General features: G+C 42.6%; 13 protein-coding genes across 13 annotated transcripts; 3 read left to right on the top strand and 10 right to left on the bottom strand.

Moving 5' to 3' along the window:
* Window positions 1-36,921: 36,921 nt before the first annotated feature.
* Window positions 36,922-38,347, bottom strand: K441DRAFT_696505 (coatomer zeta subunit). The gene is made up of 5 exons (XM_067652892.1): window positions 38,098-38,347; window positions 37,747-38,020; window positions 37,648-37,689; window positions 37,553-37,598; window positions 36,922-37,504 (listed from the first exon to the last, which is right to left on the bottom strand). The coding sequence occupies exons 1-5, from the start codon at window positions 38,144-38,146 to the stop codon at window positions 37,307-37,309; spliced, it is 609 nt and encodes a 202-aa protein (XP_067503797.1). The 5' UTR covers window positions 38,147-38,347; the 3' UTR covers window positions 36,922-37,306.
* A 54-nt stretch (window positions 38,348-38,401) lies between these two features.
* On the top strand, window positions 38,402-40,806 carry K441DRAFT_611324 (uncharacterized protein). Its single transcript, XM_067645567.1, has 2 exons — window positions 38,402-38,665; window positions 38,718-40,806. The coding sequence occupies exons 1-2, from the start codon at window positions 38,429-38,431 to the stop codon at window positions 40,698-40,700; spliced, it is 2,220 nt and encodes a 739-aa protein (XP_067503796.1). The 5' UTR covers window positions 38,402-38,428; the 3' UTR covers window positions 40,701-40,806.
* Window positions 40,807-41,949: 1,143 nt separating this feature from the next.
* On the bottom strand, window positions 41,950-42,201 carry K441DRAFT_561656 (uncharacterized protein; the record flags this gene model as incomplete). Its single annotated transcript, XM_067643541.1, has 1 exon — window positions 41,950-42,201. One exon carries the CDS (start codon window positions 42,199-42,201, stop codon window positions 41,950-41,952), a length of 252 nt encoding a protein of 83 aa, XP_067503795.1.
* A 3,095-nt stretch (window positions 42,202-45,296) lies between these two features.
* Window positions 45,297-46,994, bottom strand: K441DRAFT_561163 (Phosphoribosylaminoimidazole carboxylase; the record flags this gene model as incomplete). The annotated part of the gene is made up of 1 exon (XM_067643526.1): window positions 45,297-46,994. One exon carries the CDS (start codon window positions 46,992-46,994, stop codon window positions 45,297-45,299), a length of 1,698 nt encoding a protein of 565 aa, XP_067503794.1.
* Window positions 46,995-47,282: 288 nt separating this feature from the next.
* K441DRAFT_705646 (60S ribosomal protein eL18) lies at window positions 47,283-48,393 on the bottom strand (the record flags this gene model as incomplete). Its single annotated transcript, XM_067653612.1, has 4 exons — window positions 47,283-47,668; window positions 47,737-48,119; window positions 48,180-48,284; window positions 48,390-48,393. 4 exons carry the CDS (start codon window positions 48,391-48,393, stop codon window positions 47,591-47,593), a joined length of 570 nt encoding a protein of 189 aa, XP_067503793.1. The 3' UTR covers window positions 47,283-47,590.
* Window positions 48,394-49,070: 677 nt separating this feature from the next.
* On the bottom strand, window positions 49,071-50,582 carry K441DRAFT_561570 (TPT-domain-containing protein; the record flags this gene model as incomplete). Its single annotated transcript, XM_067643538.1, has 5 exons — window positions 49,071-49,439; window positions 49,496-49,903; window positions 49,959-50,176; window positions 50,289-50,356; window positions 50,446-50,582. The coding sequence occupies 5 exons, from the start codon at window positions 50,580-50,582 to the stop codon at window positions 49,071-49,073; spliced, it is 1,200 nt and encodes a 399-aa protein (XP_067503792.1).
* An 806-nt stretch (window positions 50,583-51,388) lies between these two features.
* K441DRAFT_116311 (UDP-galactopyranose mutase) lies at window positions 51,389-53,562 on the top strand. The gene is made up of 5 exons (XM_067639988.1): window positions 51,389-51,561; window positions 51,618-51,687; window positions 51,740-51,820; window positions 51,893-52,243; window positions 52,300-53,562. The coding sequence occupies exons 1-5, from the start codon at window positions 51,479-51,481 to the stop codon at window positions 53,317-53,319; spliced, it is 1,605 nt and encodes a 534-aa protein (XP_067503791.1). The 5' UTR covers window positions 51,389-51,478; the 3' UTR covers window positions 53,320-53,562.
* A 242-nt stretch (window positions 53,563-53,804) lies between these two features.
* K441DRAFT_677512 (U3 small nucleolar RNA associated protein) lies at window positions 53,805-55,304 on the bottom strand (the record flags this gene model as incomplete). Its single annotated transcript, XM_067651077.1, has 4 exons — window positions 53,805-54,912; window positions 54,972-55,095; window positions 55,131-55,251; window positions 55,302-55,304. 4 exons carry the CDS (start codon window positions 55,302-55,304, stop codon window positions 53,805-53,807), a joined length of 1,356 nt encoding a protein of 451 aa, XP_067503790.1.
* Window positions 55,305-55,502: 198 nt separating this feature from the next.
* On the top strand, window positions 55,503-56,202 carry K441DRAFT_677511 (60S ribosomal eL27 domain-containing protein; the record flags this gene model as incomplete). Its single annotated transcript, XM_067651076.1, has 3 exons — window positions 55,503-55,509; window positions 55,665-55,720; window positions 55,798-56,202. The coding sequence occupies 3 exons, from the start codon at window positions 55,503-55,505 to the stop codon at window positions 56,200-56,202; spliced, it is 468 nt and encodes a 155-aa protein (XP_067503789.1).
* Window positions 56,203-57,001: 799 nt separating this feature from the next.
* On the bottom strand, window positions 57,002-57,631 carry K441DRAFT_561496 (putative pathogenesis associated protein Cap20; the record flags this gene model as incomplete). Its single annotated transcript, XM_067643535.1, has 2 exons — window positions 57,002-57,493; window positions 57,581-57,631. 2 exons carry the CDS (start codon window positions 57,629-57,631, stop codon window positions 57,002-57,004), a joined length of 543 nt encoding a protein of 180 aa, XP_067503788.1.
* A 1,793-nt stretch (window positions 57,632-59,424) lies between these two features.
* On the bottom strand, window positions 59,425-61,595 carry K441DRAFT_561645 (carbohydrate-binding module family 35 protein; the record flags this gene model as incomplete). The annotated part of the gene is made up of 5 exons (XM_067643540.1): window positions 59,425-59,887; window positions 60,203-60,631; window positions 60,693-60,988; window positions 61,037-61,113; window positions 61,211-61,595. 5 exons carry the CDS (start codon window positions 61,593-61,595, stop codon window positions 59,425-59,427), a joined length of 1,650 nt encoding a protein of 549 aa, XP_067503787.1.
* Window positions 61,596-64,394: 2,799 nt separating this feature from the next.
* On the bottom strand, window positions 64,395-64,979 carry K441DRAFT_561087 (uncharacterized protein; the record flags this gene model as incomplete). Its single annotated transcript, XM_067643521.1, has 1 exon — window positions 64,395-64,979. One exon carries the CDS (start codon window positions 64,977-64,979, stop codon window positions 64,395-64,397), a length of 585 nt encoding a protein of 194 aa, XP_067503786.1.
* A 1,472-nt stretch (window positions 64,980-66,451) lies between these two features.
* On the bottom strand, window positions 66,452-68,174 carry K441DRAFT_660099 (uncharacterized protein). The gene is made up of 5 exons (XM_067648646.1): window positions 68,051-68,174; window positions 67,372-67,743; window positions 67,294-67,312; window positions 67,124-67,241; window positions 66,452-66,989 (listed from the first exon to the last, which is right to left on the bottom strand). Exons 1-5 carry the CDS (start codon window positions 68,148-68,150, stop codon window positions 66,585-66,587), a joined length of 1,014 nt encoding a protein of 337 aa, XP_067503785.1. The 5' UTR covers window positions 68,151-68,174; the 3' UTR covers window positions 66,452-66,584.
* Window positions 68,175-69,137: the final 963 nt, after the last annotated feature.

Here is a 69,137-nt window from a genome sequence, read left to right as displayed (position 1 = left end):
GAATTAGGTCTTAAAAGTTGGAAAATCGATTGTTTTTGATGGTAAGATGGGTATGCGTAAGTTTTGGAGTGTGGCGCTACCTTTTGGTAAGGTTGTAGGTGCGGTAAAGGTTGAGGATTTAATTGCATTTGATTTTCACTTAATGGGTAGTTTAAACCCTAGCCTGCGAATATTTTCCTAATGCAATTATTCTACTTACCTTTTTAAGCCTCTATAGGTATATAGGACGAATTTAACTATATTTAAATACTATATTAGGTAAATTAGGGCTAAAATTTAATTAGGTAATATTATAGAGAGGTGCTACCAAAAATTCGCAATAAAATACCATAAAGTTTATACTAATTTCCCGACCGGCACAGCTAGCTGATAGCGTAACGTAGCTGACCAGGAAGCGAGCCACCCCACGAAGCGAGCCATATATGGAAATGCCTACCATTTCTAATTTCATAGCAAATTACACCAAAATCAAAAAGCCTTAGCATATTACACGATGCCAAATTAATCCTTGCCCTCTCGTGAAGCCAAAACTACTATATAAAATATTATATAATATCTTTCTTCTAGTATTAAGCCGTCGATTTATAAGGCCTTTAGCGTATATAGAGCACCCAATCTATTGTTAGATATCGTTTTACTAGCTATTTCCTACAATATAAAGCTTACCTAGGTTTATTATATTCTTTATAAAAATAGTAAATTATTAAATAGCTGTCTATTATTTACACGCTTGCGAAGAAGAGGATTAATTAATCTAATTGGTGGGTACGGGCTTAAAGGCATCAATTAAGAATGGGTATATTCGCAAGGCCATTTATAGGGGATTGCCCTGCCTTGACTAAACGTGATGCCTATAGACCCGTGCGCAAGTATATCGCTACAGTATCTATTTATAAAGCCCAAAATATACAACTAAAGAAAAAGGTATAGGTAGGAGGGAAAGCAAGCAAGCAAGGCTCAATTTTGTAAATGCTAATGATGTTAGTGTTGCTAAGATGCAGGGGTGCTGCTATAGTGCTTGCTTAGCCATATAGATATATCTATCTATTATTTACATGCTTACGAAGAAGAGGATTAATTAATCTAATTGGTGGGTACGGGCTTAAAGGCATTAATTGAGAATGGGTATATTCATAAGGCCATTTGTAGGGGATTGCCCTGCCTTAACTAAACGTGATGCCTATAGACCTAGAAGCGCAGCGCCTGTACCACACAAGGTAGAGTAGGGGGAAGAAAAAATAAAAAATAAAAAAGGGGGGGAAAGAAGAGATTTAAGTTAATGTATTAGAGTGCCAAAATAGGCATTTCTACACGCCGTTGTGCCTAAATACCTTCGCCTATTATATTTAGGGCGAGTGACAATAAGAACGGTATTAGCGTTCTATATTGGAAGTTTATACTTAGCCGGAATAGGTCTTTTAGGGATAATAAATAGTAAAGCTAAAACGCTTGTGAGGACCACCGGCCTAATTACTATATTTAGCCGTCTATAAAACTGTTGTCTTAAGCGTATTAAGTAGTACCTTTCTAAAACAAGTGTCTGTTATAGAGCTTAGAGTAGAGGCCAAGAGCGGTAACTCTGTACTTTAGCTTATTCCTAACCACGTAACTTATAAAGGCCGATCTCTTAAAGCGAAAGAGAGGGGCGTTTCTAGGTTAGGGGTTATTTTTAAATAGGTGTTTTATAGCTCGAACTGCGCATTTAGGTTACCCTAAAGCGGCAATTATAATTAAGACTCCTTAGTAATTAACGTCCGTTTTACTACGCTTTAGACGTAATATTATATAGTCCTCTACTAGCGTTATATTGTTTCTAGTATATTTTATAGTAAAGAAGGCGTAGCTATCTTTTTAAGCCTTAGTGTAGGTAATCTCGCCTAGATAAAGGAATCCCGCAAAGGCCGTGGTGACGGCGGCGTTAAAGTTAAGATCCTTAACGGATTGGGTATTTAGAGTAACTAATTAGGTAAGAATATCTTTAGTAATTGGTAATCTTTTAGCTATAATAGAGGGATTTATAGATGTTACACCGTCTAGGATCCTCTTAATAATAGAATTATTAAAGACGGAGGTGTTATAATTAGCGTTAATATAGTAGGATTAAATTGCGGAGATATAGGCTCTAACTATAGTAGGCTTAATACGGCTTATTCCTGGACTAGCATTACTAAAGATCCGTTAGGTAATTCATTCTCCTAGGTGGTAAAGGGGCGCTAAGTACTTTACCGCTTTATAAAGGTCGCAGTAGCCCTCCTAACTCTTAATTACGGGATGGTATAAATCTCTCGTTCTATTGGAGAGGCCGTGCTATAATAGTTGGCCGAAGTATTCTAAGGGGGCTTTTACCTTAATCTAGAAATTAGGTAGGGGGTTTTTAAAAGGGACTAGGTCTCCTATTTCGGCATTAAATTAAATATAATAAAGAAGTGTATAGTAATAGTAAATTAGAAGTATCCTAATACGGGTATAGTAATAACACCCTATCGCGATTAAAACGAGATAGAGTATTAGCTAGCCTATTTTCTGTAGAGGAAACCTACTCTATATAGAGTATAATATCGTAGGCTGTAGCTAGTTAGAGGATCTTATGGAGCGGGTAATTACCTAGTCCTTTTACCACCGTATTCTAGAATCCTAAGAGTACTACTATATTATCCATATAGATATAGACTAAGCTATACTCCTATTATATTGCCTAGAGCTAGAACGAGGTTATAATTGCTCGGACCTCCCGCTTATTAATTAGGGCAAGGCGGTGTTCTGTATTAGGGTAGCAGCTTAAAGAATTATCTTAGGGTAGAGATACCAAATAGGGCGGCTATGTTGTCCCTTAAGAATTCTTAAGGAAGAAGAAGGCCCTATAACTAAGAATCCCGGATACGTCTAAGAAGAGATAGAATTATTTTTGATCCGTATTGTTAAAGAAGAGGATACTATTTAAAAGGGTAAGAGCATCCCTCCACCATAATAAGTTTTGGCGAAGTTTAGCTATTAGCCGTTAGTAAGGATAACTACCTACCTTTATAAAAGTAGAGATAAACTTCTAGATAGAGTAGTTATATAAATGCCTAAGCCTAATTACCTGGGCGCTCTAAGCGAGTTTACTAGCTAGTTTTTAACTTTAAACCAGCATTAGGGATTTACCACTTAACGCTTTATTAATCTCCTTAATTATAGTGGCCTGTTTTAAAGGAGAAAGACGCAGCTTAGACTTTAGAGTATCTATAATATAACCTAGGACTTTAGCTATAGTGCCTTTAATATTCTTTAATTTATTTTATAGGATGCCTAATTTGTTACTTAATTAGTTATATACACTAAATAATTAAGAGAGGATAGAAGCGTTAGAGAGTATAAAGATAAAGTTATCTAGATAGTGCTCTAAGGCGGCGTTTAGGATATATTGGATAAGTATCTAGTAGAATCCCTCCGTAAAAAGATTAAATAAAAAGGGTGCAGTTTAAAGGCCGAATAAGAGGCAATGTTTAAAATATACTATACCCTTCTAGGAGAACCCTATAAGGCGTTAAGCTTTAATAAAAAGTAGGATGTTTTAAAAGGCGTCCTTAATATCCCTCTTAATAATTATATAACTACGGCCTATATATATAACGTGTTAGAGAACCTAATTAACTATTAAATATTATAGTGTGGCGAATGCTATAGGGATTAAGTTATTAATAGATTGGCTAGATAATAAGGATAAGTTATAAATACAGCGCTATCCTCTATTCGCTTTAGGTACTAAACCTAGTAATAAGGACATAATGGGAGACGTTACTATTATAATCCTACCTATGTCTAGATCGGCGCTAATCTTCTCTAAAATTAGGACTGTATTTGCGGCTATTAAGGCTTAGTTTTTTTAGGAGAGGAGCTTAATTTCTAGGTCTGCCCTAATCTAGTATTTAAACTTTAAGATACCAATAATATTGCGTTAGAGGTTACTAGGGTATAGGGATAGATAACGCCCCCACGCTTAAATAATTAAGGGGGAGGGAGAGTCCTGTAGAGGAGAGGAGGGCAGAAAGACTAAAAATGATGGTATAGTATTTAGCCTACCCATACTATAAGGGTAGAGCACGGTTTCGGCGGAGTATAGGTATAGCTTAATAAAATCCTCTTCCTCCTCTTCCTTTTCCTTATTAACACTTTCCTCTAGTAATTGCTACTTATAATTCCTCGTAGCATATAGGCTACTATACTTGCTATAGGTATATAGGAACTTACAATTCTTACCTAGGTTATACTTCCCTCTATTAAAGCTATAACAGGTCCTTAAGATATTAGTGCTTGCTTACGCGCGTTTTAAGATAAATGCGGATTTATAAGTACTAGGATTATAATAAATATCTAGGAAATTACTAGAGATCTTCTAGTTAGCTAGCTTTAACTAGTTCTTTTAAATAACTATAGAGTAGTGCTCTAAGGCCATAGTCATTAAGGAAGCAATTTAGTAGGTAGTAGATAGCTAGATAACTTAATTATAGAAGGCAAGTATTTAGGGAATAAGATCTACCAAAAGATTCTTATATATAATAATTAAAATCATTATATAGTTAAGGAAGCCCTCTACCTACACTTCAACGGACGGGTAGTCCTTTATTATCCCTTCTTTCGGTCTTATAGAAAGGACGCTATTAATAATAAGGATATCATTCTAAGGCTTAGACTAGAGCTAGTGTATCTAGAGGCAAGAGAGGTTATTAGGTAAGAAAGTACCCTAAAATACCTTAAATATCTCTTTATTCGGGACGCTAGGAAGGAGGGTATTTAGGATATTAGCTATAGATGGGAGCAACTCACCTAGTTTATTAATTGGGGTTAAGGATAATACTACCGTAGCTAATCTCGCTGTTACTATAGTGAGGCTTAATATATAGAGTTTAGTCGCCTAATCTTCCTATTCTTTTTAGACGCGTAATATTTTGGTACAGTCCTCCTATTCCTAAAGAAGTCTTATTTTCTAGTTAGTTGCTTAGTCCTTAACCTTCTTTACCTAAGCTCTTCTAATCCTTAGGTCCTCCTTATGTAGTTACTAGAGCCGTTCTTCGGCTTTTTTAGCGGCTAAAGTCTCGCGTTAAGCCGTGGAGAGAGGCGCCATTATAGAGAATGGAGACTGTAACGCTGGCGTATCGCCTAAAGGTATAGGGGAAGGTAAGGGAGACTAGTAGGTAACCTCTAAGGAGTTTAGCTCGTCAAGTGTATCGTCATTAGTTAAGTTTTTAAGGTTTTTATAGATAATTCGCGAAGGTTTAGACGAGCGTATAGGTTATTAAGTTATTAACAGCAACAATTAATTATTAGAAATTAAGTAAATAAGGCATTAGCTCTTAAATAAGACTAATATAGAAAGCAAGCAAGNAAGGCTCAATTTTGTAAATGTTAATAATGTTAGTGTTGCTAAGATGCAGGGGTGCTGCTGCAGTGCTCGCTTAGCCACATAGACATGTCCATATAAATATAAATCCTAGGACCTTCCGTTAAAGGCTTATATACTTTTAGAAATAGCTTATTCCCTTTTAAGCGAAGGCCGTATTATAGGTAAGCATTAGAGGTAAAGATTTATTCAATACTACGGTCTTAGCACTATACTAAGTTATTAGCTTAACTACTAGAGAGCTTAAAATGGCGATCTAGTAGTTATATATAATTAGTTTAGGTTCTTCCATACTATACTTAAGCAATATTAAGTTAAGTATTTAAATATTATCTATAACTTTAACGAAAAGGGGGTATTACTAGGCCTTATAGCGGTGGCCTAAATAATTATATCGGGTAAGATATATAGGGAAGGGTTAAAAAATTAAACAGTTATATAGTTACATTGGCAAAATATTGTCCCTTGTAAATGACCTCAGCTGCTAGAAGTTGGCGTCGTTGGCGGGCTATTAAGGGCATTGACTAACTTGATAAACCAGCCTATGTCGAGTTCATTTAATACGCAGCCTGCGCGCAGCCTGCGCATAGCCTACGTAACCTACGCAACCTACGCAACCTGCGCAACCTATATAACTTATAATTTTAGATAATAAAGGCTACTTTAAAGCCGTTTATAAAGCTAGCAAGATAAATTGTATACACTTCTTTATATAATCTATTATGTCTACATCTGCTACCTATCTACATCGTCTACCTATCTACATTACCTACCTATCTACATCACCTACCTGTCTGTATTACCTACCTATCTACATCGCCTACCTGTCTGCATTATCTACCTATCTGCATCGTCTACCTATCTACATTACCTACCTATCTGCATTACCTACCTGTCTACATCGCCTACCTATCTACATCGTCTACCTGTCTGTATCGTCTACCTGTCTATATCATTTACCTATCTGCATCACCTACCTGTCTGCATCACCTACCTATCTGCATCACCTACCTATCTATATCACCTACCTGTCTGCATCGTTTACCTGTCTACATCGCCTACCTATCTACATCGTCTACCGGTCTGCATCGTCTACCTATCTACATCACCTACCTGTCTGCATCACCTACCTGTCTACATCGCCTACCTGTCTACATCGCCTACCTGTCTGCATCGTCTACCTGTCTGCATTGTCTACCTGTCTGCATCGCCTACCTATCTACATCTGCCTATAGTGTCTAATTCAATTTGGGGGAGAGGTCGGCCCGATTAAAGGCTCTGATTGATTCGAATCGTTCTCTATGGCCGTTCACTAGCTGTACATTCGAACAGTGGTCCATCTAGGGTGCCTCCCTAGGAGGCCTTGATTCGATTTGATTCGGTAATAGGCTCTGGATTAATTCAATTGATTGATTGAATCGTTCGTGGTGTTTACTGGCTGGTTGTTTGAACGGTTGTCGTCTGGTTCTGGTAACGGTCGTCTGCTAGTTCTGGCGACGGTCGTCTGTTGTTCTGGCGACGGTCATTTGGTTCTGGCGACGTTCGTTCTAGTTCTAGCGACGGTCGTGGTTTTGGCGACGGGTCGTCTAGTTCTGGCGACGGTTGTCTAGTTCTGGCGACGGTCGTGGTTCTGGCGACGGTCATCTAGTTCTGGCGACGGTCCGTCTAGTTCTGGCGACGGTCGTCTAGTTCTGGCAACGGTCCTACCTACCTACCTGCCTGCCTACCTGCGGTTAGTGTCTGGTTTAATTTGGGGGAGGAGTCGGCCTGATCGAAGGCTCTTATTGATTCGAATCGTTCTCTATAGCCGTTCGCTGGCTGTACATTCAAACGGTAGTCGTCTGGGGTGCCTCCCTAAGGAAGTCTTGATTCGATTCGGTGACGGGCCCAATATTAAAGCTCTGGTTCAATTCGATCGATCAATTAATTAAATCGTTCGTGGGTGTTTGCTGGCTGGTCGTTCGAACGGTCGTCGTCTGGTTCTGGCGACGGTCATCTGGTTCTGGCGACGGTCGTCTGGTTCTAGCGACGGTTGTCTGGTTCTGGCGACGGTCCTCTGCTGGCTGCCCGTTCTAGTGGCCTCCTAAGGTAGGGAGGATGTAAGGAAGGGTAAAAAATAAGGTGGCTGGCTAAGGGGGTAACTTGGCAGAGGCACGTGCGGGGACCCGATGTAGAAGCTTCGTGTTAGAGGCCCTCCGTACGCAGAGCTTCGCGCAGAGCCTCGTGCAGAGCCCTTCTCTGTAACGTAGAGCCTTTCGTGTAGAAGCTTCGTGCAGAGCTTCGTGCAAGGAGCTTTCGTGGCAGAGCCTCTGTAGGCAAAGCTTCGTGTAGAGCCTCGTGTAGAGCCTTTATGCGAAGCTTCGTGCAGAGGCTTTGTGCAGAGCCTCTATGCACAGAGCTTCGTGCAGAGCCTCTGTACGCAGAGCTTCGTGTAGAGCTTCGTGTAGAGCCTCTATGCGCAGAGCTTCGTGCAGAGCCTCTGTACGCAGAGCTTCGTGTAGAGCCTCGTGGCAGAGCCTCCAAGTAATAAACTATAAGATTGTATAAGATTGTATAAGATTGTATAAGATTATATATAATAGTTAATATATAGCATATAACTTTACCTTAATCGCACGTTAAGAAATATACAGTTAGCTTTTAAAGTTGTTAAGTAGGTTAACTGCGTATTATTTAACTTTTAAGTAGGTTAACTGCGTNTNAAAGGATATNCAGTTAGCTTTTAAAGTTGTTAAATAGGTTAACTGCATATCGAGTTAGTTAAATTGTATATCAAGTAGGTCAACTGCGTGTTAAGTTAGTTAAATTGCATGTCAAGTAGGTCAACTGCGTGTTGAGTTAGTTAAATTGCATGTCAAGTAGGTCAACTGCGTGTCGAGTTGGTTAAATTGCATGTCAAGTAACGTGGGTCACCGGGTTATGACGGTCCACCTAGTTATGACGGAACACCAAAATACTGCCGAATGCCGATTTGCAGGCAAATCGCTAGTAAAAACCATCGCAAAGCATTATTTTATTATTAAACCCGAATGAAGCCTTAAATATATATAGGAGAGAGTCTATATCGACTTTTTACAGCGTATTAGGCGGCTGATTGCTTATATAACCGCGAGTTGGCGGATTAAAGTCCTCATCTGAGGCCTCTTCGTCGCTTGAGGCGATATTTTCCGGCAGAATACCGAAATAGGAAACCGCTTTTCCTAATTAGATAGGCGGTCAGATTTCCGTCATAACTAGGTGGACCGTCATAACCCGGTGACCCACGTTAGGTCAACTGCGTGTCAAGTTGGTCAATTGCGTGTCGAGTTGGTCAAATTGCATGTCAATTACGCGAAACGCGAAAACCAAAGTCTACTTGAATCTCATCCTGCGAATATTTTCCCGATGTAAGTACTCGTAAGTTAGTATCTATAATTAAAACGATTTACGTCAATAGCTTTCTACCGCCTACCTTCCTAATCTAGAACGCGTAATACTACTAGAAAAGATAGTATTATATTAGTAAACAAAATAAGAGCCTTTGCGGATATATATACGCTATCTTCCCTAATAGGTAAATAGATAACTCTTTAGGCCTATATTATATCGAACATTATAATAGATATACAAGACATTTTATAAAAGATTCCGACTGTAAAATATAGTAATATTGCCTAATTTTAGTAGATAATTATTGGAGCTACCTTACCTAGCAATTTGTTAAGTATACGCTCGCGCGTAGGACTATCTTAATAGCTTTACCACCTTATTTAACTTATAAGCTTTAACCACTAGATATAGGTTATTTTAGGCCACTTTCTTACTACTATAGGGAGTAAGTAGATACCTTCTATTAATATAGCCACTTAGGCGTTAATAAAGAATTTTCTTAAAGCTCTAACTAAAGGTGTATATATAGGTATTTACCCCTAATACGATCTATAGCGCCTGGAAAGCCATAGGCCCTCCATTTTATAATTATACAACCATCTTAAAGACTCTTACCCGTATAAAGGTAAGCCTAATCCTAATTATACTTATTAGGGTTTAGAACGGCTCTATTTAATATAGCGATATTAAGCTCTAATGGAGTCGTTAGTGTCTTTAGAGTGCGTAAAGCAGTAGGTATATTTAATCCCTTTATATCTTGGCTTTGAAAAGGCTCTATTATATATTTAGGTATAATCTATAGCCTATAAATAAGTATATTAAAGGGTCGTTGATCCGGAAAGGGACGTCGTAGGAATATAGTAGTCGTCCGTGCAATTAGTCGGCGCGTAGGTCTATATCACTACTATAACGTAGTTAAATTAATTCAAGCGATATTAAGATCGAAAGAGTAATATAAAGGCTTTAATTTGGCCTATTTGAAATGTATATAAGCTCGTTGTTAATTTTATTATAAATTAATTAAATATCACCTATATATGGCTCGCTACGTGGGGTGGCTCGCTTTCTCAGACTTACGGAGGATAAATTATCCTATCCGGTCGGGCGGATAATAATCCTATTTAAGGATAGCCCGGATATCGGATAATATCTAGATAATACCTGGATATCCGCAAAATTTTAACTATAAAATAAAACCTTTACCCCCTATTATATAACGCTATAAATATGACTAGTACTAGTAAAACTTACCCCAAAAACTTTAACGATAATAATTCCTTTAAAGTTAATATACTTTCTGCCCTTTTAAGCGGCGTTAAGACTAAAGCTAATACTGGTTTAATTCTAACTACTTATATAACACAGATCTTAAAATAAGTCTCCTTAATTTATAAACATACTTATACGGCAATAAAGGAAGAAAAGGCCTATATAAAGAAACGCTACTTTTATAAATACTGTCCTCCTTAAGACCCAAAAGGATACTATTCCTCAACCGTTAGATTATAAGGCCATCTTAAAAAACATAATATTAAATAGAATTTAGTAGAGAATTAGGAGCGTATAACAGTAAAAGATTAGGGGGAGAGATCTCTTTTAGAACTATATTAAAAGCTTTTAGTAAGAGGAGAAGTTTAAGGTCTTAAGGGTAAGGTTCTAAAGTATATAGTATATTAAAATACTATACAGTAAGCACTTCTAGATCTAATTATTGTATAACGGCTTCCCTTCTTATATATAGAATAGCCAGAGTTTTATACTTTCGTAAAAGTATTAAATTAAGAAGCACCCTTAATTATCCCTATATACCACTTAATAATTATAGCCTAAATTTTTAAACACTTTACTAAGAGTTAAGATATTATATAAAAAGTACTTTAATCTATAAAAACAAATATTTGCCTTACTATGGATATCTAGACCTCTCTAAGTTATTCCCTTTTTCTTAGAATCTATGCTAGCTTTATTAATATCTAGGATAAATACCGAAGCTCCTTAATTGCCCTTTATACGGTATCTAGTTAGAGCAGTATAGATTAGTAAAAGGCGCTTCGTCTAGTTCTTATTAAGTATAGCATTAAAACAAAGATTGGAGCTCTTATTAGTGATAATACTAAATTAAATAATGTTCTCTATCGTATAATTAGCTAATAGCTTAGCCTTAAATATAAAATTAACTCGATCGTAACATATTAAAGAATTCGCTATTAGGGGCACGTTATTAATCTTATTATTTAAGCCTTTCTATTTAGTTTAAAAAAGGATAAGAAGCTTATAAACTTATATAATAAAAAGGATAAGGAATAAGATAAAGAAGAAGACAAAGAAGAGGAGGATATCGTATAATAAGTACTACCGCTAGTTAAAAGAAAGATAAAGAAGGATAAAGAATTAGAGCTAGTATTAGATAAAAAGCGTAAAAGAGGTAAAAATATATAATATATTATGGGGCTAATAGGGAAGCTTTATAACTATATCGTTTATATCCGCAGCTTAGCTAACTATATAAAATGGTTTATTAAACGTACTAGTAAAATAGTTCCTCTTAATAATTGTATAAGATAGAATAGCTGGTTTTTTATACTATATATAGCTCTAGAGGATAACTTAAAAAATAATATCCTCTTAATAAGTAAATAGATATATCTTTATATAATTTATAATTTCCTTTAATCTTTCTATAAAGCAACTCTATTTCTTTAAGGAGATTATATAACACTAGAAAGGGTTCTAGAATTAGTTAATATTCTTAAGGATATAATATAAACCGTATTAGTATATTATACGATACCCTTAATATTTCTTTAGCTAATTATTTCTTATAGGTAATAGCTACTAAGGCTAAGGATAAGTGTTGGGAATATAGGCAAGTTGCCGTTATATGTCGCCGCGGCACTAGCGTAGCGAGGAGCCTTAAGCTCCTCGCCCTTCCTTAAGCAGGAAGAATATATAGAATAATAATCATTATACTATCTACGAACCGTAGCTACGTAATATCACCTTATGTAACCAACACTAATTAGTAGTTAACTTTACTGTTATACTATAGAATAGCTAGGTATTCTACCAAAAAGAGATAAGCTACTATACTAGTGCTACTCATGCTAGAGAAAGCTATTTTTTAAGGTTAGAACTGGTCCTAAACCTTAAATAGAACTCTTTTATAAATTTAAGGATTTAAAGGCCAGAACTAGTCCTAAGCCTTTCTAAGATTACGGATTCTTACGTCTATTACGTAAAATAATACGCTTTATAAGTCTTTGCGATTTAAGGCTAGAACTAATCCTAAGCCCTATAATCGCAAATATATATTATAAACACGTACTAAATAATAAATATATATTACGAACGCGTACTAAACAATAATCCTTAAACCAATAATACTTCCCTTCCTCTAAAAATATGGCTACGCCTACTTTAAATGACTAGGAAAACTCCTTACTACTAGGGGTAGCTATATACACGAAATTTATTAATAAAAATTAGGACGAATTTACTATTAATATAATAACTTATACCGCAAAATAAGTTAATGGCTTTCTCTTATACTATATTCTATTCTACTAAAGTAAATACTACGCTAATTTATAACTATGGGAATATTTTAGGAAGGATTTCGTAGGATAGACCGCCGACACTTAGGTACTTAGTAATATTAATATTATTTAAATTTTCTAAGACTTCCTTTATAGGAATGGGGTATATATTATTAAAAACGGTAACCTAATTGCTAGCAATATTTAGGCCGTTATTATTAGTATAGAAGAACTAGTATAGACGGAAGCTAAGATTATACGTTAACTACGGAAACCTAAAACTAACCTATATTCTTTAAAAGGCAACTTTAATTTGTATTAAAACCTTTAGAACGCTAATCCCCTACCTAAAGGTACTCTCCTACTAGGACGTGCTCTCCTACCTAGAGGTGCTCTTTTACTACCCCCTCCGCCACCTTTAGCTCTTTTACCCTAGCTAACTAGTAAGCCTCTACTATAAGAAGTTACGAATCTAATAAAGGTATATTTAGACGAAGAGAAGAAGTTTAAAGGAGAACTGTATAATATACTTAGAGCAAAACTATAAGTCTTCTATAACTGTTATAATAAGGTTAGAATTTAATGCTACTAGTACTACTACGCTTTCTCTATTATATTAAAGAGACGGGCAGTAATATTTTATTACAACTATATTACGGGTAAAAACTATAGCTTTAATATAATGCTTTAGCTNANTANAGCNTACTTTAANACTAATAAGAATNNCTAACTTTATATNTNNNAATNGCNNGANACTATATTNTANANANTTATTACTTCTAACCTAATAAAGACTTATTTAGAGTGCCTTTAACTACTCTTTAATAAACTCTAGAAAATTTAATGTAGCCTTACTAAAACTTACTAAAATAAGAATAGCCTAAGGGACTAGGTTATCTTAGCATGCTATAGTGTTCCTAAGTATAACTTAGCGCTATATAAACCTATAAATACATTTAAAAGAGTATATGCTAAGCTACGCTTTACCGTAGGTACTATAATATAAATATAAGAATCTTAATAGTTCTATACTAAAAACCTTACCCAATTAAGTAATCCTAACTAATATAATTATAACTAGACTAACTAAATATATAGTAGCCGTAGTAGGGAATACAGTAAAGAGTATAATTAATATTAACTATAAGGTAATTATGGAGGTCCTTATAGAGGTTTATTTTAAAGTAATTATTAAAAGAAGTGCTACGTTTATAAGAAGCTAAATTACTAGTTAACTAAACACTCCCTTAATAAGCAAAAGGAGGCATATAATAAGTTCCGTTAGAGTATAAGAAATATTAGAAATTATAAAGTTACTATAGCCTACTTTTAAAGCTTCCTGGTTTAATATAAAGGTGTAAAAGATCTTAAGGGTAAGGTTAATAAGACTAAATAGCTCCTTATAGATATAGAAATTAAGGACTACTCTTCTAACTAATACTTTACTAAGTATAGTAAGGTAAATAGTATATAAACTGTCACTATTCTTAATAACTAATCTACGCTCTATTCTATTATAAAGTTAAATATCTTTAATAAGCTAAAGAAGAGTTCCGCGTTTTTCTTTAATAATAGATACTTAGTAAACGTCTTTTATAGTATTATACCAGATATAGGAGCCGCAGGAGTATCTATAGTAGGAGAACCCTAAGTTTAAGCTCTTTAGCAGCTTAATAGCTCTATTTAAATTAACTAATTAACGGTAGGCTAATATACGATTTGCTTTAGTAAAGGTACTATAATCTCTCTTAGTATAATTAGGGTCTAAACCCCCTTAGGATATATTACTTTCCACATTATTCCTATAAACACTCTATTTCTATTTCACATTAGGGATATAAATTAATTAGGCGTTAAGCTTAATAACCTTAAGAATATACTTATATAGGGAAATAATTAGGTGCCTATTATACGCAAGTAGGGCTACCCTTAGTTACTCCTTTAATAACTAGAAAAGAGCGTTGTTTAAAGCTATTTAACTAAGTTAGAGTTACGCCAACTATACTATTATTTTAGTCACCTATTAGTTTACTAATTACTTAGGGTTCTCCAGTAAGTAGGCTATAAGGTTAAAATTAAGGCGATTAAATATCTTATAAAGTACTACTATTACTACTAAATAAACTAGAAATCCCCTAGCCGATTTAAGTTTACCCTTAAAGATAACTACAACTTTAACTTCTATATTATTATTAACGTTATATATCTTAGCGGTAAGCCAGTACTCTAAGTTATTAACTCCTTAACCTCCTTCTAAGCTATACAATTCTTAAAGGATATATTAGCTAAGAACGCATAGGATACCCTTTAATTATACTAGATTAATATCTACCTAGGACCCCCTAATTAAATTATCTATAACGTAGAAAAGAACTTCTTATCTATAGAGTTTTAATAATAGATAAAGGTAATGGCAATTAAGGTTAAGGAAGTCCCTATTAAGGCATAAAATAGTATTAAAAAAGTGGAGTAATATTACACGCTATTACGCCACGTATATAAGATTATCTCTTTAAAACTAGAGGATATTAGTAAAAAACTTATCTTATAAATAGCTATTAAAGCTATTAATAATTCCGCTAGCCTAGATAAACTTATACCTATATTACTAGTCTTTAGCGCCTACCCTTAAATAACTAATAATTCTCTACTATTTCCCTTTATTATATAATAAGCTAAGGCTATTCGCAAGGCAATAAAGATAGTATAATATCTCTACGCTATACGCTAGGTTAACAACGTACTAGGAATAAGAAATAGCCTAAATACCTTAACTACGCTTAATCTGCCACTCTAGTTTAAGATATACGTATAGCGTAAAAAGGGAAAATAGTTAGGCCTATATTAACTTATTATAATAAATAGTTAAACTTATACTATTTAGATACTTTACAGACCTACTTAATTCCGCTTAACTGTTATTAAGCCTTACTATAAAGATAATAGTTCTAAGCCTTTACAAAATGCTATAGAAAATGCCCTAGAGGAGAGCTACGATTAATATACTTTAGAAGGCGACTATAATTCTAATATAATTATAGTAGATACGCCGTAACTATAACGCGGTAGAGGTTGCCTAAAGGGATTATAAAATTATTAATATCTTATTAATTTTAAAGAGCAATTTATTACCGCTATTAAGAATAGAGCTAAGCTGTTAATGGCCTTTATAACAGCTAAGGAGAAGGCTAACTTTAAGCTCGCAAAATAGCTTTAAAAGGAAGGTTATATTATAACTTCTAGAGCTCCTTTCTAAGTATCTAATAAGCAGAAGATCGATGGTCTTATTATAAGAGGAGTCTTTAAGTTTAAGAAGTATAACCCTACTAAGTTTAATAAAGTTTACATCTTTAAGTTAAGAATAGTTAATGAGATTAAAGGCAAAGCTACTAACGCCCTATTTAAAAATTAAGGCTTATTATCTAAGGCTATAATAATAATAGTAAGGAGATAATTTTTATATAATCTTCTATAATTTAACGAGCTAAAAGGAATACTAAAATTGAGATCCGACCCATACTGTCCTATGGGGGTTCCTTTCCGTCTCATCCTGTCCGTACGGTCAAGCTGAGAGTGAGGATCTCGTCTGTTACTGATGCAGCCGTTATGTCGTGGCTAGAGGACGCTTTTGAATGCGTCGTCCTTGACACCGTTAGAATAGCAGAGTCTTCGCGGGTCTTGGCGTGCTAAGACTCGAAAACCACTATAGACAACTTATTAAGAACAGAGGAATGGTCTTAAAAACTACCTAACGTCTCTCTACCTAGACGACCGATCTAGGGCCACAATCCAGCGCTTGCATTTACTGGCGGAAGCGATAGGTCTAAGGGGACGATAGGGCACCTCTGTACTTATTCCGCTCTAAGACTGCTGTGGCAGCGAGGGCATAGGAAGAATCTTAACACTATCAACCATATTTAGCGACGTTAATCCTCCCTTTCTACGCAGCGGCGTTAACCCTTCTCTGGGCGGCGATGTTAATCTAAAATAGACTAAGAAAGAGCTATGGCGACCTCTCTGGGCAGCGATATTAATCTAGAACGGACTAAGAAAGAGCTGGGACGAACCTATATAGGTAAGCTAGAACGGACTTAGATGTAGGTATTGGTTAAGATAGAAGGACAATAAGTTTGGTTAGTAGGCGTAAGGGACGATAGCTGCGCGGCGTTGAGTTATTATAGGCCCACGCCTATAAGACACGGTCGGCCTATTGTTGTAAGAGCGTTATAGGTAACGCGAAGCAGCTAGTAACGGCTGTGGGGTGTGGTATATAATAGCAGCGACGGACAACTCTAGGGACCTTACCCCTTTGCTAGGCTCTAACCCCTAGTAGACCTATCTTAGAGGAAGGATTAACACCTTATTAACGACACTGTCTATATAGCCCGAAAGGACGGATGCGCGTGTTGGTCTATCTAGGTAGGGGTAGGCTGTAAGGATAGGCTTATAGAGCAAATTAGGTGCATACGGGCAGGAACTAGTTTGGCTGGCTGGCTACTATAGAAGCGTACTGCGTGGAAAACCGTAGCAAGGAACTGGGCAAGCAGTTTGGGCAAACTTGCTATATATATAACTCTTGTAGCTCTGTAATATATATGTATCCTGGACTGTTAACGATTAGAAGCCGCCCACAACTACTGCGCTGCATGGGCAAACCGACACGGCGCGGCGTTCGCCCCTAAAAAGTACTAGCTTATGCACTTTATAAGGCGACGGCGCTACGCCACTGCAGACCTTGCGTCTACTGTGCGTATCGCCGGCTGTGAGACAGCTCCCTAGAAAACTAGTATGCGAATCCTAGGGATTTGGGTGGACCCTAAGCTTTAGTAGAAAGAATAGATTAAGAAGGTAGCAACTAAAGGATTAGTAGCCTTTGAAGCGATGTTAAGGATCACTACGTCTATATAGGGCCCATTAATGCGCCGCTCGCGCCTCCTATACACAGCCACCATCCGACTAGCGATGCTGTATGGCGCCTAAGTGTGGGGAGTATAGGACGACGGCGGAATGCTAGCGAAAAGCTTGCTTAAACCGCTATAGAAAGTCTAGAACTAATGCCTCCGTAGGGTTATAGGAGCATACTAGCGAACACTAATAGCTGCAATTAAGAAGGAAGCGGCCATTCCCCTAATCTAACTTTATATGGAAACGACAGCCCTCTAAAGAGCCGCTAAGACAGCTTCCGATAGGGTAGAAAAGGAATTAGTAGAGGCACTTAAGGGTATCTAGAAAACACTAATAAAGCGCCGGCGAAAAATAAGACGGCTACTAATACTATTAGAAGTGCTTAGGGACCGCGTAAAGGACCATAAGAATAAAATATAGGGGTTCCTTATATACTAAAAGGATTATATAGAGTAGGAAGCTGTAATAAACCCCTATAGGCGTAGCCAGCGAAGCGTCGGTAGAGTGTAGATAGAGCGCCGCTACCGTATAGGAGGCCACCAGTACTACTAGCGCGAAATTACCCTTATCGCGAAATAGGCAGACCTAGAATAGCGCTGACGGTAGTAAGTAAAGGCTAAAAACCGCATAGAAACTACGTGGAAGACCCTATAGGGGAAACCTATAATCCCATTATATAAAGATCTAATAAAAGCAAAGGCTATAGTACTATTTCTTCTTCGTATAGAGGTAATAGGGCTTAACGTATAGCTTACATCTATTGGAGTACTAGAAATTCTCCTATAGTGTAAATATAGTTAGATAAGGCAGATAGTATACTATATACTATTCCAATGTCTATAATACTAAAGGGCGGACCTTATAGTATAATATGCCTCTAAACGCCTTTAAGACGTCTTAAGTAATAAAAGAAGTACTTAAGTGGCTGCAAAGTAGCTAATATAGTTAGGTGCTTTAGCCTAGTTCCGGGCTATAAAGGTAATGGATATAGAGGATATAAGGGGATATTAGCCCTTTTAAAGCTTAGAGGACTGGTAAAAGAATATAATAATAATTTATTACTTAACGTCCGATTTAGATCCCTATTAGGCCCACGCGGACTACTCCTTATATATATATAGGGGGCCGTCGAAAACGGATTCTGCACCTATACGTGGTGACGGCTACGAACCTAGGTCTTTAAAGTTCAGACCTAGAGCTAACGTAGAGACGTTGTATAGCGCGTGCAAGTAGGACCTGGTGGTTATATACGTCGTAGGGCGTAGTAAAAAGTTTTTATATAGGATGGTGAGATTTTGAAAACTACTACTAACGGTACCCCTTTATAATATAGCCACTAGTTCTCCTACCAAGCACCTATATAATCTAACGTAGATAAATAGCTCTTAAAAGCATCCCCTAGCCCCTAATAGAAAGCATTAACGACCTTATATTAATAGACGAACGAGCGTATAAGCGAATGAACAAACGAGTAAATATACGGCCCCTCCTAACCCCTAGGGCAGTCGCCCGCGGAGTATATAGTTACTCGCCGTTTTTAACTACTAAATACTACCTAGTAGCTTAGATTGCGACCCACGGTTTTCCCTATCTCCTTTTAACGGAGTGGTAACCCTTAGAGAGGGCCTAGCTGGGGCCTAGGTATAAAAGATACCCAAATACACATAATATCCCGCTCGCTTATTAGTATTACGGTAGTTAGAATGGATAAATCCCCCTTACGCCTTTAATGGCTCTAGGGGGGGGGAGGCAAGGCGTATATAGTAGTAGTCTATATAAGAGATAGTATATAGGGGATGGGTAAGATATGGGACACAAAGAGATAATAAGATACAGCAATTGATTAGCAAGGCCTAGCTGGGACGTAGTGAACCCTAGCTTTAATAAGCTAGAGAAGGAAGTAGTGGTTCCTAAGGAGTTCAAAACATCTAAGGAGGAGGACGTGCAGTAGGCCCGTAGGGCCGCTGCTACGTGCAAATATAGCAAATTGGAGTTTTTTATCCTACTGAGGCTGTTTATAGGGTTTTTCCTCCCCCAACTGCAGGGTTTTCTTTATGTAAATTACAAGTTTTCCCCCCTGTGACGGAGTAGTCTGCGTGGGCTAAGATAGGATCCGTATTAGACGTTAATTAAAGAACTACTACTATATATATATGGGGAGAAAACTCTATTTAAGAAAACCCTGTAATCTATTTTTTTGCCTTTTAGGACTCGCCTATAAGGCGCCTGCGAGGCGCCTATAAGCCACCTATAGTGCTCCTACTACCTTACTTTTTAACCTCCTTAGGAACCACTGCTGCCGTAACAAGCCTATAGACGCGCTAGTATTGTAAACTTTACTCTACTACTATAGAGTTATTAGGGGGCGCCCGTTGCTCGCCCCCCTACCTTTTATTACTATTTCCCTTATAACCTAAAACTGGTTTAGTATATTTTAGCTAATAAGCTACTAGGTAACCGCCTTAAGGCCTTTTTATATTAAGAGCAGTATATTATAGTTCTCTATACTAGCTACTAAAAGCATTACTTCTTAGTTAGTATGTAAGGGGCATAACAGTATTATGTGTTTTAGTATCTATCTTAGCCAGCTATATTTGCATCTTAGGCTACCTACTAGGACACCTACCCAGTAAAGCCAGTCTTTTAGTCCTATTATTCCTATTCTTAAAAGTATTACCATTATATTTTCTACCTTTATTAGGCCTTCTTAGAGCCCTAAAGTGTTTACCCCCTATAGCATTAATTATGCTATAGCTTAGGTTCCTCTTATCTCAATTAGCCTCTATACCTTTAACTTCTATATACCTCTCTAGTGTTAGTCTAACCAGTATTATATTACAGTAGATAGTTTCCTAGTATTCTTTTATGCTCTACTTTAGCTCCTTTCTCTTTCTTACTATTATCTTTACTGGCCTCTTATATATCTCCCTTCCTCCTCTATATAGGCCTAGGCCCTAAAGCAGCACCATTCTTCTTCTGCTTTCTTCACCTATTTCTCTAATATATCTTCCCTACTTTAGGGTTATTAGTTTATTCTCCTATAGGGCGCCCTAGGGTCCCTCCATAGTTTATTTAGACGTGTCTTAATATACTTTATAACATTAAAGTTATATTTATTTTAGGCCCTTTATATTACAGCGGCTTTAATATATAGTTATAGGGGGGGAATATTAGCTTCCTTCTTAAGCAGTGCTATGGCCGTTCGCTTATATCCGCCTATTATACTTTAAAGGTAGGCTATTTAGACCTTTTAGAGTAGTTTAAGGAGCGACTTAGGGGGGCCTTTCTTAGATTCTCCAATGGCCCAAATACTGGACCTATATATTATAGTTGGCTAGATAACTGCTATATATAATAGGCGTAACCTCTAAAAGCATAGGCCCCATATAGAATTAACAATCCTAAATAATGCAATATACTATACTTAGCCCTCATAGGCCGCTTACGCCGCATATACGCTCCACTAAAGCTTACTATCTACCTATACTCTTAATACCCTTAGGCCCTAAACTAGTTAACCCTTAAAGCCTTAGATACGGATTATATGCTAAAGATCTATAGATTAGTTACGTTTTCTTATAAAATAGATTAGCTGGTATTTCTTTAGTAAGAATTAGACTCTATATCGTCTTACCTATTCTATATAGGTATTATAAGCTTTCTCTAGTATTCTATAATTCTCTATAGCTAATAGCCCGTATATAATTAGGTTTATATCGTCAATAAAGCCTATCCCCTAGGTTACTCCTTTCTTAAAGGAGTTAAGCAGGTTGCTTATAAAGAAAAGGAAGAGTATAGGCGAGAGGGGTAATCCTTATAGTATTTCTGTTGTAACTATAATAGGGGGGCTTTAGTATCCGCTAAAGACTAATAATATTTCTTTCTAACCTATAAACCCTTAGATAAATTATATAATCCATTCTAAGAAGCCTTTTACCCTAAGGATATATAGGAGACGCTTGTGGGGTATATTATTATAGGCGCCACTAATATCTAGGCTAAGCATTAACACTATAAAGTCCCTTCGCATCGCCTATATAGATTTAATAGTGGTAGCAAGTAGTGTAAGTGCTAATAGTGTTAAGCGGTTCTTTTTTGCCCCTATTTAGCTCTGTAATAATAGGGCGTATTCCTTAGCCATGTCTACTATATAGTCCGCTATTACCTTTTTTAAGATCTTACTAAGGGTGTTTTCTAAGGCAATAGGGCGGTAGCTTCCTAGGATTAAGTAATCTACTTTACCTTCTTTTTATAGNATAACCGTCGTTATANATCTTCTAAGNNNTNGGTANTAGCCTATAGNAAAGCATACTCTAGCTANATCTNTAAGCTAGGGTGCTATAAGTAGTCTATAGGTCTTTAAGGCCTTATTTAGAATCCTATCTAGACCTAGTGCTATATTATTTAAAAGGCGGCTAATAGTTCTAGCCATTTCCTCTATTATTATATCGCTATTAACCCANAGGNNAGTTACTAGTGCTTTACCNNTAATATTACTAAGGTCTACTAGAGTCGGTTAGGGGAAGAACCTTTCTATAAGGATCTTTACCTTCTTATTATTATTATTAGTGGCCTATAATTCCCCTACTCTTTATAGGGGTAGTAGGTATAAGTCTTCTACTAATCACCCTACCTTTTTCTTTACCTATTTTGCTATAGCCCACAGGCCCTTATTATAGGGGAGGCTCAGGTTAGAAGTATACTTATTTATAAATTATCTCTAGTTATTCCTTGCTTCTTTTTTTAAGGTATTCTTTAACTAGTTTCTTATGTCTTTATATTATCTCTTATCTTTAGGATTATAGCTACTTAAGTATTTCCTTCTTACTCGTCATTGGCTAGCTATAAGAACCATGCATTATATAGACCAAGCGTATCGCGCGTAGGGGCCCGGTCTTAAGACTGGGCAGTGCTCTTCCAGCCTATTTTTAATCGCTGCCTAAATCCTTTCTAGTCTTCAGTTAATTTCCTTAGGGGTAGTTAATAAGCCTCGCTTGTTTAGTATCGGGTAGATTTCTTCTAGGTCTTAGAGTTATTATTTAACTATATTAAGGAAACTATCTGCCTTAAGCATCCTTATTGCGTATCTTTTACTATTTAGTTACGCCTTAATATCTAAATCTAGCTATATCTAGATAGGGATATAGTCTAAGGTAAGTGCCCATTCTTTTTTAGGGTTATACCTTTTAAGTCTCTAGTATAGGCCTTCATCTATAAATATAAGGTTAATTATACTTCTGGTAGATCCTTATTACCATATAATTGCTCTAGGGGGGGAGTAGCTAGCTTAAGGCCCTAGGTGTCTATAGCTTTTAGTAGGCACTCTACCTATTGTTTAGCAGTAACGTAAATACCCCCTTACCGCGGGTAGTAGAGGTTTATATCTCCTAATAGGATAGACTTTATACCTTCGGTTTTAAGTAAGCTTATTATTAATATAATATTCTCTATTTATAGGACCCCTTTAACCCTAGGGTTATATATATTAATAATTTATACCGGTCCTCTATATGTCTAAATTATTATAACTATAATATNTAGATTAACTNNCTNCTATAACTATAAGGANAGGCTAATAGTNTTNNTAATTATAAAGCATACGNNTATAGCTNCTTTTNGTTNATATAGGAGCTAAAATCCTTAGGGGCAGTATATTAATTATATATAGGTATTATAGTACGGCTCTTATATAGTAAGGATATAGTATTTCTCTAGGTCTAGACTGTCTAATAGGGGCCTTATAAGACGGTGGTTTGTATTACTATAGTTATACTATATAATAGATAGGTAGCAGACCCCTAGCGAGGGTCCTTCGCCTCTCTATTATTCTTCGCTTCTTTTATTTCCATTTTCTCTAAAATATTTAAAACTTCTATCTCTTATATCTGTACCCTAGTTACTACTTATTTTATATAAAGCTTTCTATTCCTATATCTTGTGTTCCTATTAGCGCTTCTATATCTAAATCTATTATTATCTCCAGTTCTTCCCCTATTTTTACTAGTTAGCTATATACCCTTTAAGAGTTAACTATAAATGTTATATTTACCGCGTTAAGTCTAATTCTTAATTATCCCGGTCTTAAGCTTGCTATAGCTATCTATAAGGGTCTTCCTATAGGGCATCCTCTTCCTTATATCCCCTATAACCCTTATATCCCCTATAACCCTTATATCCCTATACGGTCTAGTAATATCGCGCGGCATCGCTTCTAGCCCGTTAAGGCTTAGGATAGCTAGCCTAGCCCCCTAGTATTAAGGGTAGGAAACGCTAGAAGGGCACCTACGCCCCCCTAGCTTATCGCCTATTATTTCTATTTATATAACCTAGCGTGCAGTTATTCCCGTAGCTATTAAGCCCTAACCTTCCGTCTCCTATATTTAATGCAGTCTTCTCTCTTCTACGCCTTATATATACTTTAGTAGCAGTTTACATATTTTATTTAGTCTTAATTTAAGCAGTATCTTATATTATAGGGGCCTGTATAGTGGCCGCAGTATACCTATACTGCGCATATAAATTAGGTATGCCCCTATTATATACAGTAATAGTATTATTTTAGGCGGAGTTTATAGTTATAGAGCCTTACGTTATATATAAGGCTATTTATAATAATACCTTTTTAAATAAGGAGTTTTTATATTCCTAGTGTATATATACTAATAATAAGGGAGCTATATATTCAACCGGCGTTTCCCTAGCAAGTCTCTAGCGACCCTTATATTCTTTTATTATTTTTATTATATACTTAGTTTATATTTTCCTGTTAAAGCTATTAGATTTAGGTAATCTTAAGTCCTAGTATAAGGCGTTCCGTTTGTTTTACTATCTTATATATAGTTGCTATATTATCTACCTAGCGTCCCTTTTCTACCCTAAGGCTTAGGGGAACCGCTAGGACTTTAACTAGGTAATCTTTACGAAGTACTTTTATGCTAATACGTTCTCCTAGCCTATCCCCTACCCTAACAGCTCGTTCCTTTACCTATTAGTCCCTTAGGGTAACTCTAATATCTTCGCTCCTAAGGTATTAGACTATAATAGCGTCGTAGACCTCTTTATAAATCTTTATAAGGACTTCTATTTCTAATTATCCCCTAAGCCCCTCTACTTTTTCTATATTTAGTTATATTATAATTATATACCCAGATATTATCTTTAGGGGGGTAGGTTCCCTATACTATAGATATATAGCTACGGCGGCTTAGGTGCAGTTCGCCAGTAAGGAGGGGTTTTATTTATTTTTAATTTTACTTAACCGTTAGAGAATTTAATTAAGGGTTTACTAGAGGGGCGCTTAAGGTTCGCTGGACTAGCGGAGCTATTCTGCTAGCTATATTAGTTTATTATAGCTAACGGTTGCTCCCCTATAACTGCAGATACTAGACACGTCTAATAGGCTTTATACTTTATTAGATGCCTTCTTAATAGAGGTCTTTCCGCTTTATAGTGTGGTATTCGCCCGTTCTTATTATAGAGGGCTATTACTGGGCGTGGTTCTAGTGGACGCGCGCGAGTACAAACTACCGTCATTCGACGTGTGCCTCCCCTGCGATGCATGCATCTTAGGGGGATTCTCTGGGTGTTTTTCAGGGTTTTTTTGGTTGGTTTTAGTCTTTTTGGGCCGGGTGCAGCAAGAGCTCCAAAGTCCTCTTTCCTCTTTAGTAAAAGAATATAGGCAAAAGGATATAGGTAAAAGGATAAGGGAAGAAGGGGTAGTATGAGATCGTCCGCGAAGCGCGGTTAGTTGGCTTAATATGTAGACTCTGAGCTAGGTAGAAGGCGAGTCGCCGGCGCCCCGATATTGGAACGCCGTCGTCTCTCCAGCGCGGCCCGCGATCGGGTTTTCTCTAAGATAGAGTTTTTCCTATAGAAGGTATTAGCCTACGTAGACCCACTAGGGGGACCGGGACGGGCGGTAAATTGAATTTATTATTAATTTAACGAGCTAGTTAGTAAGTAATTATTGCACTAGCTCCCTTCTTAATAAAGAATAAAATAGCGGTCTGTTTATAAGATATTACTTAGGCCTATACCTAATTAAAGATATACCTTTAGCGCTTAATATTAGCATACCTTCTAGAGTAAATTCGCCACCAGTATCCTAAATATATAATTATAGTTATGCTTAATCCATTATATAGAATCGTAGAGGTAGGAATTTATTAGTAGGTTACCTACAGTAAGCACTATAAAGAGAAGCTTTTAATAACTACTTTTATATTTAATCCCTACTTCCTTATTATAACTATAGGAACCCTATTTAGAATTATTAGTATATAAACTAATAACACAATTATCTTAGGAGACGACTAATTCTTAGCTCTTAAAGAGGATAAGCTAGTAATTATAAATCTTATAGCAAAGCTAAAGAAAAAGCTTAATTTAATAACACTATTACTTTTTAATAGATACATCCTCTCCCTAAATAAGGATTCTATTGCTTTACGCTAGAAGGGTTAAGGTAAGAAGATTAACGTTATTAACGTTAATTCCCTAAAGTAAGGATATATAGAGTAACGCGCTCGCGGAGCTTATATTGCTTTTATCTATTAACCTAAGGCTTTATTTAATCTTTTCGTTACCGCTTAACACTAGAAACCAACTAAGGATAATATTCTTACCCTAAATAAACGTCTTTTTTAGTAAATAAACCATTTTAATTAGGGACTACTTTATATACCTATTAATCTTCCTACCGCTAAGCTCTTTATATTTATTAATAGGTTATTTATAAATAATAAAGATTTTAGCTCCTAGTTAAAATATAAGATTATTATTGTCGGGAATAAGGCAAGTTGCCGTCGCATAAAGCATATTGCCGTCACGTGTTGACGTGGCCCTAGCGTAGTAAGGAACCTTAAGTTCCTTACCCCTTTCCTTATTCCTATTAATAAGAATTAACCAATATTACTGTAACCCTACTTAAGTAGTCGTTATTGGTAAGTTACCCTATGTTTCTAACACTAATCAGTGGTTAAATATACAGTTAACTATAGAGTAGCTAGGTTTTTGAATAGAAGAGACAGTTTCGTGTAGGGGTGCTATATACGCTTATATGGAATGGATCCTAGCAATACTGTGCTACCTTAGACTTGCGGAAAACTAGTAATAGAAGTGTCACTAAGTACTAGGAGATACTAAGTTGCGTCTATTATATAGAATAACCACATTTATAAAGATTTGGTTAAGTACTTTAGGTTAGAAGTATTACTAAACCTATAGTCCTAAAATTAACGTCTAAAACGCGTTAAATAACTATATATATAAAGATTTGGTCGAGTACTTTAGGTTAAAAGTATTACTAAACCTATAGTCCTAAAGTCAACGTCCAAAACGCGTTAATAACATCTTAATTGCCTACCTTTTAATAGTAAACCTACGAGATTCTATAAAGCTAAAAACCCTACCTACCTTCGATATATAATACCCCGTCAATTTTATACCTACTATAGCGTTAACTTACCTAAAGAAGTATAAGAAAAGCATTAACCCAGAGACGTAGAATATAGATATTAACCCTATAAACGCTAAGGAATAGGACCTAAACGGATTCTTAGTATACCGTATAGTATACTATATAGACAGCAAATATAATAATACTGAGCTATAGTGTTATATAAAGGAGGACTTTATTAAATAGATAAAGGAAATATAGGCTTTTGCAAAGAAGGACGTTATATAAGACTTTTATAACTTCCTTTAGAAGAATAGAGTATTTATCCCTATAGATAGGGGTGCCATTAGAGACAATATCTAGGAGTAAGTTATTAACGCAAAAGAAGAGCACGAATGGACTCTATAAGAGGTTAAGTACCAACTACGCACTAAGAGGAAGCTTAACTTATAATAGAATCCAAATAATACGCCAATAAAGACGCGCTCTAATTCTATTGCTCTAGGCACAAGTTCTTATATTCCGCATCTATCGCTTCTACCTTTATCTCCAGCTCCCTAGGATCTATTAATTTAACTAGCAACGTTAACTACTACCCCTTAAAAGTAAGCGTAAGATCCCCTTGCTTCGCGATTTAATAACCTTTAAACTCTACTATAGGAAGATTAGGTATTACGCCATATTCCACTAAGCCCTATATCTCTACTATAGCCTATAAAGTAATCCCTACCTTAATCTCTAATGCAATTTTAATGTAGTCTAATACTACTTAGAGGTACCTTAAAAATGCTTATAGAGCTTATAAAGCTCTATACGGACTAGAAGAAGAAGTTTAGTAGGGAATTATATAATATCCTTAATTTAAAGCTGCGTATCTTCTATAACTGTTATTAGAAGGTTAGACTAGAACCTAACTAATATTATAACGCCTATTCCGTTATACTTAAGGGCCGCGCTAGTACCTTCTATTATAATCGTTTAGCAGGAAAAGGATATAATTTTAACTAAATAATATATAAGATAAGATGCCACTTTAAAATAGAAGAAAATAAGCAGTAATATATATCGGAGTAGAAAGAGACTACCTTTTTAAAAATTATTGCTACGAACCCAGGTATCTCTTAGCTTAATTATCTTTAAAAGCTCTTTAATTAACTTTAGATAATTTAGCGTGGTTTATCTAAATTATATTAAGAGGACCTTAGCCTACGCGATTAAGTTATTAGCGCATACTAAGGTATTAAAGAATGCAATCTTACTCTCTTTAACCCTATAAGTACTTATAAAGGAGTATATACTTAATTAAGATCCTCTATTAGCACCGCTCTACGCTCTTAAGAAGTATAGTAATTTAACGCCTAACTTTAACCTACCTTAATTAACCCGGCTAACCAACACGATTATAACTGGACTAATTAAACATATAGTGGACGTGGTAGGGGATACGGTAAAGGGTATAATTAATATTAACTATAAGGTAATTATGGAGGTCCTTATGGAGGTTTACTTTAGAGCAATTATTAGAAGAAGTACTATATTTATAAGAAGCCAAATTACTAGTTAACTAGACACCCTCTTAATAGACAAAAGGAGGCATATAATAGGTTTCGCTAAAGCGTATAAAACGTTAGAAACTAAGAGGTTACTATAGCCTACTTCTAAAACTTCCTAGTTTAATATAAAGGTAAAGAAGATCTTAAGGGTGAGGTTAATAAGGCCGAATAGCTCCTTATAGATATAGAAATTGAGGACTACTCTCCCGACTAATACTTTACCGAGTATAATAAGGTAAATGGCATATAAACCGTCGCTATCCTTAATAACCAATCTACGCTCTATTCTATTATAAAGTTAGATATCTTTAATAAGCTAAAGGAAAGTTCCGCGTTCTCCTTTAATAACAGATACTCGGCAAATGTCTTTTATGGCATTATACTAGATACTAGAGCCGCAGGAGTATCTATAGCAGGAGAGCCTTAAGTTTAAGCTCTTTAGTAGCTTAATAGCTCTGTTTAGATTAACTAATTAATAGCAGGCTAATATATAATTCGCTTTAGCAAGGGTACTGCAATCTTTCTTAGCATAATTAAGGTCCAAACCCTATTAGGATATATTACTTTCTATATTATCCCTATAAATACCCTATTCCTATTCTACATTTAAAATATAGATAAATTAGGTATTAAGCTTAATAACCTTAAGAATATACTTGTCTAGGGAGATAATTGGGTGCCCGTTATACGCAAGTAGGGTTACCCTTAGTTACTCCTTTAATAGCTAGAAAGGAGCGTTGCTTAAAGCCACCTAACCGAGTTAGAGTTACGTTAACTACACCATTATTTTGGCCACCTATCTATTTACTAATTGCTTAGGGTCCTTTAGCGAGCAGGTTATAAAGTTAAGGTTAAGGTAATTAAATATCTTATAAAGTACTGCTACTACTACCAATTAAACCAGAAGTTCCCTAGCCGATTTAAGTTTACTCTTAAAGATAACTACAACTTCAACTTCTGTATTATTATGGATGTTATATATCTTAGTGGCAAGCCAGTACTCTAAGTTATTAACTTCTTAACCTCCTTCTAAGCCGCACGCTTTTTAAAAGATATATTAGCTAGGAACGCATAGGATACTCTTTAATTATACTAGATTAATGTCTACCTAGGACCCCCTAATTAAATCGTTTACGACATAGGAAAGAACTTCTTATCTACGGAGTTTTAATAATAGGTAAAGGCAATAATAATTAAGGTTAAGGAAGTCCCTGTTAAGGCATATAATAGTATTAAAAAAGTAGAATAATATTATACGCTATTACACCGCGTATATAAGATTATTTCTTTAGAACTAAAGGGTGCTAGCAAAGAGCTTATCCTATAAATAGCTGTTAAGGTTATTAACAATACCACTAGCCTAAATGGGCTCGTACCTACGTTACTAGTCTTTAGTGCCTACCCTTAAATAACTAATAATTCTCCACTATCTCCCTCTATTGCGTAATAAGCTAAGGCTATTTACAAGGCAATAAAGGAGGTGTAATATCTCTACGCTACGCGCTAGGTTAACAATGTATTAGGAATAAGAAATGGCCTAAATACCTTAATTATACTTAATCTGCCACTCCAATCGGAGGTATACGTATGGCGTAAAAAGGGAGGATAGTTAGGCCCATATAAACTCATTATAATTAATAGTTAAACTTACACTCTTTAGATGCCCTATAGACCTACTTAATTCCGCTTAACCGTTATTAAGCCCTACTATAGGGATAATAGCTCTAAGCCTTTATAGGATACCCTAGAGGATACCCTAGAGGAGAACTATAATTAATATACTCTAGAAGGCAAAGGCGATTCTAATATAATTATAGTAGACGTACCGTAACTATAACGCGGTAAAGGTCGCCTAAAGGGATTACAAAATTGCTAATATCTTATTAATTTTAAAGAGTAATTTGTTACCGCTATTAAGAATAAAGATAAACTATTAATAGCCTTTATAATAGCTAAAGAGAAGGCTAACTTTAAACTCGCAAAACAGCTCTAAAAGAAAGGCTATATTATAACTCTAGGAGCTCCTTTCTAAGCATCTAACAAGCAGGAGATTAACGGTTTTATTACAAGAGGAGTCTTTAAATTTAAGAAATACGACCCTACTAAGTTCGATAGAGTCCGTATATTTAAGTTAAGAATAGTTAATAAGATTAAAGGTAAAGCTACTAATACCCTATTTAAGAAGTTAAGGCTAGTTATTTAAGGTTATAATAATAATGGTAAGGAAGTAATTCTTATATAATCCCCTATAATTTAACGAGCTAGTTAATAAATTATTATTACGCTAGCTCCCTCCTTAATAAAAAATAGGATAGCGGTTTACCTATAAGATATTACTTAGGCCTACACCCAATTAGAAACGCGCCTTTAGCGCTTAATACTAGCATACCTTCTAGAGCAAATTCGCCACTAATATCCCGAGGATACAATTATAGTCGTACTTAAGCCATTATATAGAATCGCAGAGGCAGGAACTTATTAGTGGGCTACCTACAGCAAGCACTATAAGGAGAAGCTTTTAATAACTACTTCTATATTTAATCCTTATTTCCTTATTATAACTACGGGAACTCTATTTAGAATCATCGGCATATAAATAGACGATATAATTATCTTAGGAGACGACTAATTCTTAGCTCTTAAAGAAGATAAGCTAGTAAAGGCAAACCTTATAGTAAAGCCAAAGGAAAGACTTAACTTAGTAATACCATTACTCTTTAATAAATGTATCCTCTCCCTAAATAAGGGCTCTATTGCTCTACGCTAGAAGGGTTAAGGTAAGAAGATCGACGTTATTAACGTTAATTCTCTAAAGTAAGGATACGTGGAGTAACGCGCTCGCGGAGCTTATATGGCTTCTATCTGTTAACCTAAGGCTTCCTTTAATCTCTTTATTGCCGCTTAATACTAAGAACTAACTAAGGATGACGTTCTTGCCCTAAATAAGCGTCTTTTCTAGTAAATAAACCATCTTAACAGGGGACTACTCTATATACCTATTAACCTTCCTACCGCTAAGCTCTTTATATTCGTTAATAGATCGTTTATAAATAATAAAGATTTTAGCTTCCAGCTAGAATATAAAATTATTATCGCGAATAAATCTACTAGAGAAAATAACTTTATAATCTACGGTAACCTTATTTATTAGAGCTTAACTAAGAGTAAGCGCGTTACTTAAAGCGTTTTAGTGTTAGAGATATATAGAATGGTCGGCAGAGTTAATATAGTAATTATAATTAGAACTACCCTTAAGATAATTATAGACCGGCTTAAACTTCCCGCTATCCCTATAATCGTATACACCGACTTATATTCCCTCTACAAGTGTTTAGTTAAGCTTAGTACTATAAAGGAGAAGCGTCTTATAATTAATATTATGGCACTTTAGCAGTCCTATAAGCGTTAAGAACTCTTTAAGATCTAATAGATTAATAGCTAAGATAACCTAGTAGATGCGATAATAAAGGTAAACCTAAATAAGGCACTAGAGACGTTTGTTAATATAAATACTCTATATATATAAGTTAAAGGTTAGGTTAAAAGGGAAATTTAAAGAAATTAAAATCTTATAAAACTTCGACCACCGGTTAAAGTTATTTAATTAGTTAGATCCTTGCCAAGAGCGCCGCGCCTAATTAATTTAGGTGGCAGTATAGACTTCTGCCAACTAATTAGGATTTTCTATGCCCGGTATAGAAAATTGCTATTAGCTCGCTTACTACTAGCGTCTTAGCGGCCTACCCGTCTTTACGTTATCTACTAAATTTTACCAACTACCGTATTATCGTATATCGTCTGGTTTTGTTATATATTGTCTAGTTTTATTATATATTGTCTAGTATTATTGTATACTATCTGTTTGTATATATATATATAGCAACCATAAAAAGAAGAGTTGCCAGTATTAGGAATAAGGTAAGTTGCCGTTACATAAAGCATATTGCCGTCACGTGTCAACGTGGCCCTAGCGTGGTAAGGAACCTTAAGTTTCTTACCCCTTTCCTCATTCCTATCAATAAGAATTAACCAATATTACTATAACCCTACTCGAGTAGTCGTTATTGGTGAGTCACCCTGTGTTTTTAACAATTATTATAAACAAATTTACTAAAGAGAATAACTTTATAATCTATGGCAATCTTATCTATTAGAGCTTAACTAAAAGTAAGCGCGTTACCTAAAGTGTTTTAGCATTAGAGATATATAGAATAGTTAGCGGAGTTAATATAGTAATTGCAATTAGAACTACCCTAAAGATAATTATANATNNACTTANACTTCCNNTTATCCCTATAATNNTATANACNNANTTATNNTCCCTCTATAAGTATTTAGTTAAGCTTAGTACTATAAAGGAGAAGCGCCTTATAATTAATATTATAGCACTTTAGTAATTTTACAAGCGTTAAAAACTCTTTAAGATTTAATAAATTAATGGCTAAGATAACCTAGTAGATATAATAATAAAGGTAAACCTAAATAAGGCACTAGAGACGTTTATTAATATAAATACTCTATATATATAAGTTAAAGGTTAGGTTAAAAGGGAGTCCCTAGAAATTTCTTAGTTATATAAGGTTTTAAGATGTCTAGGAACTTTAACTAGCGGTTAAAGTTATTTAATTAGTTAGATTCTCTTGCTAAGACTTTTTTAAAGGGGGGAGTATAACATTTTATAGACCTTAACTTAACCTAGCTAATTAGGATTTTCTATCCCCGGGATAGAAAATCGCTATTAGCTCGCTTACTACTAGCGCCTTAGCGACCCTCTAAACAAGATATCTACCTATAACTCCTAGGTAAGAAAGCACTATATATTAAGAGGCAAATTTTAAAATAGCAAGACTTATATTATAATGGCAATAGTAAGTAAAGAGGATTAATATTTGTTACGCTAGTTAAGCGGTATATATATATAAATGGCAACCATAAAAGAAGAGTTGCTAGTATTGGGAATATAGGCAAGTTGCCGTCACGTGTTGCCGCGGCACTAGCGTGGCGAGGAGCCTTAAGCTCCTCGCCCTTCCTTAAGTAGGAAGAATATATAGAACAACAATTATTATACTATCTACGAACCGTAGCTACGTAATATCACCTTATGTAACCAACAATAAGTTTATAACTCCTTAACTCTAACATACTAAGGAAAAGCTTGTAAAGTATATTAAGAAGCTAAATAATTCTCCCTACTATCTAGCGGCATAAGTTCTTAACCTAGAGTATTATACGGCTTTCTTAAAAGATTAGAACAATTATATTACTGTTAAAAAAGAAAAGAAGCTCTTTAGCGTATAAAAGCTCTAAGAGAGATTCTGCGAGAAAGTAATACTTTTAGGTTTAACTATATTATACGCAACTAAGAAAACTTAAAAGTCGCCTTTAGAGCCTAAAGAAAACCTCTCTGCCTTTTATAAGGCTTGTCTTTAGTACTATTTAAAATATACTCGTCTACAAAGTCTAAACAAGTTTAATAACTATATTAACAAGAATCCAATTCCGCTTAATAGTTATATAATAGCTATTTAATAGTAAAATCAGCCTCTTTAGTATATAAGATTTCTATAACTCTTATAGCTTACAATTAAAGTTCTTTTAATACTTAGAATAAGTGATAAGCTAAAGAGAGTATTTTTAGGTTCTTAACGTTGTGTTCTATAGGATTGTATAAGAACTACTCTATAAATACTTAAGGTATTAGAATATATAAAGGACTGGGCAGCTTATAAGATTCTAAGTATTCTCTTATAGTCGTATAAGGGAAGGTATATAAGAGATACATTATATAATACCAAAGGGCATAAAATATATAAAAAATAATTTTAGGTAAAAGGTAACCATTAAAGGCGCGTAGGTGGCGGATGTAAATATATACTAGCTTTAAATTTAATAGATTATAAGTTTAAATACTACTAATATTGTCCTTTATTAGGAATTGGGAAATATAATTATTTGGTATACTTCTTATCCTACTATATAAGAGATTCTCCGGCAGCAATACCATACTATAAGTATACTCTCCTCTTTATACGATATACCTATATAACTAACTAGCCTTAGGATAAGCAGAAAAGGGTAGAAGCTTTGCCGGCGATTAATGTAGAGGCTTAGGTAGGGGGTGTATTAAAGAAGTAGGTGTGGATAGGGAGGCCTTTATATATAAATGCAATTCTAATTTAGAGCCGTAGATCTCTAAATATAACTATAAGTAACCTATATTACTTATATAAGGTAGAGAGCTAATTAATGCTAGTTCTGTAAGGCCTATATAGCAACTCCGCGTTGTCTAGTAGGCTCTTACCCCTTTACTAAGTGTTAGAGTCTCCTAGGGTTCTATAGTAGGTGCTATAGAAATTATAAGTGGCGGGATTATGGGGCTCGATGTTCGGCGTACGATAAAAATTCTTAACCTATAGCGGCGGCAGCAGGAGGAGCACTAGAGGGTAAGGATTGGATTGTGGAATTAGAGGATAATAAGGAATAGATAAAAGTCACTAAATTTAAACTGCTAGGTCTCCTCTCTCTTTTACTATTTTTATTTTATTTTATGCGTATAAAAGCCTTACGTAGGCTTTATATAAGGATCTATATAAATCTCTACGTACGGAGGCTCTATACGAAGCTCTGCACAAAGCTCCGTATACGGAGGCTCTGTACGGCTCTGCGTATGACGGTTCTGCGTATGACGGCTCTATTACGGAGGCTCTATATAAAAGCTTTATGCGGAGCTTCGTGTAGAGCTTTGTGTAGAGCTTCGTGCAGAGCTTCGTGCAGAGCTTTATGTAGAGCTTTATATAGAGCTTTGTATAGAGCTTCGTATAGAGCTCCGTACGCGGCTTATTCCGCAGAGCTCTTATAAGCTTTATATCTATATAACATTACTTATCCTTAGGATATTTAAATAAAAGTGGTACCATTTTAAAGCGCTTTATAAGCTCTATAAATCTATATTAATAGAAAATTTATTTATTTAATATTAGGGGTTGTATTATAAGTGTAAGTATATTAAGGGAATTTTGCCAAGACTATCCGGAGACTATCCGGATAGTCTCTGGATACTATCAGCTGATAGGTCTATTATCCGAGAGGCCTATCTGGCCTATCCTCCGCAAGTCTGCGCTTCCTGGTCAGCTACGTTAACAGTCAGCGGACAGCGAGCGATCCAATTGTCGCAGTCAGTCACCTATTTTGCTCAAGCTCGCAGCTAAGATGACTGTTGGACACACTGCTTATACTACCTAACTAGGCGGATAAGAGCGGTCTTATTTAACTAGAACGGAGTCTTCGTCAGGAAAACGGGAGAGTAGTAGGGGCTAGCTAGGAGCTAGCCCGGGGCTGGCCCGGGGTCATTTTAGCTGGATCCGCTGATCTGCTCATGTACACTTCTTTACGCTAGCCCAGGGCCACTTTAGCCACTTTAGCTACTTTAGCCACTTTGTATCTAATAGTTATAATATTTATAATATTTCCTATAACTGCAATATTTATAATATTTCTTATAGCCATAATATTTATAAAATTAAAATTTTTAAAATTAAATTAATAGCAGTTAAAGGGGGGAGCCTTTCGCAGAGGCTCTAAATCGTTAATTAGCTAGTCTAGATAATCCGCTACCCGTATACTGATTTCCTAACTAGGTCCAATGCCTATTTACCTACCTGTCTACCTGCCTGCGTATCTGCGTACCTGTCTACCTGCCTACGTACCTACCTGCGTACCTGCCTGCGTACCTGCCTGCGTACCTGCCTGCGTACCTGCCTGCGTACCTGCCTGCGTACCTGCCTGCGTACCTGCCTGCGTACCTGCCTGCGTACCTGCCTGCGTACCTGCCTGCGTACCTGCCTGCGTACCTGCCTGCGTACCTGCCTGCGTACCTGCCTGCGTACCTGCCTGCGTACCTGCCTGCGTACCTACCTGCGTACCTACCTGCGTACCTACCTGCGTACCTGCCTGCGTACCTGCCTGCGTACCTACATACCTGCCTGCGTACCTACGTACCTGCGTACCTGCGTACCTACCTACCTACCTGCCTGCCTGCCTGTGTCTGTTATAGGAGCTCTACGTCTTTTTAGGGAGACTACCGCTCAGGCTTCGAGCGATTGATTGAGGAGCAGGGGGGAACCTCACGTAGAGGCTCCAAATAGTCGATTGCGGTGTTCCCGATAATCTGCCGGTCGTGTACCGATTTCCTAACTAGGCCTAGGGCCTGCCTGTGTCAGTGTCTAATTCAATTTAGGGGAGGAGTTGGTTCAAACAGTGGTCATCTAGGGTGCCTCCCTAGGAGGCCTTGATCCGATTTGATTCGGTAACAGGCTGTATCGAGGCTCTGGTTCGATTCGATCGATCGATCGATTGAATTGTTCGTGGTGTTCGCTGGCTGGTCGTTGTCGTCTGGTTCTGGCGACGGTCGTCTGGTTCTGGCGACGGTCGTCTGGTTCTGGTCACAGTCTGCTAGCTATCGTTCTAGTGCCTCCCTAGGTAGGGAGGATGTAAGAAAGGGTAAAAAAATAAGGTGGTATTTAGGTGTATAAGGGGTATGCAAAGACACGTGTAGAGGCTATCGGGAATATAGCGGGGACCCGATGGTACTTAGGATAATTTAGATAATTAGGAAAATCAAAGTCCTACCAGAGCCTGCTTAGAGCCTGCTTAAAGCCTACTAAGAGGCCTTTAGGATTTTAATACCCTAATAGCAATAAATATAATAATAGTAACAATATTTATTTTATAGCTATAAGCTAGCGTATAGCTCTAGGGGGTCAGCTAATATGGCTAAAAGCTAGCGTATAGCTCTGGGGGGTTAGCTAATATGGCAGAAAGCTGGCGTATAGCTCTAGGGGGTTAGCTAATATGGCGGAAAGCTGGCCCCGGGCCCCAAAATCACTTTTAGCGAAACCAAATTTCGTGCGCCACCTCCCGTTTTCCTGACGTTCTTATTTGCTTTACGCTTGATTCCTGCCTGGTAGCTCTTAGCCGAGAAATGTGTTCCCTCGTGAAGGAAGAGCCGCTTCATGTCGCTAAAGGGCTATAGCATCCTGTTCCGACCCGGAGATCTGCGAAAACTAAAGGGCCTCAAGGCTCTATTCATCATTATCGCTCAGTAATTTTGGCCTGGCCCACAGTTTCCTAAAACGCCGACGCCAGAATCACCACTCATAAACTCTACTCATAGTCCTTGCCGTAACCTTTCTGCCAGCTGGCGTTTTCCAAATTCCCACGCGTTCATTAGACCTTGCTCAGAAAGATCAATGCTTTTCATAGTTGTCATATCCTGTGCTGGTGGACGGCTGACCCTAGATGCGACAATAACTGGATCTGTTTCCAAGATGATGCCATCATCAACGAGTTCGTCAATGGCAAGTGACTGTTATATAATTAGGAGGATATATGTAAATGTGGAAAATATACCTACAACTAAGTCATAGTTCTCCACGATTGTTCTCTTATCAACTGAACTCCTAGAAGATTTTAGTGGTTGGATGTGGCAGTAAGATACTCTCGTCTTACTTGAGGAGAATGTTGAGTGAATCTCGCAGTGCGAGAACGACACTAAAAATCCGTCAGTAACCCCATTGGGGCCGATCTTTGGAGGATCTGACGCCTTACCTATATAAAAGGACTTCATTTTCCTCCGCTCCGCCGACAACATATAGCATCACGTCGCTTTCCATCTTGAACACGCAGATTTTATTGTCAAAAAGGATAATGTCTGAATTTTGCTTCGCCGTCTTTTCCAACAGCCCTTTCTCGAAAGCTTTCTGGTCTTTCAGGGTCGGGTATGGGTTTGCGCCGGGGTAGTTGGTTGAGTTAGCCGGAGTACCTGTTGGCGGATGCGGCGCGGCGTAGTATTTGGCGAGCACTCTCGAGGAGTCATCCGTAGCTATAAGGGAAAGGTAAGCCAAGAGCTCTCAGGACTAGAAGTAAATTGTTCCAGTATAGAGGAATTGTTAAACATACAAAGAATGAGAATAGCATTAACTGAGAAGAGAGAAAGGTTGGGCGCCATGGTGAAAGGTTTCCAGTTTCAGAGACCTAGTGGAGGAGCACGCGCATTAAAGTTTGGGGGGTTTCTTTCCGTGGGAATTGATATGGGTTCCTTGCTGGTTACTGCAGTGGGGGTATTAATTGATGCTGGCCTTTTCGAATACACAAATAGGAGTTATCTTTCGCCGACGTCCCGAAAGCTTGGCTCGAAAATTAGAGCCGCATTAACATAAGGACTTGAGAGGTGCAAGAGGAAAGGTGTGAACAGCTCTTTTGGAGCTTTCAACACTTCGCCAACTTAAACATGCCACCAAAATTGTCTTTGACCTCTCTTATCTGCCCAACAGCTCCGTTCCTCGTGCCACTTTCAGCGCAGAGAGCTCTCCGTGCAACAGAACGATGTCTTTGGCCGCTGGTTATATCGAACACATATACATCGCACGCAGCGGTGAGCCGAAGACCTTCAAAATTTCTGTATCGTGTCAAACGAGAGAAGGCAAATGCCGACAAACGATTTACATTCCCTCAGAGACCTCAAGAAGTGGGTCAGACACTGCGGCAGGACAAATTCACCGTGCTTACTCTTCGAACAGCCTGTAGATAACTTTCGCGACCTCGTTAATGAAGGAAATCTCGATAAAGCCATGAAAATATACCCTGAATTGGTTGAGAAGTCATTTCTAGATTCCAGAGATACGCTAGCAATTGCATTGCTCATCCATAACACCTTTCGAAGGCATCCAACCCAAGCACAAGTTGTACCGAAAATTCTACCGTACGCAGAGACTTTAGTCCACGACATACGAAGTAAAGCGATTCCGCCGGAACGTGCTGCCCACGTCCATCTTATATCCTTCTTTAAAGTCTCTCGGCAATATGACAAGGCATACGCTTTTTGGACGTGGCTTGCTAGCCAGAGCGATGAGTATGTCGACCAGGCCGTGTATGGCTCTGCGATTGAGATGTTAGCATACCAAGGCACTACGAGCTTAAAAGAACTCGAGAAGATTTACAGTCAAGCGCTCAAGCGGTTCCCTGGTTATTTTGCGGAGTATCACTTATCTCCCGAGGCAATTGTGGTGGATAAAACCCAGCCAACCTCTATTCCTGGCCTTCCTATGACATTGCTGCAGGGAATTTTGACAGCACGACTGTTGCATGGTGATTGGAGGAATGCGTATCTCGCACTTGATGTAGCGCTTCGGCTTTATCCCACTCAAGCCCCAGTCCGGTTCTTCGAGCTCTTTGCGCTTGAGAGGCCCGTTATAGAGAGCTACACAGTGTTTCTTGTAGCCTGTCGTGCAGGCACTGTTCTTAAACCGGACCGACTTACAGGATTACTGAACCGATTAGTGAAGGGTCAACGCTCATGTTCGTCAGAGGATAAACTGGCATTGTTGCACGGCATGATCACTGCTATCCATGCCTATCTCGGAGCAGGAGGAATGATAGAGGGTTATCATTTGAGTAGTCTCATCAAAGGATTCCAAGCCTTACTTCCCAACTTGAGTCCCGGCACTCCCTACGGACCCGACCATTCGGATAATAGGGATCTTGTAGTCTCTACTGCGAAAAAGGTAGTTGCAATGTTTGTAAAATCTGGTTTAAGTCCGAGTCTCTCGACATTTGGAAGCTTAATCGGCTTGGCTGGAAAAGCTATGCTTCCGGACATGATCGCATCAACTATGAAAGATATGGTAACCTTGGGGTTTACGCCTGACCATGTTATTCATAGAGCTGTTCTTACGGCTGCTAGCCAGATCGGAGATCCCCAGTTGGTTGAATCTAGCTGGAAGTCGCTTGTTGCATTCGCTGAAGCAGAAGGCCGGCAACCAAGTTCACCGGATTGGAGAGTTTTGGCAAAGGCTGCAAAAAGAACGCACCATCTTACTTATTTAGACCAGCAGACAGAGGAACTTGGTCATGCGATTACTGAGGAAACCATGCATAGGATCAAAAAGGATTTAAACAAGATGGAGTCGCTCCCGACATACAATCAACCGAGTAGCGATATCGACACTGCTGCATTGTCATTCCACATGGAAATGATACTAAATCAGATCGTCCAACTCGTCGAATTATTCAAATCCGACCGTCTGCTAGACTTTTCACAGTCGCCAGTTCCTATGTTTCTCGAACCATCCCGTCCAGCCCTTGGCTCCATTGATGATCTGCGGGCAGTATACGAAGAACTTACGACTGACCCAAACCAACCGCCGCCAGAGAGAGCAACTACTCCAAAAACTGTCGGTCCTACTGGGCTCCCTCTTGACGAACTCCGCTTCGAAAACTGGGTCTCAATTCATGAGCTCATGAATGAAGCAGAATTACATGAAGAGGAGAAACAGAAGCTCGTCGACGCGGCCATCGCCGCTGGCGAACCGTTGCCAAAAGAGAAATTACTCCTTACACTCCGCAAAGCATATCCTGCTTCCGATAGCCAACTTACCGCTGAGAGTATTGCTACTGGCAGTACCGCGGCACACGGCCAGCTTCCGAATTCCGCGATTCCGTACAGATCCGAATTACGGGAACGCATCCTCATCCTCCGTGGCATTAGAGCCGCGCCTGTATAGGTACCCGGTCGGCTATAATTATATTGTAACACTCATCATGCTCTTAAAATAGAACGCCTCGTATATTAGTGTATACCATGACGGTTTTATATGCTATATCTCGCGTGAACGAACCGTACATCTTGCGTCACCATATTAATAGCTCTCGTGTCGCTACGAAGTATAATTAAAGTCCCATCTCTCGCGCGCGTTCATCTCGCGTGCGCGCTTTCCAGTATATCCCGTTCATCTCGCATCCGACGCTCACGGTCGTATCATCTCGCATCAGTGGAGAAGGGAAGGCAACGCCGACCAGCTAGAGTCATTGTGAAATCGGTCCCCTACCCCTCCCCCGGGCGCTATGCAAAGCATAATTTCCAAGCCACCCGTGGCCTTCCATGCGTAGTCCACATGTTGCACCCTGGGGCACATCAAACGCCCGCAGACCTCGGCTCAAGCCTACGCCACCACCAAAAAAACAAATCCCCACAAATACAAATTCCCAAAACAATACTTAAAATAATTTCACGTAATTTTTGCATGTGAAGGCGAAAGAATGTTTGTCTTGAACGTGGTGTGCTTTTTCTTTACGAAAGCTGCATCCATAGATTTCCGACCGACCAGCGGTGTGAGATTAATACCATATACTAAGCTAGGGGGGAGTTTCGGTCGAATGAAGTTTGCCAATATGGCCAGCTGAACCAAAGCCACCACAAAATATTTGGGGGTTCCTCTCTCGAGCGCGCGAGCAATCTCAGAGCACAGTAAAAGGAAGAAGCCGTGACAAAAGAAACGATCGAGCCGATGCAAAACGGATAAGGAAAAAGGTGGAGTAGTGAGATCCCCCAAGCCCATCATGAGCGCTGCGAAGCACGAGCGATGACGCAAACAAGCGGTCAAAAAAAAACCGAAAAAAAATGAAAAACGCCCACTGTCTAATCCCAACCAGGTTTGCCCCGCCCCCGATTCCCAGATTTGTGGCCAAAGCAAGCAGACCGCAAGCCGAAAGACAGTAACAAACAAAAAAAAACACCATATTCAGACTTGTCCCGCGTCGCTCAAAAGTACAGTTCCGTAGAAACGACAATGGCGGCGGTCAACGCGCTGAATTGAACACCTCCACCCACCCCCCCTTGAAAGGATAACTCCGCTTTGCCTGCCCTTGGGACGGGGCAGGCCGCTAACACCGTTTCCCTCCCGAAGCAAGAAAAAAAAACCCCCCCCTCCCGCGCGGCGGCATGCAGTGTACGAGAAGATGGAGAGAGCGAGCTTATAAGGCGACGACGCCTTCTTTGCTGGCGGTCCGTACATGCCATGCGTCGCTTCGCTGCTCGGCGGGTGTGGTGGCGAAGCCGAAGTCGACGGGTGAGGGTGGTGGTGCGGGTGTCTCCTCGATGGTTGTGGAGCGGCTTGAGATTGAGGAGGGAGCGGAGGCTTTGAAGGCAGCAGACACGTCGTGGCCTAGCGTGCTGTTGGTGTAGAGGGAGAGGCGTTGACGAGGGTTTGTGGTTGAGGAACGCATTGTGATTGGTGTTGTAAGTGTTTGATATATGTTGTGTAGTGGTGGTGGATTGTAGTAGCAGAAGTTTGTGCTGGATTTTTGTTGTTGTGGTGGTGGGGAAGCTCTTGTATTTATCTCTGCACTTTCTTCGGCGATAGTAGAGAGGGTTTGTAAGACGGCTTATTAACTCCGAGTTTTGTGGAGAAGAAGCTACTCGGCAGTCTGGAGAAGTTTCTCGTAAAGGAATTTGTATGGGTGTGGCAGATGAGATGGTCCTAGGTATGATTTGCTGAAGGCCGGGGATTTGCTGGCAATATCGACTTGGCTAGGTAAGGCTCGGGAAAGCGGCTGAATGAGGGTGGTGAGTCAGATATATAATGTACGACAAACGCATGCGTTGGCAATTGCAAATAAGTCTGGTATGAGTGAGGCTTACGATTGCAAATGCGATATGCGAGGCAGAAATATGCGAGGTAAGTATTGCACAGGGGGCGTTAAGTGTGCTGGTATTTGTTGCAGGTACTCGGTACTCAGTATTTATTACTTTTCTCTAACAGACAAAAATAGAAGGCTGTGCGTTGTTGGCGAGTTTGAAGTGGCACAGATTATAAGAGCAATTTAAGGGCAAGGGGTTGCAGGTGGCAGAGCAGAAATCCCCGGATGATGGCAGCGCTTTATATTGGGAGGGGAGCAGCAGTGACACACAGGCTTGGATGGGCGTTGCTGGGGGCTGACTCGCATAAGGAAAAATGAAAGAGAAAAAAGGATGTTGTGTGGACGAGTCAGGACCGGAGACTGGCAAACTGGGAAGAACACGGCCAGTTCCCTTTGCATGTGTAGCGCACAAGGTATTGCTTCCCGGAAGTTTGAGGCTAATCAGCATAGAATAATACTGTGCGTGTGCAGTGTGCACCCCACGCCCGCAGCCCACCTTGCCTGTCCTGTCCATGGGCTCAAAGAGGCGCCTGGGGGAAAGGGGGTGGTGGGAGGGATGGGGCCTGTCGGTCCGGTAAGCAAGTGCAGCGGGATGTGCAGTGAATGCAGCAGATGGGACACCAAACATTTGTTGGTTTTGTTGGTTAATCAAGCCTGCTCATGTTTTGCGGCACGGAGCGACGACATCGGCCTCCCACGCTGCATCTCGCATCACCTTCCATCACCGCAGGTTCAGATAACAGGAAAGCTGGGGGGTGGACATCCGAGGAATGAGGAGCGGGAAAGCAAACATGGCCGTAGTGATGACCGTGGTGCTGACCGTCGCGGCGGACGGTCCAACCGGCGATGCGCTCGCTCATGCTGCTGTGCCATTGCCTGTGCCCATTGCGCCCTTTGATCCCTATTGTTGGTACTGGTGCTGGTACTGGTGCTGGTACTATTGTTGGCAGCGAGGCAGCTTCTAGACAGGCCCCCTCCCACCGCCCGATACAGCGTGTAACAAACAAGTTGCGGGCACTGCTGCCGGCATCCCCAGACGGGGGCTTCACGACGTTGAGTGGAGGACACTGACCGCCTTATGCACTTCCCCACGCGAGGCACGCTTCCCCGACGTCTCAATCGGCTTTGGTGAGGGCCCAGCGGCGCGGGTATGGGCCGCCGGGGAGCGAAGGACTCCCTTGCGGCGGCCAGCCCTGAATCTCTCAAACGGGCAGTTCCGCGTCCAGAGATGGGCGATCCTGGAACAGCCACGCCCGCCACGCCTACCGCAAACCCTCCCGCAAAAGTGCCCCCGGGCACGGCCGCCATTCCCCTAGTGTCGCATCACTCATCGCTTGCCACGGACTTTTCTGGAAGGTCGCCTGGCGACCCGTAACTGACGCTCCTTCTGGCTACTATGGCCGCGTCCTTAATATTGCGCGGCTAAGGCTTCTCCAATGCTCCGGCCAGCCCTTGAGCCTAAAAGTCGCACAGGGAGCAAAAATCCGACTCAGCGTCGCTTTGACCCCCCTTGGGCTAGCTTTGCAAATCAGCAATTCCTGGGAGACCACGTTTCGTTGTTGACCGCCCCCGAGGAGTGTTGCTGCTGGCGGCTAACGCAGCCTTTTCTGGCATTTCCTAGCGTATTCCTGGCCATCGCTATTCTGGAGGGCCGACCGGGGAAGAGCGGCGCTGCGTTGCATCCCCGATCGGCCGCGTCGTAAAGTTGACTGTATACGAGTTAAAGTAGAGCTGGCTTGAAGTGCTGCACCCCAGCTGCACCACGCATGCAAAGCGCCAGGACCGACAGTAGCTCGGGGGAGAGGACAGGCTGGCAGTCAAACAATCATCTACAGCTAATAGGATTCGCTGGAACGGGCATGCAGGCAGCATTACTTCATCATCACGGAATTAGGTGCGTTTCCCTTGGACTGCGGGCGGAAGGGAGCATCCCGGGCACGGAACCGGGGCAATCTGAGGGAAAAGCGTGGAAGCGTGAGAAACTTCGATGAATAGATCGTGAAACTGGGGTAAAACGCGCCGAGGCCCGATCCGGCTACGATGCGCTGGACCAAGGGCCCTGGGGCTTGGGGAGCTTTGGCTTCTGTGCCGGATAGAAAGTCGAAACAATTGATGACGGGCTGAAAAGTTCGTGTACCAGTAAGAGATTACGTGCGTAATGTTACTCCATAAGGTGGCCAAAGGAACAGCAAGTGAGATTGCAATTCTATAAAAGTGATGGCCTTGATGACCTTGATGACATTCCTTTGCGACAATAATTACTCTGGAGCTGTCCATGCTCTCACCGCAGCGTCATCCGGAGGCCTGTCAAAGAAAAGAGGAAGGACACTCTATTTTACCTTTTCGGCTGCTCACATGTACCTGCATCGATATCATGCAGCAGTAATGCAGCAAGCCGGGAGATCGTGCGCCAGAAAAAACGATCTCAGGAAAAAAAAAAAGCGACAGCCTGACAGGTGCCACCTCAACTACTTTGAGCCTCTATCTTCTATCGCATCTCCCACTTCCTTTTCCCCACCACCCATGTTTTGCTCATCTCTCTTCTCTCTGCTTCATCCACCAGCTCCATGTGCACTCCGGAAAAAGTAATACGATTGCGTTGTATCATATCCCGCCAATCTCGTGCCTAAAATTCCCTCACACCGCCCGCAGTGACATGCTACTACGCTTAAAAAAAGACTCTACTTCCCCATTTCCTTCAGATACGCCATCGGCCCTATCCGCAGCAAATTTGCATCCTTCGCGCGTACCTCCGTTTCATTCTTTTCAGCATATTCCCGCAGCAGCGTTGCTATCCTTGCATCTGAAACGCCGAGGATTCTTGCCGCCAGCAACGCCGCGTTGGTCGAATTGTTGATGCCAACAGTAGCCACCGGCTCTCCCCTTGGCATTTGTGACATGCTGTACAAGCTATCGACGCCATCGAGCACGCTGGCCTTGACTGGCATGCCGATGACCGGCAGCACCGTCCACGAAGCAGCCATACCGGGGAGGTGTGCAGCTCCGCCAGCAGCTGCGATGATGACCTTGAAGCCATTCTCCTTCGCGTCTTTTGCGAATTCACGCATCCAGTCCGGCGTGCGGTGCGCAGAGGTGATGCGAGCCTGGTAAGGGATCCTGAACCTGTCGAGAACCTCGAAGCAAGCCTTGAGCACCGGCATATCTGAATCCGAACCCATAACAACAGCCACCTGCGGCTGTTCTCCAGCCGTTGATTTCGGTCCCGGTGGCTTGCCAGACTGATCGTTGGCTGCGTCAATAAGCGGTTCCATCACCTGTTCCGCCTCGCTCATCGTAGGAGCCGTAACAACCAGATGCCCCATCTTCCTTCCCGGCCTCGCCTCCCCCTTGCCGTACAAATGAATAGAAGCCCCAGACTCAAGCGCCTTCCTCGCAATCATGATGTGTGAATCCTTCGTCCTCCCGCCCAGGATATTGAGCATAATAGCCGGCTCCCTCAGCCTCAACCCCGCCTCGGGGATCGGCAGATCCAGAATAGCCCTGAGATGCGCATCGTATTGTGAGATGCTGCACGCCTCGATGGTGTAGTGGCCGGAGTTGTGCGGGCGCGGCGCGATCTCATTCACCAGCAGCGTCCCGTCGCGCAGCAGGAACATCTCGACGCCAAACACGCCCTTGCCCTCGAAGGCTGCGACGGCCTGGCGGGCCAGCACCCGCGCCCGCTCCGCGACGGCCTGCGGCACGCGCCGCGGCGGCGCGTACACCAGCTTGCAGATGCTGTCCTCGTGGACCGTCTCGACGGCTGGGAACGCCAGCACGGCGTCCGCAGTCTTGACGACCATGACGGCCAGCTCGAGCGCGAAGTCGGCCCAGCGCTCGGCGTACAGCGGGCGCGCCGACCCCAGCGCCGCGACGGCGGCTGCGATGTCTGCCTCGTGCCGCACGGCGAAGTTGCCGCGCCCGTCGTACGCCTCCGTCTTGCTCTTCAGCATGAACGGGTAGCCGAACCGCCTGCCGACGTCCACAAACGCCGCCTCGTCCCGCCCCTCCAGATCAACGCTGTCCGCCGTCGCGACGCCGTGCGCGCGCAGGTGCTGCTTCTGCGCGAACTTGTCCTTGATGATCCGCAGCGTGCTGGCCCTCGGCTCGACCGCGACGGTCTGCTCGATCTCGGCCAGGACGTCCGTGTCCACGTGCTCGATCTCGACCGTGACGACATCGCAGGTCTTCGCGAGCTGCCGGATTGCGTCTGCGTCTTTGAACGAGCCCGCGACGTGCCCGTCGTGTGCGGAGATCTGCTTTGCGGGCGCGCCGGGCGCGTCGAGGATGTTGACTTGGATGTTGAGGCGGTTCGCTGCTTCGATGAGCATGCGGCCGAGCTGCCCGCCGCCGAGGACGCCCACTTTTCTCCCGTCCATGTGTGATACCTCTTTTTTTTTAATTTTTTTTCCCAAGTGAAGTAATTGTGGTGTTTTATGCTCTAGAATTAGCCTTGGAACTTGTTACCGGGCTGGTTTTCGCGGGGGTTGGTTTGGATACATTGTCGTGGTTGTGATGATGTGGGGAACAAGAATTTTTAAGTGCGAGCATTTTCAGAACTGACGTCTTTCTCGTCCCTGTGAAGTCACGACGGAGAGTCGCAAATGGTGAAATTTTTATTCAAACAAAACTCACCCCAATGAGCTCAGTGTTAGTTTGTAATTATTGGCAGGGTAATTTCATTTTCAACAGTGCGATGAAATGGGTAACTTTCCATAGCTACTTAGACCTACCTTAAAACGGCAATCACTTTCATCAGTTCTCACCCAGCAATGTCACAAAGAAGTTTTGCACTGACGACAGGAGGCCCTCATTATCATGGCATTCTTCGCTGCGCAAGCACGGTTTGGCAGACATGTTTTCATTTTTTGAACCCATATGAGAACCTGCACCGACAAGCACGCCTTGTGTGATCAGAGCCCAACCGCCACCCACATCTCGACGAGCCGGATAAAGAGACTTTCGACTACCTCCCTTACACTTTAAAACCCCTCGACCGTCTGCGACCACGAGCCCTCTCGAACTTCCGTCCCTTGCTCTCGACGTATGGCTTCTGTAGAAATACTCAGCAAAAGAAAATTTCTCAATTGAGGGCCGGAATTCGAATCCAGTGTTACGCACCTTGTGCTTGTGAGGCCCCATGCCAAAGTGCTTGACGGCCTCTCGTGCGTTCTTCGGTCCTCGGAGCAGAAGAGTGTTAGCACCAGTTGGGTGCCTCAATGCCAGCTCGTCCAGAGTCAAGCACTCTCCACCAGCCTTCTCGATCCTAGCCCTTGCGGTGGAAGTGAAGCGCAGAGCAGCGACCGAGAGCTTGGGCACCTCCAACATGCGGTTATCGTCCGTCACGGTTCCCACGACGACGACCGTCTTGCCCTTATGTGCCTCCGCCGAGTGCTTCTTTGCGGCGATGGCGACGATGCGCGAGATTGACAGTGGTGGGCGGTTGATCTTGGACATGAAGAGGCGTCGCAGAACCGTCTTGTTGAATGCCGAATCGGTACGGCCTGTGTGCGTGTTAGAAATTGGATGAATGCCGTTTTCTCGACTCTATTGACGAAACGTACGGGAGAGGAAACGGTACAGCTTCACAAGGAGCTTGACATAAGGGTTCTCGCTCTTTGGAGCCTTGCGGTGCGTGTTCCGCACATGATGGGAGTTCAAATCGATACCTGTATACACAAATCGTCAGTGAACCAGTCTTCTCCCTGTGGTCAACTTAATGCTAATAGAGGATGAGAGATCTCAAGGCCTCGATGGCAATGTAATTGACGTACCCATCTTGACGATGTTGTGTGCGGTGCCTGCTGTGGGTTAGTTGTCGTGATCCGCTTGTAATTTTGTGGGATTTTGCGATGGTGTCGTGGAATCGCTCGCTTAACGAGGCTTGGCGCTGATGCGTCGAAATTCGGAAATGCTCCACTTCAATGCAAATCGGCATTTATTCTAGGACAGAAGATCATTGCGATGGCTTATTTCAGTCTTTTTTTAATTATATAATTATAGTAGCTATTGATACAATCCAAATCCTCTATTAACTGCAACGAAAAGATATACCAATTGGAGGCATTACCTGTGTCATCCCTTGCTTTATCATTGCTTCTCCGCGTTTTTGGGAAATTTAGAATACAACTGCCAAGGAATGCACGCTATGTAGCTTCAATGGAAATCACGCAGGCTCAAACCCACGTAAAAGAGGCTCCCTGAGCCAGCAAAGTTACCCTTTCATGCTTGCAACATGACTTAACAAATGAAACTCCGTCCCTAAGAATGTAACTATTGCACATGAAACGTTGTGGAAAATGTGCCCCTTAAAAAATAATCCAGGAGATTTGCCGGACGGACGGCAAGCTGGTCCCAGTTGGACAAAAAGCTGCGGAATGTACCAAAGACTGCCTATCACAAAAAGCCTACGATGTCATGGCTCCAATGCTCTGTGCCTCCCCAAATCTCTCTCACTAGGCTCCCTTCTCACCAAGTATCCCAACGGCAGACTTGAGGAATTGGTCCGATTCGGGCGCAAATTTGGGAGCAAGGCCAGCAAGAATCAAGAAAAGAGTCACAAGAACAGTGCCGAAGATGACCAGCTTTCGCACAACGGGACGACGGGAGCCAAAATCGGCCCACATCATGCCACCCTGAGCGATATATTCCTTGAGCTTGTCTGCACCAAGCTTGTAATAAATGAGTCCTCCAAGAGCAATGCTGTAGCCAAAAGCTTGGAGAAGAGTCACTGGGTCACCGAAGAGGAACATGGAAGCGAAGACGAGAAGGATGTCCTTGAGCACACCAGACAGAGTAAGGACGAGAGATGACGTCTTGCCAATCTGTAGGGACTGCATTAGAAACAGCGTCCAAGCACAGCCTAGGTAGGAAAACTCACCAAAAACACCACAGACACATTGAGCAAGAACGCAACACTTGCGTTTGCCAAAAGGGTGAAACCACCAACTCGGTAGATATCTGCCATGGTCATGTAGGGAACCTCGCCAAGCAGGCAGACAACGCCGTTCATAAGAGCGCAAGCCGGAGCGTAGTAGTAGAGGGAAACGAGGGGGTCCATCTTGAATTCGGCGGAGCTGAGAAGTCTCTGGACCATAACCAATCGGACAGCCTCAAAGACGATACCACCACATTGGTACAGGAATCCAGTCAAGACGAACTTAATTTCACCAAAAGAGGCGATAATGACACCAATGACGATGAAGGAGACGTTGCCGAGAGTCTTCATGTTTGGTGGCGCAACTCCAAGACTCCAGGTTGCAATAAGGACAGCGACGGGGGTGGTAGCCTAGTTTCTAACCGTCAGTCTCGCATTGTATCAATTTTTGGTTCCTAGGTTCTACCTTAAGCATCTGAATGAAGGCCACGCTCAGATACAGGTATGTCTGGTTACCGCAGATCAAACTCAAACTGAAAAAGATGCCGATGGGTACGATTGCCCTCAAGTATACACGTCCAGTCATGGGAACCTTCTTTCTCGAATCTAGGATCGTCGTGAATCGGGCCAGGATCTGGGTCATTATCGTGGCAAAGAGAAGATGCCATGTTGTAAGAAAAATTGCTGTGGATATTTAGAATCGAGTACTGTGACCATAAAAGTAGAAGACTTACGGAAATCTAACAAGTATCCAATTAGCATGTGAAATTGTACAAGGAATGGCTCTGCAACTTACGAAATTTTGCGGTATCTAATATCCACTTGTTAAAGACGATGACGCTTGAGCTGAGTGTAATCCAAGTACTGCACAAATCATCAGAATCGACTTCTGCTGAGTAATGCAGACCACAGCGAGATCTCTGACGACCTTTTCCGCGGTTTCTTCAACTTACGCGATGTAGACAGCTGGGTGGAATGAGGCGCTCTCAGGCTGCGACTTCTCGGCGGCGGGATTGACAGTTGGCAGTACTGGAGCAGCGGTATCCCGCGCACCGTCTATTGACGACCGGACCTTCTCTTCGTTCGACATATCGACTGCGGTTGTGTTGGCGGAATGAGGGATGAGAGGAGGCGGGAAGGCTTGACGTCGCGAAAGTCAAAAGGGGATCTGTTCTGAACGAAGGGCGCGCGCAAGCGTTGCAGGAGTTTAAGACACACCAGCACAAAGCACAGCGGCGCAGGAGGCTGAAGCGTAACAAAGTGCTCTTGGAGAGAGAAGAAATGAAAGCGGGAATTAGGAGTTGAGATCTTCGTAAGGGACCGTTTCGCGGCTAGTGCTGAGGGGCCACTAAGATTGGGAGATGCAAGGTGTGGAGATGGGTGAACGAAGGGATGAGTCTCTGGGCAACGGGCGAGGGATCGGCTGTGCTTATTTACGATGCCCCGGGTTGGTGATGGTAGATCAACTGCTGGTGGTGCAAGCTCGAGCTCTGAGTTTTCTTCACAACAGCGAAAGTATCAAGAGCTGAGTATTTCTGTTTGAAGCGGCTACTAGCTTTAAATAGCACCTTAGCTGCCCTTAACACGATCTCTAATGCTTACGGGGTTTCAGATACGGAGGCGGCGAGGTACCTATTGCAGCCAGCCTCTAGGGGCAAAAAGACACCTGAGATTTTTCTCCGAAGGGTTGTTGCGAGGCGCAGAGCTGCTCCTCGCACAGGGCTTGACATAAACGCCAATCAAACGGCCACGCAGTTCGATTACCAAAATGACACCGCAGCGGTAGCGTTGAAACAATCCCGTCATACCAGACCCCCCTTTTTGTGGTCCCTTTAATGAGAACTAAAGGGGTCACCCTCGGCAAAAAGAGTGCTTGGGCCACCCCCGAACCATATCAAATAATTCATTCCGTCGCCCCAGACGACCATACAATACTATCCCCCACCTCCACACTCACTCAATTCATACCACGCAAGGCGTTCGTTCATGTTAAACCTCGCTCGACAGACTTTGAAAAGAGTTCCTAGTTTTCAAGAACTCTTACAGGGAAGGATGGCTAAGGAAGAGATGTATGCCCCACGACGCCGCCTACGCCCACTGCAGAACACTGCTGAAAAGCTCACAGCAGCGTCGACGTGCTCGTCATTGGAGCTGGCCCGACAGGTCTCGGAGCTGCGAAGAGGTTGAACCAGATCGTACGGTCCTCTAATCTTAAGTTATCACATGCCCCGCTAAATTATACTCCAGAATGGACCATCATGGTTGATCGTGGACTCGAGCGAGACACCTGGCGGTCTTGCTTCTACAGATGTCACTCCCGAAGGCTTTGTGAGTTCGCCTCATCTCAATTGACACGAATGGAATTTTTTCTAGGTGCGGGGTTGCTGATTATCAGTCCAGCTCTACGACGTTGGCGGCCATGTCATCTTCTCCCACTACAAATATTTCGACGACTGCATCGATGAGGCTCTTCCTAACGAATCGGACTGGTATACTCACCAGCGTATCTCCTACGTCCGCTGCAAAGGTCTCTGGGTCCCATACCCTTTCCAGAACAACATCTCGATGTTGCCAAAAGACGACCAGGTGAAGTGCATGGATGGTATGATTGACGCAGCGCTGGAGGCCCGTGTCGCTGGTACTAAGCCAAAAACATTTGACGAGTGGATCGTGCGGATGATGGGTGTCGGCATTGCAGACCTCTTCATGAGACCTTATAACTACAAAGTGTGGGCTGTCCCCACGACACAGGTATGAGCCTCGTATTCAAGGATAGTCGCATCAGCTAACTAACACAACTTCGATAGATGCAATGCCAATGGCTGGGTGAGCGTGTGGCAGCTCCCGATCTCAAGAGCGTCACCAAGAACGTCATCCTCCAGAAAACGGCTGGCAACTGGGGTCCAAACGCAACCTTCCGCTTCCCTGCCCGGGATGGTACCGGTGGTATCTGGATCGCTGTAGCCAAAACCCTCCCCAAATCCAAAACTCGCTTTGGTGAGCACGGTGCTGTGACCAAGGTGGATGCAGATAGCAAGAAGGCCACTCTCAAAGATGGCACTGTTGTGAAATACGAGAAGTTGATCACTACGATGGCTGTGGATAGCTTGGTTGAGCATATGGGTGACAAGGAACTCATTGACCTCAGCAAAGGCCTGTTCTATTCCTCCACCCACGTCATCGGTGTTGGCGTCCGCGGCGAGCGCCCTGAACGCATCGGGGACAAGTGCTGGCTCTACTTCCCTGAAAACGACTGCCCCTTCTACCGCGCCACAATCTTCTCAAACTACTCTCCCTACAACCAGCCACAATCCTCTACCAAGCTGCCCACAATGCAACTTGCATCAGGTGCCAAGCCCTCCAGCACCGCACCAAAAGAGGGCCCATACTGGTCCATCATGTTGGAAGTCTCCGAGAGCTCCATGAAGCCTGTGGACCAAAAGAACATGCTCCGTGACTGCATTCAGGGCCTTGTCAACACGGAGATGCTCAGGCCGACTGACGAGATTGTCTCGACGTACCACCGCCGTTTCGATCACGGATACCCCACGCCCTCGCTCGAGCGAGAGGGTGTTCTTAAGCAGCTTCTCCCTAAGCTGCAGGCTAAGGACATCTACTCCCGTGGCCGCTTCGGCAGCTGGAGATACGAGGTCGGCAACCAGGACCATAGCTTCATGCTGGGTGTCGAAGCCGCCGACCACATTGTAAATGGCGCCGTGGAGCTCACACTCAATTATCCCGACTTCGTCAACGGGAGACAGAACACGGAACGGAGACTCGTAGAGGGCGCACAGATTTTTGGAAAGAGCAAGAAAGCTGTTGATTAGACTTACGACATGAATAGAGGCGCTTATAGCCTGTAGACAGGTGCATGGGATGGCTTTTAGGATACAAATTACCTTGGGCTAACGAAATAGTCTGAGGACGGGTTTTGATGTGAATGGGTATGAATGAGCATGTCTGGGTCGATATGCCTGGGTCGTCGAGCCTATTAATTATTGGTTATTCGCGTAGACATAGATAGAGTCTTTCTCGTTTCGTGGCAGGTCCTTGTAGCCTGCAGCCTAAAAGCTAGGCTACATTGAACACATTAGATTAGACAGCCCGATCACCCCCCCTTGCCTTTCGTAGAGACTACACTGTCTTTTGCTTGTGGATTGTTTAATTCACCTTTGGAGTGATTCTATATATGATTCGCGTTTTCGTAATCCTCGACGCCCCTTTTCCTCCAAAGCCTCCTCTAACTCCAACCCAAATGCTCATAAACGCCCTTGCTATGCAATACACATACATACCCTTGGCCGCAACATTCTCATTGCTCCGTCGCTAAAACCATCTTCTCCCTCTCGCTCTTCCTCCTCATCTTCCCCTTCTTGCTATGCCTCCGCTCATTCTCCTCCCTCCTCTTAATTGCCTTGATCTCCTCGCCCTTGATCTCCGCTGCCTTCTTAACCTGCTTCGGCAAATGCCTATGGCGCGCAATCCGCCTGATCTCCGGCATGTGCGCATACCTCGCCTTGAGCGCGTCGTCGTACTCGAGCTTCTGGCGCTCGCGGAACGACTTGACGCCCTGGCGCTGCGACGCGCGCGCGCGCCACAGCCGTACGTTGCCGTCGTCGGAGCCCGACAGCACGTAGTTAGCGTCCGGGGCCCAGGCGGCCGCGAAGACGCGCTGCATGCGCTTCGTGTGGTAGATATCGCGCGAGTGGCCGCGCGCGCGGTCCCAGAGCCGGATCGTGCGGTCGTACGATGCGCTGACGAGCTCCTCGCCTGTCGGGCTGAACTCGATGTCCATGACGGCGGCGACGTGGTCGCGCAGCACGTTTAGCGCCCGCTTCATCTGCCGCATGTCAAAGATGTAGATGTTGTGGTCTTCGTTGGCGACGGCGAAATTGAAGGCTTCCATGGGGTTCCAGGAGATGGCGTTGGAGGCGAGGGTGAGCACGGTGCGGTGGAGGGGGGAGGAAGTACGCAGGTCGTAGAGAATGACGGCGCGATCGGTGGCGGTGGAGGCGAGGATGGAGGTTTCAGTTTGGTTGAAGGAGACGGCAGTGATGGTTTCGACCGACGTTGGCCAGCCGAGGGTTTGGGTAGGAGTTGTGGAGGACCGCGAGACGTCGTAAATGGATATGGAGCTGCTGGAGGCAGCGAAGGAAGGGAGAGAGCGGTGGTGCGTGATACCAGTAAATGCGGATTGTCCGAGCCAGGTTGCTGTTGGAGCGCTTCCGGCCGGTGTGTTGTATGGATCGAAGAGCTTTATTGTCCGGTCACTCCCGCACGTGAGGAGTCTCTTGTCTCGTGTCCAGCACATCCCTTTTACGATGTTTTCGTGTGCTTGACCGTGCCATATCTCTTCTTGACTGGGGAGATCCCAGACTTTGACCACGCCGTCACCGCTGCCGCTGGCGAAATTTTCAAGGCTGTATGATATAAATTAGCCCAAAATATAGTATAAGAATCTCGAAGTGGCATTCCTCACCTCTCAGGATCCTTTGCGAAGCTGTATACACCGTCGACATGCCCATTTCCTAAACTAGCTATGAATGGAGCGGCAAACATGCGCTCTAACTTAGTCGCCTGAAGGGCTCTAGTATACTCCCGTGCTCTCTAAATATATTTAGCATATTTCTAAGCTTACAAATGGTGTGCAGATTCACTTCGAAAGGATGCAGCGCGGGATCAAGATTTCGAGGCATGTGGGCGACGTTGGACCCGGGAGCCTGGTGCGACGAAGTCGGCCTACTGAGCGCCTTAATCTTCTGCAGAACTCAGTTAGCAGTGATTCTCCCTTCAAAATCTCGCAACATACCATTTTTGATGTTCAATTCTTGCCATCGACAGCTCTCGCGGGGAAGGATGAAATTTTTGTGAGATCAAAATATCCCCCGAGGTTCTCCCGTGTCGTCGCTTGGATTTTCCGGACCGCCCACACGAATTTGCGACTCTGCAAATATCGACATCCTCATCGATATATCACGACCGACCGTTCCACTAACGAGAGACATCCAAGATGAAGTGTGAGTCTCCCCCACTATTTCTATTGTTACAGAAGGACGACATTAGAATGAGGTTTTTCTGGCCGATTTGTGCGACTACTCGGTGTCGAAGTAGCTCAACGGATCCTCTGGTGCATTTAGGATAGACCACGACAGATGCTAATTATTTCTCCCAGTCCTCAAGGTCGGCAGAGTTGCGATCATCACGCGAGGTAGATATGCCGGCAAGAAGGTATTTACAGATCCTCAAACCAGCGATTGAGACGGTAAACAGTCTTAAACGAGCGAGATATTGACTATAATACCCAGGTCGTGATCATCCAACCCCTCGACACTGGCTCCAAGTCTCACCCATTCCCTCACGCCCTGGTTGCCGGCATTGAGCGCTATCCATCATCAGTGACCCGCCGCATGTCGAAAGCGCGTCAGCAGAAGCGATCAAAGGTCAAGCCGTTCATCAAGACCATCAACTACAACCACCTGATGCCCACGCGGTACACGCTGGAACTTGAGGGCCTAAAAGGCGTCCTCACCAACGACACATTCAAGGAGGTTTCGCAGCGGGAGGATGCCAAGAAGACGGTGAAGAAGGCGTTGGAGGAAAGATACCAGAGCGGGAAGAACAGGTGGTTCTTCACTCCTTTGCGTGAGTCGGGCCCTCTCCCTCTACGCACCCGTACACACAGTTACCGCTACTTTGTGGTCTGGTTGTGAAGGCGAATAAAGGACTAATTAGTTCTAGGTTTTTGAGTATCTCTTTCTTTCATGGACGGGTGTAGGGCATTGCAAAGGCACATTGGCTTTTCTCAGATCCAGCAGAATCATGTAACTGGACTATAACGCTCAAATAAAACATTGCAAAAGCATATTGGTGGTCGTGATCCTCCAGCATGACTCGCGGGATGGAAGATTCTGCTATCTCAGACTACGTTTCAGGGTGCGATAACACGTTCCGTCATACAGGTTCTAGGCGCAGTCTAGGTCAATATCAATCTGCATCCATGAGAATTATCTTCCGTGGACGTCAACATGCATAGGACTTTAGCGATGATGCACAAATACATCGCCTGTCAAAGCAATCCGCAACCCCCCACGCGATGAAAATTTAACACTCTTCTGCAGCTCTCCCTGGAGATAGTTCTCGATCATCTGTCTTGGCAAATGCTAAAGTCTGACTAGCCCGAAACTCTCGAAGAGCTTGAATAGATTGAGGAAGTGTCACTAAGCTTCACCAACGAAACCTTGATTCCGAACAGCAAACAGATATGCCCCAGAAAATATAACACGGCACTTCATGACCAATCTAATTCCCTAGATGTCGTTTACAGAAAAGCGCTAATGAGAAGACAGACCATGACAAAACACGAAAGGACAGGAGATTTATCCGCTCCGAATTGTAATAAGACGAATCCCCACTTGCTCGTAAGATATCAAGGTTTCCAGCGGAATTAATTCAGAACATCAGAATATTACTGCTTCTGCAAACGGAAATGATGCTAAAAATTAAGGTATCTTAGTTCTTCGCCTCACCTGCCTTCTTCTGCGCTGTCTCTTTGCCCTTCGTCCAGTACGCCATTAGCAGGTTATATGCGTCGTGTCCAAACTTGAGCTCTGTAGAGATGGTGGCCTTGGCCAGTTTGACGAGGCCGTCCTGGCCGTCCGTCTTGCTGTACTGGTCGTTGAATGTGCCGAGCACGTATTCTTTGCCCTGTCCTGCTAGGCGTAGCGGGAAGAAGGCGTAGTCGATGACGGTGCCCTTGATCTTGCTGGTGTCTTCCTTCACGATGGGGAACTTTGTGTCGACTTTTGCGAGTCCATCATCGGCCAGCGAGTCGGCTTTCTCCACGTATGGCGCAACGTAGCTGTAGGGGCCTTGCAGGTAGGGCAGCACAGGTGCGGCGAACTTGCTATAGCAGGTTGAGGCGAGGTTGATGGATTTCTGGCCGTATGGGTTCGATTTATAGTAGGTGATGCTGTCGGAGACGACCGGGTATGAGGTTATGTGCTATTGAGGCCGTTAATACGGATGGCACAGGCAGCTGTAGAAAGGGTGGTCGCCTTAAAGTATAGGTAAGGATGTCTGGTAACTTACAGAGAGGACCTTAGAGTGTGGCCTCTCGCCGTTGGTCATTGGTGTGCTCATGGTGGCGGGGGAACTTCCGTGTTCTGAATGCGGCATAGAGGACCTGGTGATAAGGTCAGAACCACGACGGGGGATGTTAAGAAGTGGTGGGAAGGTGAGACGGATATGCAGGTACTGGGAGCGCACTCAGCGTACCTTGAATGCGCAGATGACGCTGATATTTAAACTACTAAAAGTGGTGGTGGCTTTCTGAAAACGGCGTTGGTGGGATGCCCGCAATCGAACATGTGATAGGGCTCGCTACTCACCAACAGTGCTGCTTACGCGGATGGGAATCCGAGGAATTAGGCAGTGGGAAAGCCTCGAGGAGCTAGAGAGATGAAGAGTCAAGGAGAAGATGGTGTGATGAGAGGATATAGAGGTAGGTGTGAGAAGTGGGTGATTTCAAAGGATTAAGGTAGGTCATTCCAACATGTGAAAGGATTGTGCACGGGCCACAACCGTCAGATAAGGCTTGCCCGTTGGCGAAATTTCTGGGACTTTTTACCTTTCGCTCCAATGCGGAGCGTGCAGCCTTCACGTTCGCAGAGAGCCGACAGAGCCTTGTTGACAGGCATACGATGCAGCCAATCCTAGCTATTCCACTACTTCTGCCGCTGTGCCACGCCGACTCCACAGATTGACACCGTACGTCTTCCCGCGGTAGGCAAGCCGCGGCGAGGGCACTTACAGCTTCTTACGTACTATCAGCATAGTTTATTTGCAACCTTGACGTGCAGCCGCATTGCTGATAACTGCCCAGGCATTCCGCAGCTGGACTTTGCAGTTTCAAGCAGAACGGGGATTGCATCGCCCGGGGTATTTCGACAAACTGAGGGGCCAATGATGCAAGCTGCAGCGAATCCTTCAGGCCGTCAATACATATTGACTCCATTGGTTTGCATCTACCTCATCCCGTGTACAATTTCATATCTCGAAAAGTGAGGGAGGAGGGAATTCGCATCGGCTATGCCAGTCCATCGGGGAAAAAATCCCATGTGAAAGTCGATGGCGTCTTCCGCTGCGGTGCTACTGTAGGATCCAAGCCTGTGGCAATGACGGTTCGCAGCTTGAGGTGAATCCACGGGTAGGTACGGAACCATGGGAGCATCTGCCAGTTTCCCGAATCAGGTCAACTATCTAGATTCTTTGTATTTCTTGGCGATGGGCTGCGACGAGGGAGAGAGAATCTCATGCTGCTTTAGCACCTCGGATGGCGACCGCACGTCGTTAACCCCTCACACAGCGGCATCACGCAGGCTGCTGTTGCTTCGCGGAAAAATCGGAAGCCCAGACTGCATCAGCCATGCATCGTTTTCACGCCACACTTGTCACGCTTGAGACACTTTCACGTGTTTATATACCCCGGGGATCATGCATCTCAAACGAGCTCAGTATTTACCACCCGGCCCACCCCTACAACCCGCTGATTTTCGTGGTTGGAATCTTAGCTGGACAACATCCTATCTCTCTCATATGCAAGTTGATGGCGTGCAGCGAGCGCCTAGTCATCCTTATCGAAACACAGACGCTGCAAAGGTTCAAGGTGGAACTGAAGAAGAGTACGGAAAAACGCTCATGAGGTTTTAACAAAACCAGGAAGGGAAAAGGAATCCATCTCTATGTACCTCTCCTTATGCCATCCACGAGGTCACAACCTTTACCATAATTCGAAACTGTAGCGGTAGGCTAGTTCTTAATTTCCTAAGGGACATTTCGTTCAAGATATTTTTCTAGCGGCTACTTCCACACGCCACATCCATCAACCTATCTCACAACTTCGTTCAAATCGAGATACTACCTCTTTTCTTTTCCTAGGTATATACCGCGAACCCCACCAAATCCGCACCAGGATCTAGGCCAGGTGCCTCCACCCGAAGCTCGTTAACGGGCCCCACATAAAAGCCATCGGCCAGCACGTCTAATCTCCCCGTCTCGTACCAATCGCCTCCGCTGATCGGGAAGGACCATCGTCTGGGTTCTCTGCCATTCACGCTCAGAGTAAAGTTCCGAGTATTCGTCCCATTTGTCCAAGCTGAGGCGAGGGCGACGTCGTAATTGATGTAGTCGATGCCGATGAGTTTCGTCCCTCCGAGCACGCCGCCACTGACGTTACCGAAGGTCACGGAAGAGCCGATGGTCATGTTGGTGACTTTGGAGCCTGTAGGAAGACAACCATCTCCACAGTTTACCGACTTGACATCTCCCTGGAGAATTCCTGTAACTGCTGAATAATACGAAGGCTCCACATTGTAGGTCAACTGCGCAGAGACGGGCCTAGATGCCGGGTCGCTCAACGTCAAACTATTCTGCCCCACTTGCAGTGGAATTGAAGAGATTGTGTAGGTCGCGCTCGATACAGTTTGAGAGACCGACGTTTCTCCGCTGTGGAGTGTCACTGTTCTTCGCTTCGAAGACGAAGAGGTGACTGATAAGGTGTAGTTTCCGCTTGTCGTTATCCCATAAACGCTGTTGAATGTAATTCTGATCACATGCATTAGCCCAAACTCAAATGTCCTAGCCTGGCAATATAATTACCCTCCTTCCTTTCCTAGCCCTCCCGTCAAATCCCCAGCAGGCTTTAAGTCCGACAAAATCAGCAGCTTCGCTTCATGCCCTTCTAGGTCGACCTTAAGAGCTCCTTCATATGGGCCGATACTCTTCGCCGCCCACACATCCTGAATATTACCTGACTTTTGAACTCCGACAAGCTGAAGGTCAATGTCTACACTCTTACTCGAATTAGACCAGTTCGCCACTCCGATTACCTTTCGGGATCCGGAAATATTACCAGCAAAGATGTCGTATCCCTCTTCCGTGTATCTCCTAATCAATTGAGCTTGTTCGCCTAAGCGATCTTGGTTGAGTGCAACCACATCTTTGTTCAAAAGAATAGCCAAGGATCCTGCTGGCGTGAGAGATGAATTTGCCGGTGCACCAATCACCAATGGAGACTTGCTAATAGCCCACATTCCAAAATGAAACCTTTCCTCTTCATAACTCAGCGCACCTAAACCGACACTGTGCTTTTGTATCAGTATGCAGCCTTCCAAAATCACTTTAGACAGATTCAAAGGCTTACGTCAATATATCCATATCAATGTATTTCCCAACGCCTGTATGCTTGACATATGGCACAGCCTGATTCACAATCCGCCATATGGACTTCCAGTTATCCTGGATATCGTTGGAGATGCGCCACGTATTGCCATATTTTGGCGCCCATACCCCAAGATCTTGGCCTACACCCCATTGACAGATAGAAAAGATTATAGAGCGGTTTACAGAGCTTAGTGCGTCTGACATAGCAGCGAATCGCACGGAGGGGTCTCTCTCAGAAGGGTTGTAGTCTACGAATCGTATTGTGGTGTCAATTTTCTTTGCCGTTTCGAAATTGAGAATGAAGGGCAACTTATCTTTAGTAACATTCGCCCAGCAGTTATCATACTTCAGCGCATCTCCACCCCATGTCGCAAATGTATGTGCATCTTCGACTTCGTGTCCTACGGTCTCATCCTGTCAGCTAATTCCTCCCAATTCACTCATTCACTTTCTCAACCAGCATCGCCCCGATTATTCAGCCAAGAAATTTCCGCGTACCTAAACTCGCCTGCAAATACCACTCCCCATTATCTGGCGTGCACTCCCACACTCCAGCCCCAGAATACAACCCAAACTTCAGCCCCAACCCATGAATGTACTCCCCCAACGCCGGAAATCCCGACGGGAACAACTCCGGGTTCCAAGTTATTTGCCCGTCTGCGGTGCGATTCTTCGACGGCCAGCCACAATCCGGCGTCACGATATTATAGCCCACGGTGGAAAGGCCCAGCTCCACAAGCCCCCACGCATTGGACTTAATGATGGTCTCGTTGGGGTAGCAATTGTAGTAGTTGTATGAGTTCCAGCCCATGGGCGGGGTCAGCGTGCGGGTCACGGCTGTGGCAAGCCAGGGGAGGGAAAGGGCCACGCCGACAGTAATCATAATTGGAGATGGTGTTCCTACAGTAGATGGCGAAGAGAGCTTTCACAGCAGACGCGGCGGGCAATTGAATGTGTCATTGGAAAGCCATATACTCCTTCTCTAACTGTATACATACTCTCCGCTCCGCTCCATACCTGGCTACCTTACTCTGCAATGACGAAAATGCAAGAAACCTCTCTACACTCACCCCGGGTTTTTCCGAATACGATGCAGACGGGTACGGATGCGAGATCAATTAAAAACGGCGATGATCACCCGCCCGCATCACCGCACTGTCGCGACGCACCCCGCAACAGGTATCCTGACAGGATAAAAGGCGGCTTTTATTCCGGTGGGTGGAGCGTTAGCCATCAGTTTAGGAGCGGGAGCGAAGGAACGGTGGGCGAGGCTCTACAGGGGTTTATTTGGAGAATGAAGACGGGTGATGGGGAGGAATTCGGAGAGAAGAACTTCTAGCTAGCTAGGGGGAGGTGGGTACGGCTATACTTTGCTCGTTGTAGCGGAAGTTCATGTAAAGCTGCTCTAATTGACTAGTGAAGAAATATCTGTGCCCCTCCAGTCATCAAGTCCCTCACTTTATCAATTTTCGCCCACTTTTATAAGTATTGACGCCTCTTTTTATCAAGTGATTGAATATATATATATATAAGCACTACCTTCTAAAGTGAGATATATACTTAAGATTACACTATGCACATCGGCCCCTCAAAGTCCGCCCGAATGTTACACTATCGCGTGGATACGTCGTACATCACGCGTAGATGAAACCTTAATTTTCGTAAAGATCCACCCCTACGTAGACCTCTTTACTATATGGTCTTACTACGTAGGACCTTACTACGTAGAACTTCGTGTAGAGCTTCGCGTAGAGCTCCGGGTGGAGCTGTCGGACGGACAGTCGCTGAGGAGAACTCTGTCCATTGATCTATGACAGAAAAGAGGCTATATATACATAGGGTAGGTGACAAGAAGACTGACGACGATTTGTAATTGCCTCTTTATAATTGCCTCTTCATTGCCACTCTGTCGATATTGCCACTCAGTCGGTAATAGGTAATAGAAACAGGTGGTGAGTTATAGGGTGATACGTCTCTGCGTTAGCTCTGCTAAGTCTGAACTTCGAAGACCGTAGGTTCGTAGCCGTCACCGCGTACGGGTACAGAGTCCGATTTCGACGGCCTAAGTATTATATTAAATCTAATATATAATTACCGATAACTCTCCTCTACGTTAGTAATCCGGATAATCTGAATTACAATCCTAGTATCTTACGTCTTAATTATACTATATAAATAGATGAAGGAAAATATATTACTTTATCCTATTACTAGAGCGAACTTCTAATTAAAGATAAGAGATGATTTTATATAACCTAGGATAATATTATCTAATAGCTAGAAGGGTTTAGTATCTCTAACCTACTAAAGACCTTCTAAAACGCTATTAAAGTAACTTAAGAACTTCGCGTACTATACCTCTAGATTAACTTACTCTATAATCTAATATAAGGATCATAAAGAAGATTAGAAACTCGAATCTAGGCATATAGAAAATGCTCTTTCTTTAGCTTCCTATAAGTTCGGCTATCTATTTAAAAGCGGAATTCTTTAAGCGGAACATAAGCAATAAGTTTATCCTCGTTAAAGATGCCTTAGGTAAGCAATTCTATATCTATACCTATATAGATAATTTTAATAATGATATAAAGAAGGCTCGGCTTAATACGCGAGTATAGGTAATATAAGAAAAGGTTTTATTATAACGAACTATCTATTTTAGTAATAATTAAATATACTAGAAATATAGTAAAGGGATTTACTGCGAAAACCTTACTAAACTAAAAAGATAAGAGTTTAAGCAATACTAAATAGATCAATATCTTCCTAACTTAGATATTTTGCTCTTTAGCTTATTTTAAAGGAAGTTCTTTATACTTAATCTAAACTTCCCCAACTAGCTCCTTAAGTTAGTGTCACGACTTGCGCGCTACCCATGCGGCACGCATGGGCTGGAGAGCTTATAAGGCATTCCAGCTGGCAGTCCCCCAGTCGCGGGACACTGCTACCTTTTTGGAGGGTTGTATGGCCGGGTGGGTTGAAGTTCAGTCATGACAATTAGGCTATTAACGTACTATAGAATTAATTTACTTTCTTTTTAAGGACTACTCAAAGCGCGATCTTATAAAGAAGACTAGATCTATTATAATATCTAGGCTAGAGGCTCGTATTATACGCGCTCTAAGGTATTAAAGTAGATATAGCATCTTTAAGCGGTACCTTCACAGGAATCTCTTATAGCAGGCGTCTAACAGTAAGGTGGAGCGGATTAAGTACCCCACCCGGAATGTGCCATCGTGGTCATAGATGGCATATAATAGAGGCATTCAGTTCATAGATATCCCTTTTGGCACAATTAATTGGATTAATAACCTCCAGTTTGATAAGGAGCGTGAGCCTGCACTAATCATCGACATGGGGGAGTTTCGGGATTGTACAATGAAACCGGATGTGTAGCAGCAGGCCGGCTGGGATCCAAGACAGGTACGGTAGTGGTTGAGGCCGCAGCAGCGAGGGCAGATGGCTCCATTGTTCGTGTCCCAGAACTTCTCTACCTTGTGTTAACTTCCATGGAACTCCTAGTGGACACCCAAAAAATTGACCCGTAAAACATTTCTCAGAGTGTCTGTGCTGAAGGTATTTGGAAAATCTGAAGAGTATTGATATCTGCTCTGAGGCTGTACTCTGGCAAAATGGATCGGCTTTGAACATACCAAAATTAAACCACTGCTGGTTTGACAGGCTAAATCTCCAGGAGTGCAGTCCGGCTTCCCCTATCTGCCGCATCTGGCAACGATTTCAGCCACTCTTCCGTCTCTCTTGGACTGCGGAACCGCAAGACGCTGAGATGACTGTACTCTGGCTGCTGGAAAAGCGGTGGAAAGTCATTCCGATGTTGGTTATGCATCCTGACCGTCCATGCGAATAAATTCTGGTCCATATTAAAGGTTAAATGATGCCCGAGAGTCTCTCGATTTCCGTTCCAAAGCTCCTTTCGCCAGAAAATGCGCCCTATTGTACGCTGCAGCACCCGCCAGAGCGCCAACCAGAGTGGATAATCCAGCCAGATCAAGGTGTCGGCTCGTGTCCAAACGATGTCGCGCACGACGCGAACATAGTTGCCGTCGGCTACCCAGCGGCCGGTGGCTGGAAGGGCTTCGTCGACGCGCTCCCGCATTAAAGGCTTACAAAGAATAACCCAGTTTGGTTGCCAGTTGATGGCATCTAGTTCGACGTTGTTCAGGCCAAGCTTGCTGGCAAGTTGCGCCGCAAGTGTTGTCTTTCCTGCCCCACACTTGCCTACGATAGTGATTCTTTCGTAGACCATCGTTTCAGTGGATGGCTTTGATGCAGGACAACAAGATAAACTATCTGACTAGGTTACAGGGGGCAGAATTGAGATTTTTGGGTGTCGCATTTAGAAGGTCTATGCCGATTGCATTGGTTGTCTGTCTTTTGCGGAGGACCACTTTGGAGCTAAATGCATGAGAGGAAAAAGGCTCGAGTCACCAGAGGTGAGTGCTGCCTGCTGCTGCCTTCCAGGCTGACAGACTAAGCAGTACTATACCTAATCGAGCCGTATGCGTCGCATCCCTGATTGACATCAAACATAAACTAGCAACAAGCACTGCGAGATTAGTCTTCCGAGATCTTAAGATCTATTCGAGAAGTATTCTTCGATAAGTGCGGTTCGCGTGCGATGAAAACTCATTATGCTGAATGCGCGAAAAGCCGAAGTACAATTTCAAAGAGTGGCTGGTGCGGAAGTGTGGCTGGTTCTTAAGAAGCCAGCCAACGGCACTGCAGGCAAAGAGGCGGAAAATAAGGCTCTGCAGACGTCAGGCGCGATAACAAGGCAACAAAGCGGGTTGCGGAAAATCAGGCAACGAGGCTCTCTTTACGGGCGTTAATTTAGTTATTCTAGCTATTAGTGATAGCTAGCGCGCGTGTTGTTGTTGCTACAAAGTGTACCAAAGTATCCCTTAACCCGCTGGTGCAATGCCAAGCTGCACCGTGCGCCGAGCTGTACGCCGGGCGTCAACAAAGCATGTAAATAGACTAAATAAGCCATAATTTTTGCCCATTTCAATGCCATACAATGTCGCGCATATCTAACGACATCGGCTATGTAAAGCAAAAGGATCCTGGTACGAAAAAGTCAAAGAAGCCACCGCCAGAGCCATAGGCTATACCACCGTTTATACCCCTTTAAGTAGACAACTACTAGGACCTAGGTGTGAGGGGACTTTGCAGACAGGGGGTTGTGAAGGAGGAACAGATAGGTTGTGAGGAGACGAATCCTTGAGGAGGTAAGGCCGCTGGGATCGTGGAGACTATATACTACGGGCACGTGCCCCTGGCACGTGACCGATTACCATCCGAGGGGTGGAGAATAATGTAATGAAGCTTGCCATTTGTATGATTTGCTGATCTAAAGAAGTCTGAAGGCAACCAGAAGCAAAGTCGATAGATACTTAGGTCGCAAGCATGCTGCGTATTATGAAACTAGCAAAGCTGTATTTTTAGTTCGCTTCTAACAATACTTACTATAATTTTCTTGTATGCCAAATCGTTTACTTACTTCCTACCACATCTATTGGCATGGTAGCTCTGGAGTAAAGTACTTAGTGGGTTTTAAGTCATGTTAGATCAATCATCTTTATAGAGTAGTAATCACCATATGAGTCGGAAGGCAATCAGCAGTGAGTATTTCTGAAGCTAGAAGTGATTGTTGTTATCACTCAAGTGGCCTAGGACGGTGGGGGCGTTCTTTCAACTTTCTGTTCACCTGTGCAAGAATGGGTTTAAACCAGCGTGAATTAAGTACGTAAGAAATAGAGCTCGATAGAAACGCCATAAAGTGAACCCCCGCCAGATCGTGCCGAAATAACAAGGATACGGTTCAAGTCACTATACCAGGCCACAGCGTCCTTTAAGGCCCCAAATGATCCCTCAAGATACACGGCTTCCCATTTACAGGGCATACGTTCTTGCGATTCAGCTGCTTATCTTGTGGCCCCGTCGGGCCGCCCACATACTTTCTGTTGCCTGCTAGCTGCTTTTGTCGTTTATCCTTATCCGGATACTGTTGGTCTCCCCAGCGGCCGACGTAATTCAGCCACTCGATTGGCGTGGTGGAGTCGTAAGGGGTGAAGGAGTTCTTGGTGGAATCGTAACTCACGTAGTATGCACTTAGGGTAGGGTCCCAGAGCGGCCCCTCATCCGTGTGATCGACAAGGAGGAAGGGGAAGTCGAGGTTGTGGTTGGGGAATGTGTGGTCGTGCACACCGGGGGTAGCGTAGTTGGCGTGAGAGCCATTGGAGCAGTATACGAGAGGCTTTGCGGGGTAGCGTGTGAGAAGAAATAATAATAATAGAAATAGCAAGAAGGGAATCGGGGGAATCAGGAGTTCAGGAAGTGGAAAATTGGAGACAGGAGAGTTACGATTTTGAATGGGGCTCATCTGCTTACCCTTTTGCCTGACTTATCTTTCTTCAGAACACGATATTCAAATGCTTCGCCGTTGCCATGTTGCGAGTACCACACGTACTTCGGAACTCCATTGCTGAATCGGATCATATTCTGCTCCCTGCACAAAATGTAAGATATACATCGGCATTTCTTCAGCATTCAAAATATACCAATCGCCCACGTGATTACCTGTGTACTCGTCAGTTCATTATCTGGAGTGATAGCTCGGGAGTAATGGAAAGTTCTACCAAGCTGTTTATTAAGAACAACGCCACCCCAGTTAAACGCGAAGAAATAGAGGTAGAAAGCATCGACATTACCGCTACCATGGTCTACAACAATAATGCAACAAGTAGTAGCACCATTTGTTTTGCCGTTTGCATCTGGAGCGACACCATTGAGCCATGGGGGGTTCGTGGTTATGTCAACCTTGCTTGTCAGATAGACGTCTTGACCACCTTTGGTGCCAACTTTGTTGAGTTGGTCGAGATTGTGAAGTGTAAGCGGAGATGAAGGTACTCCCACATCTACGAAATTTATTTGCGGACGAGTATTTAGTAACTGGGCTCCTATGTCGGCAGGTTTGTATAGCTCCTTCGAATGTAGGTGGACCAGAGGGGCTGTAGTATGAGGTTAGATTCGTGCTCGCCGAGAGAGACTAATGAAAAAAAGTATATTATGATAAAAAAATTCCGAACATCTGGAGACATAAATCAATAAACAAAACACTTTCGGCAATGAAGTGTGCCTGTGATATAGAGGAAGGCTGAAATTACAGCCATCACTGGGAAAATACTTCCTGACATGAAAGAGTGTAGTGCGTTTTGTATACGGTAAAGTACACAGTAACGGCTTGCAAAATTTTAAATAAGACAGTTGATCCGAGTATACTAACGAGCTTAAAAACCCCTCTCTCAAACTTCTTACCGTAGTCAAGGACATATTTGGGAACACCTGCAGGAGCAATAGAAGGAGTAGGAGTAGGAGTAGGTGAGACTGTAGTCGGATCTTGGTCAATGGCAGCCATGATTTGCAAGTTGAAGAGGGACGGGGGCCAGCTGAGCACTGCGCGGTCGCACGGCTATTTTATATGCCCTTAGAAAAAGCCGTCATGCCGTCATGCCCACAAAGACTAGTGGTGGGAAGTTATCAGCTGTGAGTCTGGGGGGGATCATCAGCTGAACGAAACGCCACCAGCTGCAGCCACGCCGTGTGAAGAGCGGGAAGTGCTTGGCGGCGTTATTTTTGAGAATCTTCGAGCCGCTATTCTGATAAGAGAAACGGGACTTAGGGTGCTGCCTGATCAGCTCCCAAGGCTAAGAATAAGATGCGTTAAGAATGTGCTGTGCCTTAGGCTGCGTTCGGTTGCAAAACCGTCAGATTGAATCCGAACTGAAAGTCCGGCAGAAATGACGCGTTCCTTCCTGATTTGTCACGCGTTCGTGGCTTTGCGAATTGTACGGGCGTTTGCAATCTGAAGGTTTTAGATTAAATCTGGAGTTTTAAGTTCTGCCTAGAGCTTTAGTTCAGAATCCGTATATTGTAAGGTTGCCAACTTTTTAGTATATTTTAGCGTGCTTTTTAGGCGGTCAGAGAGAGGAACATTAAAAATTTTGTGGCTGGGTTTTGATTCTGAGGATCCCGACCGAACGATCGCCTCAGAATCAGATTTGAACTCCAGATCAACTCCATTTTGAAGCCCTCATCCTGATCTGAACTTGCAACCGAACGTAACCTTAGACGATTGGAAGTATCGCCCCAGAGCGTGCATAATCAGTGGCTGGAGGAGGTCAGCTCTCATGGATAATGTTAACAGCTGACAGTAGAGATTTGAGGCACGCCGAGAGCATTTTCAGCCGAGGCCGCTTTTCGGATGACCTTTACAGCCCGGTGAAAAGAGGGGACACGCCTTCTCAGCCTTGGGAAGAGGATTTAGCAGGATATATATTCCATGCTGTGTGCTATGTGTGCCGAAAGAACTCGGTCTGATAGGCTCATCGAGCTCCTTCAGGTG

The sequence above is a fragment of the Cenococcum geophilum genome, assembly GCF_001692895.1.
Source record: "Cenococcum geophilum 1.58 unplaced genomic scaffold K441scaffold_22, whole genome shotgun sequence".
NCBI classification, from domain to species: Eukaryota; Fungi; Ascomycota; class Dothideomycetes; order Gloniales; family Gloniaceae; genus Cenococcum; species Cenococcum geophilum.
This window is presented reverse-complemented; position numbering and strand designations above follow the sequence as displayed.

Excerpts from the sequence above, each read along its gene's own strand:
- K441DRAFT_696505 (XM_067652892.1), bottom strand. The coding sequence starts at position 38,146 with ATGGCGCCCAACCTTTCTCTCTTCTCAGTTAATGCTATTCTCATTCTT. Across the intron at positions 37,690-37,746 it reads AATGAAGTCCTTTTATATAG|TGTCGTTCTCGCACTGCGAG; the intron begins GTAAGGCGTCAG and ends ACGGATTTTTAG. Across the intron at positions 37,599-37,647 it reads TCACTCAACATTCTCCTCAA|GAGTTCAGTTGATAAGAGAA; the intron begins GTAAGACGAGAG and ends AAAATCTTCTAG.
- K441DRAFT_611324 (XM_067645567.1), top strand. The coding sequence starts at position 38,429 with ATGCCACCAAAATTGTCTTTGACCTCTCTTATCTGCCCAACAGCTCCG. Across the intron at positions 38,666-38,717 it reads TCCCTCAGAGACCTCAAGAA|CCTGTAGATAACTTTCGCGA; the intron begins GTGGGTCAGACA and ends CTCTTCGAACAG.
- K441DRAFT_116311 (XM_067639988.1), top strand. The coding sequence starts at position 51,479 with ATGTTAAACCTCGCTCGACAGACTTTGAAAAGAGTTCCTAGTTTTCAA. Across the intron at positions 51,688-51,739 it reads CGAAGAGGTTGAACCAGATC|AATGGACCATCATGGTTGAT; the intron begins GTACGGTCCTCT and ends ATTATACTCCAG. Across the intron at positions 52,244-52,299 it reads GGGCTGTCCCCACGACACAG|ATGCAATGCCAATGGCTGGG; the intron begins GTATGAGCCTCG and ends CAACTTCGATAG.
- K441DRAFT_660099 (XM_067648646.1), bottom strand. The coding sequence starts at position 68,150 with ATGGCTGCCATTGACCAAGATCCGACTACAGTCTCACCTACTCCTACT. Across the intron at positions 67,744-68,050 it reads CAAATATGTCCTTGACTACG|CCCCTCTGGTCCACCTACAT; the intron begins GTAAGAAGTTTG and ends CTCATACTACAG. Across the intron at positions 66,990-67,123 it reads AAGATAAGTCAGGCAAAAGG|CCTCTCGTATACTGCTCCAA; the intron begins GTAAGCAGATGA and ends TACCCCGCAAAG.